This window comes from Quercus lobata, chromosome 11, assembly GCF_001633185.2.
Source record: "Quercus lobata isolate SW786 chromosome 11, ValleyOak3.0 Primary Assembly, whole genome shotgun sequence".
Taxonomy (NCBI): domain Eukaryota; kingdom Viridiplantae; phylum Streptophyta; class Magnoliopsida; order Fagales; family Fagaceae; genus Quercus; species Quercus lobata.
In genome coordinates this window covers 25,091,962-25,158,449 of record NC_044914.1, presented here as the reverse complement: position 1 = coordinate 25,158,449, position 66,488 = coordinate 25,091,962, and the positions used below count along the sequence as shown (strand labels likewise).

At 36.5% G+C, this 66,488-nt stretch overlaps 2 protein-coding genes, 1 long non-coding RNA gene and 2 pseudogenes across 3 annotated transcripts; 4 read left to right on the top strand and 1 right to left on the bottom strand.

The window, feature by feature from the left end:
- Positions 1–8,831: 8,831 nt before the first annotated feature.
- LOC115967993 lies at positions 8,832–10,749 on the bottom strand. Its single transcript, XR_004086624.1, has 4 exons — positions 10,253–10,749; positions 9,775–10,126; positions 9,345–9,672; positions 8,832–8,861 (listed from the first exon to the last, which is right to left on the bottom strand). It is a non-coding gene; the product is annotated as an uncharacterized LOC115967993 (long non-coding RNA).
- A 5,989-nt stretch (positions 10,750–16,738) lies between these two features.
- On the top strand, positions 16,739–20,008 carry LOC115966615 (annotated as a pseudogene).
- A 10,629-nt stretch (positions 20,009–30,637) lies between these two features.
- Positions 30,638–32,518, top strand: LOC115967992 (TMV resistance protein N-like). The gene is made up of 4 exons (XM_031087181.1): positions 30,638–30,682; positions 30,792–31,282; positions 31,723–31,900; positions 32,013–32,518. Exons 2-4 carry the CDS (start codon positions 30,798–30,800, stop codon positions 32,469–32,471), a joined length of 1,122 nt encoding a protein of 373 aa, XP_030943041.1. The 5' UTR covers positions 30,638–30,682; positions 30,792–30,797; the 3' UTR covers positions 32,472–32,518.
- A 1,582-nt stretch (positions 32,519–34,100) lies between these two features.
- On the top strand, positions 34,101–35,582 carry LOC115966614. The gene is made up of 4 exons (XM_031085816.1): positions 34,101–34,452; positions 34,525–34,894; positions 35,030–35,090; positions 35,133–35,582. The coding sequence occupies exons 1-4, from the start codon at positions 34,101–34,103 to the stop codon at positions 35,580–35,582; spliced, it is 1,233 nt and encodes a 410-aa protein (XP_030941676.1).
- A 17,352-nt stretch (positions 35,583–52,934) lies between these two features.
- Positions 52,935–57,841, top strand: LOC115966613 (annotated as a pseudogene).
- The last annotated feature ends 8,647 nt before the right edge of the window (positions 57,842–66,488 follow it).

Here is a 66,488-nt window from a genome sequence, read left to right as displayed (position 1 = left end):
TTTCCTACTATGATGAAAGGTGACCCGTCATTAGTTCCGAGAGGACTCGCGCTCTAATAGCTACTTTGAGATGACAAATTCCTTTAATGCACCGTGACAAGGGGGAGAAAGGGGAGAAAACTAATCATTTATTACCGTCAGCTTATCAATTTTTTGCAACTTCATTAGATTCTCTCTTGACCAAAACACCAATTGCAGACAAGCAATTGCCATATAGCAAGTCTACTGCAAGATGTTTGGATCAAAGTAACAAGAAATAGACAGTGTACTAACACTTGAGATGCACATAAATAATAAGTACAAAAATGATGAAATCCAATTGCCTTTAGAAGAATATCCAACCTTATTTCAGATGTTTGCAAGTAACATCAGGATTGAGATATTTTTTGGATTTCTAGTGTTGGCTAATTCCATGCCAAATTTTTTCATTGTAATATGCAAATAATCCTTGTATTGTATTTCATTGAGTTCTATTTGTATTGGAGACAAGAGGATCAGAAACATCCCATGTCAGGCGAATTTACCAATTACTTTAAAAGCTCAAGCTAAGAGACAAGAGTGTAAGCTACTTATTCACAAGTTCTAATAACCTCATTGCCTAATTATGCACCAAGTTTGATACTCGTTGACAAATTAAAAAAAAAAATGAATTGGCTTAATTTTATTGCTTAAAATTCGAACAACCTCTCCTAAGAGAGGCAAAATTGTTAAGCGCTCCATTTGTTTACCTAAGAGTAGGAAAGAAAACAAAATTTTGAGCAATTCATTCTTTTTTCTTCTATTGGGATTTTTATATTTTAACTCTAACCTCAGCTTCCTCAGTTCATAGTTTTGACAAGACAGTTAATAAGCTCAGCTTCTTTTCCGTTTTTTCTCTTACTAAAAGACCCAAAATCCAAAATGACACAATCTGGACTATTATTTTTTTATTTTCTTTTTTCACCCCTCTTAAGTTTCTCATAATTGAACTCGCATTAGCACAACTAAGCTTATAGCTTCAACAAGAGAAGTAATAAGCTCACTTTCTTTTCCATTTTTCTCTTACCAAAAGACATCCTTAAATAACAAAACTTGTATCATTTCATTAATTTATACTTTTGTCACCTTTTGGATTTATTATAATTTAATTCTTACATAAGCTAATAGCTTCAACATGTAAAGTAAAAAGCTCACTTTCTTTTCTATTTTTTATTTTCTAAAAAGCCAGAATTACAGTAAAACACACACACACACACACATATAGATATGATATATAAAAGACCATGAAACAAACATTAGAAAAAAATGATATTCGGCCAAAGGAAACAAACACAGCCTTATATATTGTTATGTGATGTGCCATATATCAAAATTGTCCATTTCTTTGGCTTCTTAATTACTGTTTACAATTCTTGTGGCTTGACAAGCAAGAAAGGAGCTTTAACTCCAAGAAGCACATTTTTCTAAAGAAGCCGCATTCACATAATTTCTTGCTTTAACAAAGAAGGCATAATTTCAACAAACCATGTAAGTTAAATTTCGTTTCTCCATTTATCTTGGTGGCAAGAAATAAAAAGAGAATCAAAATTATGGTTGAACTGAATTTAAATTGCAAAGAGAAATCTCATTTAAACATCTACTATATCATTTGTCTTAATGACTGTAGGGGGTAAAAGACCCATAGGCCTACGTTGATGTCTATACTGGGCTAGGGGCTCGGCCTAAGGAAAAATCCCTCCTTGGTCATGGGAAGGAAAAGCCCCTCCTCAGCTATAGAGAGAATCCTCCTTGACATGGATATAATCGAGGATAAGAGAGGCAACCTGCCATTGGTGGTGACACTCCATATTGTTGCACAGAGCAGGAAAAGCATTAAAGCATAAAAGAACAATGGAGAAAGCGGAAGTGTCTAAGGGAAATGCTATCATTATTAAATTTAGTGCCTTGTGCCTGACACGGCCATACTTCTTTGTCCTTACAACCACTCCCAACAACTGGAGGGAAGGGCTAATGTGACAAGCACCTACCCCAGGGATCCTATTTAGGAAGAAGGGAACTACTATAAAAAGGGAGTAAAGAAAGACAGAAGAGGAGGGGGCTAAGATCCCCCCGCAACACACCAGAGGTACCAGAAAAAACTACTCGAATTGAGCTGAGGAACAATTCTCTCTGGAAAACTTAGTCCTTGAAGAACACTGTGATGACCGTTGTCCATACACTAAAACCTAGCTCTTTGGCCCACTTTCTACAAATTCATTGTGCCGGGCTCGTTGGTCTAAGGTCCCATGCATTTTGGGTTTGGCCAGAAAAACGTGACCCTACAATTGGCGCCATTTGTGGGGAGAGCTTGTGCGTTAGCAAGTGCAACGGCTATTCACGGTGGGATCAAACTTCTGCCAGTAGGAGTCCATTAGGAAGACCGTTGTGGCGGTGGTACAAGCTACACGAAAGCCTTCCCATTATTTCCTAATACACACCGTCATTGTAGTAACTTAGCTTCCACTCAGGTCCACACTTAGAAGCGTTGACTATGCGGGAAGGGTTGCTAAGCGAAGCGTGTCCCTAGGGGCTTTTAATGTCAGATGTGTGCCCCGTGCACTTGACAAGGGGCTAATTCTTGCAGGCCTAGTAGTCCAGTTCGCTAAATCCCCTCCGGAGAAAGAAGCTGATGGCCAAACCAAGAGCCTAAGTGCTAAACAGAACCAAGGTCTTGTATGGTCCTCGGACTCAAACCTGTGGAGAAACTAGTCACTCCAAGAGCCTAAGTGCTAGACAGAATCAAGGTCTTGCATGGTCTTCAGACTCAAACCTATGGGAAAACTCATCACACTAAAAGCCTAAGTGCTAGATAGAACCAAGGTCTTGCATGGTCCTCGGACTCAAATCGATAGGGAAACTAGTCACTCCAAGAGTCTAAGTGCTAAACAGAACCAAGGTCTTACATGGTCTTCGGACTCAAACTTATGGGGAAACTAGTCATTCCAAAAGCCTAAGTGCTAGACAGAACTAAGGTCTTGCATGGTCCTCGGACTCAAACCTACGGGGAAACTAGTCACTTCAAGAGCTTAAGTGCTAGACAGAACCAAAGTCTTGCATAGTCCACAAACTCAAACCTATGGGGAAACTAGTCATTCCAAGAGCCTCAGTGCTAGACAGAATCAAGGTCTTGCATGGTTCTCGAACTCAAACTTATGGGAAAACTCGTCACTCTAAAAGCCTAAGTGCTAGATAGAACCAAGGTTTTGCATGGTCTTCGGACTCAAACCTATGGGGAAACTAGTCACTCCAAGAGTCTAAGTGCTAGACAGAACTAAGGTTTTGCATGGTCTTCGGACTCAAACCTATGGGGAAACTAGTCACTCCAAGAGCCTAAGTGCTAGACAGAACCAAGGTCTTGCATGGTCCTCAGACTTAAACCTATGGGGAAACTAATCACTCCAACAGCCTAAGTGCTAGACAGAACCAAGGTCTTGCATGGTCCTCGAACTCAAACCTACGGGGAAACTAGTCACTCTAAGGCCTTAAGTGCTAGACAGAACCAAGATCTTGCATGGTTCTCGAACTCAAACCTATGGGGAAACCAGTTACTCTAAAAACCTAAGTGTTAGACAGAACCAAGGTCTTGCATGGTCTTCGAACTCAAACCTATGGGGAAACTAGTCACTCCAAGAGCCTAAGTGCTAGACAGAACCAAGGTCTTGCATGGTCTTCGAACTCAAACCTATAGGGAAACTAGTCACTCCAAGAGCCTAAATGCTAGACAGAACCAAGGTTTTGCATGGTCTTCGGACTCAAACCTACGGGGAAACTAGTTACTCTAAGTGCCTAAGTGTTAGATAGAACCAAGGTTTTGCATGGTCTTCGGACTCAAACCTACGGGGAAACTAGTCACTCTAAATGCCTAAGTGTTAGACAGAACCAAGGTTTTGCATGGTCCTTGGACTCAAATCTATAGGGAAACTAGTCACTCCAAGAGCCTAAGTGCTAGACAGAACCAAGGTCTTGCATGGTCCTCGGACTCAAACCTATGAGGAAACTAGTCACTCTAAAAGCCTAAGTGCTAGACGAAACCAAGGTCTTGCATGGTCCTCGAACTCAAACCTATGAGGAAACTAGTCACTCCAAAAGCCTAAGTGCTAGATAGAACCAAGATCTTGCATGGTCCTCGAACTCAAACCTATAGGGAAACTAGTCACTCCAAAAGCCTAAGTGCTAGACAGAACCAAGGTCTTAGATGGTTTTCGGACTCAAACTTATGGGGAAACTAGTCACTCCAAAAGCCTAAGTGCTAGATAGAACCAAGACCTTGCATAGTCTTCGATCAAACCTACGGGAAACTAGATACTTCAAGAAAGGCCTAAGTCCTAGGTGGAATGGAGGTCCTGCGTGGTCCTCGGACCTTCGGCTTTATGGAAACTAACACACAATGACACTTTTGTAAGTGTTTAGACTAGGTACAGTCATGCCTCGGTCCTCGGACTAGACGCCTAAAGCAAGTTAAAGCTATGAATATCATCGGAAATGTGGAAAGGAACCCTAGCACCCGTCGAGCCCTTCAGATAGTTTATTTTAGATTATACATCCTCGGATGGTCACCCTGTTCGTAGTACAGAACATGCGGCTATCATCCCGGTTAGTCTTATATAGTTGACCTACTTAAAGTCGGCATTGTTGTGCCTGTTAGTTTTGATAAGTTCAAAGTGATAACTCTTTATTAACAAGGGCATCGATCCTAAGTATTGTTCGAAGGAAAAGACACCAGCACATCCATTCCCAAAATAATTATTGCAAAAAAGAAAGGATACACAAAATGAGATAAGATCATCTTTTATTAGATAAAGAAGTAGTACAATATACATAAAAGGGCTTAGATAAGCCTATTTCAGAAGCTAACTAAAAAGAAAAAAAGAAAAAGGAGGGGCACACGGGAACGATGAATCCTCAATCTAGCTCCAACAGCAATAGTGAAAATATGGATGGCACCAGCGGAGGAAAAGAAGAAGAAGCGGAGGCGTCTGATCCACGACCTTGCTCTAGTAGCAACCAAGCAAGTTTGGATGGGACCGGTGGGGAAAGAAAAGAAGAAGCAGGGACGCCAAAATCTCCATACTTGCTCTAGCAGCAATCGGGCAAGTATTGCTCTACTAGCAAATGAGCAAGTATGGATGGTATCGGAAATGGGAAGCCCAAACCCTCACATGCGTGGCACACTGTGCTGGATGAAAATCCCAATGCTGTTGCACCAAAAATCTAATGCGACTTCCACCTGCTTCGGATTTTGGCTGAAGGAAGATGAGACTCCTTTTTTGTCCTATCGAGGGGAAGAGATATCTTTAGCCTTTGTCTCCCTTGCCCTGACTTGGCCATTCTAAATCTCAGAGATACCCAAGGCTTCTGAAAAGGGTTTAGTTCCTTTACCCCTACCCTAACCATGACCATTTCACTCCCTAAATCTCAGTCACACTTATAATGGGGACTTTGGGAACTTTTGGAGAGTTAGAAACCCGAAAAGCTCAAGGGTCTGTAAATAAAGGGGAGTGACCTCCTACTGTGCATCTTATATAGGAGGCAAACCTGGTGGCAATCAATTCACCCAAATCTCCAAGAAGGAATTACAAGTGAAATAAATCTCGCTCAATTTCCAAAGTAGTCTTCAGCTGCTGGATTTATGTCGCCTCGTGAAGAGACCCTCATTAAAGCACGCCTCGTGTACCAAAACGACAGGGATGCGGCTTGGATAGACTAAAAGAATGTCTCACAGCTAGGAACGCGCCTTAGGCAAACGAAGAGGCTTTGGCATTAATGGAGGGCAAGACTTGGTGAGCCATGACAGAGGCCCAGTGTCCCCAAAACCCTCCTCTTCGTCCGAGGAGCCGGATAGCAGGATTTTGAGGGGCTATTGTGGGGGGGTAAAAGACCCATAGGCCCACGTTGATGTCTATACTGAGCCAGGGGCCCAATCTAAGGAAAAATCTCTCCTCAGTCATGGGAAGGAAAAACTCCTACTCAGCCATGGGGAGAATCCTCCTTGGCATGGATACAGCCAAGGATGAGAAAGGCAACCTGCCATTGTTAGTGACACTCCATATCGTTCCACAGAGCAGGAAAAACACTAAAGCAGAAAAGGACAACGGAGAAAGCGGAAGTGTCTAAGGGAAAGGCTGTCATTATTGCATTTAGTACCTTGTGCCTGACACGGCCATACTTCTCTGTCCTTACAACCACTCCTAACAACTGAAGGGAAGGGTTGATGGGACAAGCACCTACCCCAGGGACCCCATTCAGGAAGAAGGGAACTACTATAAAAAGGGAGTAAAGAGAGACAGAAGAGGCGGGGGCTGAGATCCCCCCCCCTCCCAACATACCAGAGGTACCAGAAAAAGCTCCTCAGATCATGCCGAGGACCAATTCTCTCTGGAAAACTCAGTCCTTGAAGAACACCGTGATGACCGTTGTCCATACACTAAAGCCTAGCTTTTTGGCCCATTCTCTACAAATTCATTGTACCGGGCTTACTGGTCTAAGGTCCCATGCATCTTGGGCTTCGCCAGAAAAACGTCACCCTACAATGACAATTGTGAACCATGAAATTGCAATATTCCAAAGCCAAAATAGGCTTAAACCATAAGCAAGTATTATGTAGTTTCCTATAAAATGTAACGAATGAGGAAAAACCACACATTTGCACAACTATTAACAAAAACATATTTATGCGATATTCTTATATTAAACAAAAATTTAATTACAAATTACAAAAAGTATAAAAATAAATAAATAAGTGAAAAATGATAAGGCAAATAGAAACAAAAGGGGAAAGATAATATTTGAACTCCAAAAAAAAACTTATAACCCAAAATATCTAAGAATTGTAAAATTCATATTGCTAATACTTTTCTTCTTATACTTTCTGAGTTACCAAATAGACTTACAATTCATTTTACAAACTTCATTTGCTTACACAAGAAAATGTCAGAAAACAAAATAAATCAAATCCAAATTTTAATACTCACCCTTCACTATCCTCCTATCTAAACACACACACACACACACACACAACTCAAAAGATCTAAGAATTTCAAAATTTAGATCTCTATACTTTTCTTCTTATCCATTTTCAGTAACCAACGGCCTTCCAATTGATTACACAAACTTCAATTGGCTAAATTAGATAATGCCAGAATATTAAAAGAAAACAATTCCAAATCTTTCTCTTAACTATTCTCATCTCAAAAGACACACATGCAACATTTTCAAAGCAAAGAAAAGAAGCATGGATATAGCTATATTTGAACGAAAATGTGAAATCTTACATGAGGAAAACTTTGGATAGAATCAAGAACACCTTCTCTATCTGCAATGTATGTAAATGCTGATTTTAGAAGCATAACCACAAAAAATAGCCTTGGAATTAGAATATACATTAGGGGGAAATAAAGATGAGCTATGATTGAACCTATTCTACCATGGTTAGGGTTTGCCGAGATTAATAGAATCTAATCCTTGATAATTTGGATAAATTGGCACTTTGGTTTGGTCAAGCTCTTTTTAGTTATGCTAACTTGAATTAATGCAAATAATTTTCCAAGCCAAATTTGTAAAAAAGACCTAGGATAAGAATTGGGATTAGCAACTCAAAAATCTCACAAATGAAAAGGCAAAGAAATTAGGAATGAAACATCTTAATAGAATTCTGATGATGTTATTCAAAATTAATATTCATAGATGGGGTAAAAACTTTAGTCATACACACCAATTTAATATACAAATATGCTTTCCAGAATATTAAAAGAAAACAATTCCAAATCTTTCTCTTAACTATTCTCATCTCAAAAGACACACATGCAACATTTTCAAAGCAAAGAAAAGAAGCATGGATATAGCTATATTTGAACGAAAATGTGAAATCTTACATGAGGAAAACTTTGGATAGAATCAAGAACACCTTCTCTATCTGCAATGTACGTAAATGCTGATTTTAGAAGCATAACCACAAAAAATAGCCTTGGAATTAGAATATACATTAGGGGGAAATAAAGATGAGCTATGATTGAACCTATTCTACCATGGTTAGGGTTTGCCGAGATTAATAGAATCTAATCCTTGATAATTTGGATAAATTGGCACTTCGGTTTGGTCAAGCTCTTTTTAGTTATGCTAACTTGAATTAATGCAAATAATTTTCCAAGCCAAATTTGTAAAAAAGACCTAGGATAAGAATTGGGATTAGCAACTCAAAAATCTCACAAATGAAAAGGCAAAGAAATTAGGAATGAAACATCTTAATAGAATTCTGATGATGTTATTCAAAATTAATATTCATAGATGGGGTAAAAACTTTAGTCATACACACCAATTTAATATACAAATATGCTTTGGAAGTTCAGATCATATAGTGTAAGATTTCCTATTTAAAACATAAGAGATTTAAAAAATATATATATACACACAGAGATATAAGATTAGATTAACAACCAAACTAAGCTTAAAATAAATAATAAAAGAAAAAAATTGATCATCCTCCCAGAATTCCAAGAACTATGAAACTAACGTTCCAGAATAACAAAAATATATAGTTAAATAAGAGAGAGTGACAGAAGCTCATTTTTAGAAAGAAGAAAGATGAGATGAAATCCAAAACCCATGATGAAAATAAATCAAACAAGAAGAAAAGAGATTAATTTGAGCGACAATTAATTCGATTACAGATCACTGATCACGTTATGCCTAGAATTAATATATCAAATATTTACAAATATATATATATATATATGTATATATTCAAAGACCTAACATTTTTACCAAAAACACAAAGCATACCTTACCTTTGTGAGGATGATATCCAAAAGATTAGTCCCTACAAATCAAATAGCTCAGCTTGGTGGCTGCAAATCGAATATAACAAATTAGCACTTCCAAAAAATTTGCTTGGTGGCTGCAAATCGAATATAACAAATTAGCACTTCCAAAAAATTTGTTTAAACCAAAAAAATAAAAAAGAGAAAGATCACAAACCCTATGACCAACCACATCACCACCACCATTACCTTCTAGAACATTATAATTTGTATGGTTCTTTTAATTCTTCCTATAGGTAGGATCATTTATTTATTTATTTTTATAGAGAGTTTCAACCTATGGTGTCGGTTCCTAATGATAGCTTTTTATCATCAGACCAAAACACCAATCAGTTTTTGGTGTAGGCGATGATTGAACCCCGGATCTCTTATACAACCATCAGAGATTTTACTAGTTGAGCTAATTGGAACCCACAATTTATTTATGTGTATAGAGAGAAACATAAAGCACAAATTTTGCTATGAAATTGATGGAAAAATAGCTTTACAAACATAAAGCACAAACTTTACAATCGAATGGAGTAGGTAGCTTTTCTTTTTGGCAAAATTGGTTGTCTCTGGTGTATAGGTTTGTATCATTAGTCCAATTTTTCCTGTTTTTAAAAATAGAGAAAATGACATGGGATTAGGCAAAAATGGAACCAAATTATGATTAGTGAAACTTCAAAGTGGAAATATGAGAGAGAGAGAGAAAGCACTTATCTATAGTGTGTTAATCTAAAATACCAAAAATGGAACCAAATCCCCTTTCTTTATGATCTGTTTCTCTCTCCCTCTTTCAATATCTTCTTACCTTAGAAAGGAGAAACCCACGCACACACAACTCCATACCCAGCAACTAAAAGTTTAGAAGAAAAGAGATCTAAAATACCCATATTAGCAAATGAAGAGAAAAAATCAAGGAAATCATAAAGAAGATAAATTTAGAGAATGTAAATACCTGTGGTATGAGTTGAGAGAAAAACCAAAGTCACAAACCAGACCTTTGATTCGTATAATAGTTGAAAAGCCCTCTCCATCCGAGTAGGCAAAGCCCTCTCTGCTCTTTCAGCAAATAGAGTGTGGATCGGTGAGAAAAACTCAAAGTTCTTTCAGCTCTGCTCTCACTGATGAGGTCTCTCGTCTTTCACCTCTGTCTATTTGTCGCTCTCACCCATTCCCATCTCTGTTTCTTGTGTAAGCTGAAAATACCCAAAATGGAACCAAATCTCCTTTCTTTATCATAAGCCTACTTAAGAAGCCAATGACACCCAAAATACCCACTTAAGATCAATATCATTAACCTAAAAGACCTGTATTAGCAAACAATCAAAGATTGAAACCCACAAGGAAATAAATACAAACATAGATCTTAAGAATAAAAAAAGGAGTAAATTTTGAAGAAACGGAGAAAAAAAAAAAAAAACAGAGATACTTACTGGAAAAATTAGTCGGTCTTTCTTCCCATGGTTTTTGTTTTCTTTTTTTAGGATATAAATTTGACTTGTGCCTAAGCCGATCTGGTATGGAGAAAAGAGAGACCTTTTGCTGAAATGATAGAGAGAAAAGAGAGAGAGAAGAGATACGGAGAGTCGGGAGAGAGTTCCAGACCTTTCGCCTCTCTCCCTTTGTTATTGTCTCTCTCCCTTTAATTGTTATTGTTTTATTTGGCCAAACGCATCATTTAGCCCTCCACAAATGAACAAAAACTTAATTAAACAAAAATCACTGTTCATAGAGATGAAATAGCGAGTTTTGGACAATGATTGACGAAACCAAAAATTCACTGTAGAGGCATTCACGCTTTTTATATAGTTAGTAGAAAAACATAAGGGGTAAACCTAGTCACAATACTTTATATATTGTTCTTAGCAACGCCTTCTAAATTACAACTGCATGTCTAATTTTATAACTCAGCTGACTAGGCATTGGCACCTTTTCTTTCCTTGCTAGCAAACCTATTAGCTTCAAATCACTTAAGGGGTGTTTGGTTTGCTTGATATTAGTATTACATTATGGTGTAATGTTACATTCTTGTAACTTAGATTCATGTAATCATATTAGAGCATTCACATCAGCTCTTGGATAATTGTGTATAAATGTGTAAAATACACATTTTGAAGCAAAAAACACACTACATCAGTCCATCTAAAATCATGCATAATCATCTAAAATTTTCAACGAGCTACAGTACCCGTGTAAATTTACACGGGCACTGTAGCATGTGTATTTAGTTTTTTATTAATTTCCGTTCGCACCAATTTTTCTCTCTCTTCTCCGTGCATAACGACCTCAACTCCTCATCTTCTTTTCCTCAGATGCACACAAATACATCCTCACAGAAAAATCAACACAGAAATATACTTGCTAAAAAAAAAAAAATCTTTTCCTCAGATGCACACAAACACATCCTCACAGAAAAACCAACACAGAGATATACTTGCTAAAAAAAAAAAAAAACCCAAACGGAAAAACAAACAAACCCAAACGGAAAAACAAAAAAGAGACAGATCGGTGCTTAAAAACCAACACAGAGATATACTTGCTAAAAAAAAAAAAAAAAAAAAAACCAAACGGAAAAATAAACAAACCCAAACAGAAAAACAAAAAAGAGACAGATCGGTGCTTATTGGAACGATCGGAGCTCGTGGGTATGGGTCTTGATCGGAGCTTGGAGCTATGGATCGGTGCAGCTGTGGATCGGTGCTGTGGATCGGTGATCGGAGCTGTGGATCGATGCTTGTGATCGGAGCTGTGATGATGTGGATTGGTTTGTGATTGAGAGGGAGAGAGATGAGACAGAGAGATAGATCGAGAGGGAGAGACCAAGTATGGAGAGATAGAAGAGAGAGAGAGAGAGAGCGCGTATAATAACAGTTGAGGTGAGAGAAATAATAAAATAATTAAGAAAATTGATTATTTAAATAAGAGGGGTGATAGAATAGATGAATTGATGTGGCTATTTTGTAAAAGTAATAGTGTAAAATAGAAAAAGTAGGTATTTGGTAGACGGAATCTTTTAGGCGAGCTTATGTGAATGCTCTTACAACAATATAAGATTAAGGTGTTTGGTTCATTGAATTACATTCTCATCATAATCCAAAAAAGTAGTCTCATCACCAAGGAAATGCCAAATTTACCCCTAAACCACAAATACCCTTGGAAGACCCAAAATGACCAAAATACCCTTATGACTTTCAAAATCACACAAATACTTCTAAAATGACTAGAATACCCTTATAATCCTTAAAATGAATATAGGAATATATTGTATTATATTGTAACCTTATAATAGAATACCCTTATAATCCTTAATTTAATCCATAAATTTCGCAATTTTGTTAAAATTAAGATGGAATTGATTTTTTTTTTCTTTTTTTTTTAAGGAAGAATGGAATATATACACACACACCAAAATTACCTACAATATTAAACAATAGCAACCAAAAATCTTGCTTTTTCCTAATACATCATTCAAAATTATTAGAAATAATGCTTCTGCTTTTAGCATAATCCCACTAACATCAAACTTACGTCTCTTAATCCCACTAACATCAAACTTGCATCTCTTAATCCCACTAACATTACATCTTGACCGTGATAGAATAGATAAGAATATAAACCAAACACCCCTTAGACTTCTCAAGTAAAACCTCAAGAATGAGAAGGCTACTAGTCTTCTCACAATCTCAAGGGATGCATTACCTAATTTCACTTTTTTTTTTTTTTTTTTTTCGTGTATAGCAGATCCCTATAATGCATGGTTAATTGCAATATGTAGGCTCCTAAGAGAGGACACCAATTTCGAATCTAATACTTGAGATTTGAGTGAGTAAGTTCGTGCATCAAGAAGGAATTGTTTGTCTGGTAGGGGAAAAAAACCAATTGATTTCTCATAGCTTTTGTTTCCTTTCAAAGCTATATCTTGACATTGATACTTGGGATTGGGCTTCTGGAGTGGATTTTGGAAGCTAAGCGGTGGTTGGGTTTAGGTATGAGTATGGGTTTGCGGTGGTTTGGTGTGGGTATGTGTACAGGTTGGCTTCTGGCGTTAACATCAACACTTGACATCAAACCTAGTCTTTTTTTTCTTCCTTTTCTGGTATTTAGAAAGAAATTTGGTTACTGTTAAATACTTAAACTGTAGTGATTGTGTGAGAAATCCGAGAGATCTAATGTTATTAGTTTTCTCGCAAGCCATGAAAAAGAGGAAAAAAAGAAATAAAAAGAGACTGTTAATGCTCATAAGTTGAGTAATTTTGATTTATTTTTATAGAAGAAGCTCAAAAAAAAAAAAAAAAAAAATTTACAGGTGGTTGTAATTTAGAAGATTTACCTGATTCTCTTCCGTACGCATATCAATTCAAACCAACCAACTCTACTGACATAGCTGGTCACCACCCTTGAGTAAGCTGGAACAAGGCAGTGGAACACCGGAGTTGAAGCGGCAGGGAGAACGGAGGATTCAGTGGGAGTGGTGGAGGATCATGTTCCAAGACAGACAAGCATCGAGCTCCGCCCTCTGACACAGCAAACAGAAAAGAATGGGGTTTCAGAAAAGGTGGCAACGATGTTGCATGAAAATGGTAGGGTCAATGGGTTGATTGGAAAACAAGAGGAAAAGAAGTCGAAAATAGAAGAGAATGTCTCGGACCGAGCCAAAGCGCAAACTGATGAAACAGAGAGTATGCAATGTGATATAAGCGCTGACCACGAGGAGGAGTTTAAGTTCAAAATAGTAACGGCGCCAAACCCAGCTACAACAAGTGAATGTATAGGCCCAAATGGGCTGGAGGACGAACTGGGCCCATTGGCGTTGCCTTACGAGGGAAACACAGGCTGGATTGCTGAAAAACTTGGTCGTTCAATTTCAGCACGTGTTGGGCCGATCTCAAATACTCCTTCAACTCCTTCCTTAGCCCAGTCTAGTCAACAGCCCAGATCCCCTCTTTGGGATATCTCAAACGAAGGTGTGCAGTTAAGTAAGGTGAAGCCCAAACAGATTAAAATCAAGGTTAAACAGATTCGCAAGACCAAACCCATTACCAAGGAAGTATTTACTCCAGAAGCTTCATGAAAGTGTTCCCAACTTGAAGAAACAAAGCTTCCAGCTCCAAAAAGAAGAGGTGTTGTATGTGAGCTTGAAAATGGCCTTTTTTCCAACAATAACCCATCAGTGGTGGTTGCCTCTTAGCCCCACTGGTCACTATGAATTGCCTGAGTTGGAACTGCCGTGGGCTTGGGAACCCACGGCGAGTTCACGAGCTGTCTGATCTGGTGAGAGCAAAAGATCCCAAATTAGTTTTTTTGATGGAAACGAAGAAGAAGAACGCTTATTTGAAGAGACTTCGATGTCATTTGGGGTTCAACAACCTTTTTATTGTTCCACGAAGAAATTTAAGTGGTGGTCTTGCTCTGCTTTGGATGAATGAGCTCGACCTCCATATTCGCACCTTTTCACCTCGCCATATCAATGTGGTGGTGAATCTAAGAATCGATGACGCTTGGCGCTTCACGGGTTTCTATGGAGCCCCTGAAGTTTCCAATTGGGAAGATTCTTGGACTATTCTTCGCCACCTTGGTTCACAGTTGGATATGCCACGGGTTTGTATTAGAGATTTCAACGAGATTACTAGTTTACAAGAAAAGTTAGGAGGGTATATTCGGCCGGAAAATCAAATGCAAGGTTTTAGAGATTTTTTGGACTTCTGTGGTCTAAAGGATTTGGGCTTCATGGGTCTCCCATTCACTTGGTGTAATAGACGTTTTAATGGTCCAGTGACTTGGGTAAGGCTTGACCGAGCTGTCGCCACAGTAGATTGGATGCTCAAGTTCCCTTCAGCTTGACTCCACCACTTGTCAGGTTCCTCCTCAGACCACAATCCAATTTGGTTATGTACTGATGATGCTTAAAGCCATTTTTACAGAGTTCAAAAATCCTTCAGGTTCGAGTCCATGTGGTTAAAAGACGATCGTTGTGAAGGTGTAGTTCACACAGCTTGGGACATGGGGTCTGGTGGTAGCCCAATGGAGAATGTTTTATTAAAGGTTAGTAATTGTCAATCTCAATTGAGTACTTGGAATAAGAAGGTTTTTGGCAATATCCGTCAATTATTGGCATATAAAAGAAAGCAGCTGGTAAAAGCTGAGGCTTTGTCTATGGTGGGCAAGGGGCATGAAAGGGTGAAGTCCTTGTCAAATGAGATAGATAAATTGATGGAGATGGAGGAATGCATGTGGAATCAAAGGGCTAAGTCTGACTGGCTGAAGTATGGTGACCAAAATACTAAGTATTTTCACTGCCGATCCTCAGAACGCAATAAGCGAAATTTTATTGCTGGTTTAGAGAATGACGTAGGTGATTGGATTGAGGAGGAAGACCGAGTAGGGGATTTGCTGGTCGGATATTATTCAGGGTTGTTCTCTTCTTCAAATCCCCTGTTACTTGATCTTGTTTTGAATGTGGTTGAACCAAGAGTCTCTCCTGCCATGAATGATGATTTGGATAGACCATTTGAGGCTAGTGAGGTGTTGTTTGCCCTTAAATAGATGGACTCCACCACAGGTCCAGGTTCGGATGGGTTACCTCCATTGTTCTGTAAGTAATTTTGGGATAAGGTGAGTGCTGAGGTTTCAGATGTAGTACTCTCTGTGCTCAACTCAGGTATTATTCCTAGGACCCTTAATCATACATTTTTAACTCTTATTCCTAAAGTAAAGAATGCTCGTCGGGTCACTGATTTCCGACCTATCAGTTTTAGTAATGTATTGTACAAACTTATTGCTAAGGTTCTTGCAAATCGCTTGAAACCACTCCTACCCCAGATCATTTCTGAAACACAAAGTGCCCTTACGTCAGAGAGGGTTATTATTGATAACATCTTAATTGCACATGAGATGCTTCATTCTCTGAAGGCAAAACGGACTGGTAAGTTGGGATATATGGCTTTGAAGTTGGACATGAGCAAGGAGTACGACCGGGTTGAATGGATTTTCCTTGAGAAGATTATGTTGAAGATGGGGTTTAGTGAAAAATTCCTCCACCTCATATCCATGTGTGTTCGTTTTGTCACCTACTCCATTATGCTAAATGGTAAGCCCCATGGTTTTATTTCTCCAGGGTAAGGGCTCCGGTAAGGGGACCCTCTTTCCCCTTATCTTTTCTTATTGGTTACTGAAGGTCTAGATGCCCTTTTCAAGAAGGCTGAATCAGATGGGGAAATAAAGGGTGTATCTCTATGTGCAATTGGTCCACGTGTTTCTCTTCTTCTATTTGCAGATGACAGCCTTGTATTCTGTTGAGCTACGATCTCGGTATGTGTCCAAATCCAGTCAATCCTACATCTTTATGAACAAGCATCAGGCCAAAACATCAATAAGGGGAAAACAAATATTTTCTTTAGCTTGAACACCTCCTTTCAGACCCAACAGGCTATCCAAGCTTTCCTAGGCGTACCAGCAATTCAGAGATATGAACAATACCTCGGTCTCCCGTCGCTAGTTGGTAGAGATAAAAAGAAGTCTTTTAGTATTATTAAGGAAAGAATCTGGAAAAAACTCAAGGGGTGGAAGGAGAAGTTATTGTCTCAAGCCGGGAGGGAAATACTTATCAAGGCAATAATTCAAGCAATCCCAACTTACACAATGTCTTGTTTTAAGTTGCTGAAATGTCTTATTAAGGATATTGAAACTTTAATTAGGAAGTTCTGGTGGGGATACAGAGGTGAGCAGAGGAAGATTCATTGGATTAGTTGGGAAAAACTTTGCCTCCCAAAAAATGAAGGTATGAAGGTGGTATGGGTTTTTGAGAATTGAGTAAATTCAACGACTCCCTACTCGCTAAGCAGTTTTGGTGTTTAAACTCTCAGGAAAATTTTCTGTTTCACAAAGTATTCAAAGCAAAGTTTTTTCTTGATTGTTCTATCATGGATTGTGATAACTCAAATAAGGGTTCTCATGCTTGGAAGAGCCTTTGCCAAGCGAGACATGTCATAGAGCTAGGTTCAGTCTGGAGAGTTGGTGATGGTCAGTCTATACAGATTCGAAGGGATAGGTGGTTGCCAAAAACTTCGTGTTCTAGAATAGTTTCTCCCTTATCAGTTTTGCCCCCTAAAGCTAGAGTTTGTGATCTAATTAATGCCAAGACACACAACTGGAAGGTCGATTTGGTTAAGCAGAACTTCATCCCTCAGGAAGCTAGTATTATTCTTGGCCTTCCATTGAGTTTCCAAGTTGCAGACAAGTAGGTTTGGCTCCCTACCCCTCAAGGTACCTTCTCAACTCATAGTGCCTATAAACTCCTTGTTGGTGTGAACAGACAGGTGCTGCCATCTTGCTCAAGTCCTGATCGAAACCACTTGATGTGGAATAGCATTTGGAATTTACAAGTTCCACACAAAGTCAAGCACATGATTTGGCGGGCTACACATAATGCTCTCCCTTCTCTCTATAAACTTTGGCAAAGAAATGTTGTTAGATCAGTTCTTTGCTCTAGTTGCAAATCAGACAGTGAAGACATAGTGCATGTTTTATGGAGTTGTGTTTCCCTTATTCCCATTTGGGAGTCAAATGAAGTGACAACAAAATTACTCAGGTACAAGTTTCTCTTGTTTGCTGATTTGTGGGAGATGTTATTGAAAATGAGGGAAAGTTTAGATGTAAATCTTATGGCCATGATTTTCTAGTTTATCTGGTCTAGAAGAAACTCGATAAGAGTGCAGGAGCAGGTCATTGAGGTACAACAGATTCGAAAGAGAGCAGTGGCTTACCTCCAAGATTTTCAACAGGTGCAATGTAGCAAGGGTCATCGATCTCTGTCAAGTGAAAGAGCTGTTCTGTGGATCCCTCCTATATATCCACTTTATAAAGTTAACTTTGATGGGGCCACTTTCAAAAAGTTAGGTGCTGCTGGGTTAGGTGCAGTTGTACGTGACCATACAGGTAGTGTTCTTGGAGCCTTGGTAGAAAGAATTCACTTGCCATCTTCTCCAGCAGTGGTTGAAGCTTTGGCATGTAGGAGGGCTTTATATTTTGCAAAGGAATTAAGCATATTTGAAGTTTCTGTTGAGGGCAACTCTGAGGTCATTATCAAGGCTATCCTAGCAAGAGATATGGCCAATCCGGAGTATGGTCATGTGATAAGTGACATTTTGATTGTAGCAAATGATTTTCGATGTTGTAATTTTTCTCATGTAAAATGCATAGGCAATTCAGTTGCCCATTTTCTTGCCAAGAAATTTGTTTCAAGCAATGAACTACAGGTTTGGATTGAATCCTCTCCTGATGATATAGCTCCCCTAGTAACTCGAGACTCTTTGTAATCTTTTTGAGTTATTATGAAATAAATACTTGGCCTTCGGGTTTGGATTACTCAAATAAAAAAAAAGGTATTGAACTTAAATTTTACCCAAATATAAAATTCATTTTAAACGTATTTTGTATTATATTTATTATAAAAAAAACTCTAATTTAACAAATTTTAATTATTGTTTTGATTAAATTTCCTACTCTTATCGGTATTAATTGTTTGTAATATCAAATTGTGTTATTGAAATCCATATCAATATTTTCAAATTGAATGCTACTATTATTTATATTAAATATCAATATATATTTTTTTATTATAAATTTTAATATTTTATTTAGTTACAAAACCCAGGATTTTGCTTTCAAGTACTATGAAAAAATGAAAGGAAGCCCAAAATTTGGACAGGAGAAAACAACTTTAAAGCATGTGATTGGGTATTTGTTACGTTCAAAGAAATGGCTTATGATTTTAGTAGTTTGTAATGATTTCAACAACTATAATGTGTTGCCTGATAGTTCCACTTGTTCAAAATTGGTTAGTAGTTGCATTAGAGCTAGAAAATTCAAAATTGTTGAGACTTTGCTTGAAGTTTTCAAATCTAATGGTAAAGTCAGTGTATTGGCCTTTGGTTCTGCAATTAGAGGCTACAACAAGCATTATATGTATAGAAGCACCACTGTAGCATTTGGGAAAATGAGATCTATGGGAGTTGTTCCCGATTCTGAATGTTCTTGCCATATCATGGAAGCTTATACGAGACTTGGTGATTTTGAAAAAGTGGTTGAATTTTTTTGTGAATTAGAAAGTAGTCAACTAGATTTTTATTCATTACCATTTTGCACTCGTAAATATGGGACTCTAATTGAGTCCCTAGGAAAATTAGGAAGAGCTTTTGAAGCTCTTGAATACTTTAAAGAAAGTACAAGGAAAGGAATTTCCAAGAATTCTTTGGTTTAATCTTCTTTGATTTGTTCTTTTGCAAGCTTACGAGAAGTAAAGGTGGTCGAAGATCTTTTCGAAGAAGGGAAAAGCAAACAAATGTTGAGAGATCCAGGGCTGTACTTAAAAATAGTGTTGACGTATGTGGAAGAAGGACTAGTGGAGAAGACACTTGAAATTGTTAAAGCAATGAAAAGTTCAAAGTTAAGAATTTCTGATTGTATATTCTGTGCAATTGTCAATGGCTTCTCAAAGAAAAGAGGATTTCTAGCTGCAGTTAAGGTATACAAAGAGCTAATTTCTTAGGGATGTGAACCAGGACAAGTTACATACTCCTCGGTTATAAATGCATATTGTCATCTTGGGCTCTATTCGAAAGTTGAAATGTTATTTTCAGAGATGGAAACAAAAGGGGTTTGATAAGTGTGTTGTGGCTTATTCTAGCATGATTGTAATGTATGGCAAAACGGGGAGGCCTAAAGATGCAATGAGGCTTTTGGCCAAGATGAAAGAAAGAGGGTGTGAACCAAATGTTTGGATTTACAATTCTTTGATGGAAATGCATGGAAAGGTCAATAATTTAAGGCAAGCTGAGAAGCTATGGAAGGAGACGAAGCGAAGAAAGGTTGCACCAGATAAGGTTAGTTACACTACTATTATTAGTGCTTAAAGTAAAGCCAAGGAGTTTGAGATGTGCCTGAGATATTACAATGAGTTTAGGATCAATGGGGGTGAAATTGACAAGGTCATGGCTGGAATTATGGTTGGAGTTTTTTCAAGGAGTAGTCGGATCGATGAGTTGGTGAAGCATTTACGGGATATGAAATTTGAAGGAACACGATTAGATGGGAGGATTTATTGATTATCAATGAATGCATTGATGGATTCTGGGTTGCAAGTGAAAGCCAAATGGTTGCAAGAGTATTTTGCCAAAATGTACTTGGATTGAAGCACTTTTTTTTTTTGAGAAACCGCCCCCCAAAAAGGAAGGTGAGCTACGATTCAATTGAAATTTCAGGGAGATAAACTACATCAGACACTACTGGGACTTCCTCAATCCAAGTATAGAAAGGAAAAAAATTACATGTTGCTCTTGCTAAGCTGTGAGCAACCTTGTTTCCCAGCCTATGTGTATGCCTAAAAACCAAGTGCCTAAAGCGTGTAGACAGGACCTTGATGTCAGAGATAATGTGTCCAAAGCTAGTTGCAGAGAAACTCTCGTCCTTCATAGCTCGAATTGTAATGTTCGAGTTGCCTTCCAGGATGATGTGATTGAAACCAAGCTCTTGTGCAAAGGAAAGAGCCAGCCTTGCTATCAACACTTCCACCATCTCAACCGAGGTGGGCAATGGAATAACTTGTGTTAATGTAGCCATAACTAGACCATGATCGTTGCAAATGATGGCTCCTAGACCAGCTTCATCCTTCGCTTGAAAAATAGTGCCATCAAAGTTGATTTTTACCCAATCTGTGGGGGGAGTCTCCCATTTAGTGTGGATTTGGGTAGGAGGAGGGTATGGTGTCGGGGTGAGAGCTTGATGAAATTCCAGTAAAGCATCCCTCGCCACAAAGTATAGTAGCCTTAAGTCAACATCCCAAACCATAGCCAATTTCAGACACAGCCACAAAGCATGTAGCGTAGTCTTTAGATCTAAGCCACAAAGCTGGCAGGTAGCATCATTAAGGACTTTCCTTTTGGCCAGGTTGACTCGAGATGGAAGAGCATTCGAGATTGCTCACCACAACAGAGTTTTTGTTCTGTTTGGAATCCTCAGTTTCCAAAGCCCCTTCCTGGTGCTTTTAGGCTTGGGGAGGGGGAGGGGGAGGGGGGCAAAGGATCGGCGTTTGAGCCCAGCTCATCCTCAATCAAAAGCCTATACCCACCCTTAACCAAATAGATACCATCCACCTTTCCCGGCCAGTACATCTGATCTTTTGCCTCGGTGAAGCACAAAGGGATTGATTTGATCGTCTTAGCTTCATGGGGCAAGAAGTTGTTGTTAATTGCATCTTCAATCTAGCAGCTCCTCTCCTTGTCAATTAGAACGGATACCTGCACATCACAACCATAGAAAATTGGGGGGGATTGGACACTAGCGCACTGAGGGTCAGGCAGCCACCTGTCATGGTGAATGCAGATATTTTCTCCACTACCCACTCTCCATTTGGCACCCTTTTTTATGACCTCCCTCCCTTTGAGGATGCTTTTCCACGAGAAGGAACCATTGCCTTCCTTTGCCTAAAAAATATTCTCATTAGGAAAAAATTTTGCCTTGAAAAAGTGATGGAATAGAGAGTTTTTATCTTCTAACAGCCTCCACACTTGCTTTGCCAACATAGTGTCGTTAAATTTTTGAAGTTCCTTGAACCCCATACCACGGTAGGTCCTTTGGGAGGCAAAGTGTGCTCCATTTTGACTAGTGTATTTTCCTTTGCTCCCCTCTATGGCCCCACCAGAATTTTCGGATTAGCTGCTCTATGTTGTTGCACAAAGTGATGGGACGTTTGAAACAACTTATGGTGTAGGTTGGTATAGCCTGTACTACCGCCTTTAACAGCACCTCTCGCCCAGCTTAGGAAAGAAGTTGTTCTTTCCAACCTTGCAACTTCACCCAAACTCTTTCCTTAATGAACATGAGGTTCGCCTTTTTTTTTTTCTGCCCATTAAAGTAGGAAGGCCGAGGTATCTCTCATATTTTTTGACCTCCTGAACCGCATGGTAATTTGTGATCTGATCAATGGAATCCGCTAAAGTTGAGTTGCCGAAGAAAAGAGAGGTTTTTGACTTGTTTAATTGCTGCCCCGAGGCACTGTCATAACTACTCAAAAGGTCTTGAATTTTGTGACATTTCACAATGGAGTATCTGCAGAAAAGTAGGTTGTTGTTGGCAAAGAAAAGGTGAGTTAACCAAGGGCCATTTCTACATATAGAGACTCCTCTGATTTGGCCATAATCCACCGTGTGTTGAAGAAGGCTGTGGAAGCTTTCTGTACAAAAAAGAAACAAGTAAGGGGAGAGAGGGTCCCCTTGTCTAATTCCTATGGTTGGGTGAATGGGAGCCGAGGGCTCACCATTGATAAGGATTGAGTAACTAACTGAGGAAATACATTCCATCATTAAGGCTACCCATCTATCCGCAAAGCCCATACGCTTCATCATTAGTTCCAAAAATTTCCATTCAACACGGTCATACGGTTTACTCATGTCAAGCTTCAAAGCCATGAAACCTGACCTGCCTGTTTGATGGTGCTTCATATAGTGCAGTGTTTCAAAGGCCACTAAAATGTTGTCTGTGATCACCCGACCAACCTGAAATGCACTCTGGTTTTCTGAAATTACTGAGGGGAGGATATTCTTGAGCCTGTTTGTTAACACCTTAGACACCAGTTTATATATCACACTATATAAGCTTATAGGACAGTATTCAAAGATACTTTCCGGGGATTTAATTTTTGGAATTAAAGCAATATAAGTACGATTTATATTAGTTGGAATCTTATAGTTTTGTAAGCAATCGGGAACGGTGGAGTAGACATCCACACCCACAGTGCTCCAAAAAGACTGAAATAAAAGTGGGGGCATGCCGTTGGGGCTCGGAGCTATGATGGGCACCATTTGTTTCATGGAAATTTCTATTTCCTCCCTATTGAATTGACAAAGCAGCATTGCATTCATATCTTCCGTGACTGAGGGTTGAACCTTGTGGAGTACTTCATCAAAATTTGTTTGGGAAGAGGATGAGAACAAGGACTGGTAGAACTCAAAAGCGATGTTCTTGATCTGATTCTCATCGATGCACCAAACATTCTGACTATTTCTTATCCCAAGAATTCGATTTCTCCGGAATCTTTGGGAGGCCTTGGTGTGAAAGTAAGTTGTATTTCTATCCCCACACTTCAAAAAAAGCACCTGTGAGTGCTGTTGCCACATCTGACTTTCCTTATCAAGCAGGCTGTTTATTTCCTTTTGGAGAGATTTCATCAACAGTTGATCCCCACCCTTAGTTGCTACCATCTTAGCTTTGTCAAGAAGTTTCTTCTTCACCTCTAGAAGCTTCCTAACACTACCAAAACAATTTTTACTCTACACCGCAAGTTTTTCTCCATAGTTCTTAATTTTTCCGGCTACCTTAGGCATTGTGGCCCCCATTAGAGGTGGACCTCAGGCATTGGTGACTATGTTGCTACACCCTCTGTCACTGAGCCACAATTGTTCAAATTTAAAAGAGCGATTTGGTTTAAGGATGATACCTTCGGGTTTCACGATAATGGCTTGGTGCTTTGAGGAATTAGAGTGTAGATGTTGGAATTTTGTACCCAGATTTAGGGTGAGCCATAGGTTGTTGGCAACCGCTCGGTCCAGTCTTTCCCGCTGAATTTCTTGCCCACGAAACCCAGATCCTTCAACCCCGTCTCATCCAGCATGTCGCGGAAAGCTTTCATTTGATTTTCACTTCTTGGACCCAAACCACATTTCTCGTGAGACTAGAGGATTTTGTTGAAATCCTCGGCAACCAGCCACGACAGTGAGAGCCTTGAACAAAGTTGACAAAGCAAAGGCCAAGTTTCACTCTTTTTGGCCAGATCAGCAAAACCGTACATACCAGTGAGGCGCCATTTCCCATCCGTCAATTCCCCCAACAACAACGTCAATATGGTTTGATTACGAAGAGACTACATCGATCTTAACAGTGTTCTTCCAAAATAGAGCTAGACACCCCAAACGATTGGCTTGAGGTGAAACCCAATGTTGATCAAACCCCAACTCAGTGCACAAATTAATCAGCCTAGCTTCACCTGCCCACGTCTCAACTAGGAAGAGGACAGTGGGATCTTGTGCTCGGATGTAACTTTCAAGCTCTTGAACGGTGCGTCAGTTCTCAAGACCACGCACGTTCCAGAATAGTAGACTCATCATGATCGATGGGATTCTTGCCAGCCACCGTCGTTTGAGGTAGGGGGTTACAGAGTCATCACCTGAAACTGCTCTTCCTTTCTGAGAGTTGGAGTCCTTTGTGGTAGGAAGTGAAACACGTTTGCCTATGGAGACTTCCAGGTTTTCATCTTCTGATATGTGGGTGGGCCACTGGATGCGTACCCATATTTCATCATTGGTTGGGTTTAACGGACATTGGGCCGAGCTGACATTGGTAATGTCTTTAAGTGGGCTTGGGACTGTGGGTTTGGTGAGGGGATGTTTGGAAGTAGGGTCTTTAATTGTGCTTGGCCCTTTATCGTCCAGCTGGCTTTAGCATGGGAGGGGCTCATTTAGATTTTTACATGCTGGATCCACGCTGTCAAAGCAACAGATATCCTCATCGATGTCAGCAATGAGTTGATCAAAGATTACCTGCAGTGTTGTTTTCATTGGGTGTGCCAAAAAGGGGGGCTTTGGGAATTTCATGTCAGTATCTGACTGCCTTTTGGAGCTGTTTAAGGCGAAATTTGCATCTTGAGCTAGGCCTTTTGGTGACAGGTTAGGCTCCTAGTTTCTCGGTGACAAAGCAAGTGAGAATTCGCTTACCACCAAGAGTGGAGAGGCTTGTCGTTGAGGCTGGGAACTGGCTTGCTTCTGCCCGTTTTTATCGACTTTCTTGTTGGTGTAGAAGCTCGGGATAGAGAGGAAGGCTTTCCTAGATGCCATGAAAGGAGCTGCTTTGAGCCACTATCTGAAGTGTTGCTCCTCCTTGTTTTGCATTCCCTTACTTTCGATCCATCGTTTGCAATCTTTGTCTGGATGGGTGAGACAGCCGCACTAGTAACAAAGGTTTGGGAGGCGCTCGTACATACCGAGACCCAATGGACTTCATTGTTGTCTAGGGTGACGAGGCGACCTCGGCATAGAGGGAGGGAAATGTTAACATTGACATGAATCCGTATAAAACTTCCACCGTCATAGTCAGTTGGGTTCTCGGGTTGGGTAACCAAACCTATAGCATCACAAATCTTATTTGCCACCTCCTTATTTCGAAAGCGCAGGGGAATATCGTGCACCTACACCCAAAAGGATACTGTGTTCATGTCCGATGCATTGATTGGTGTCGAGTGTTCATGTCTTGATAGTACAATGATGCACTTATCAAAGCTCCATGACTCAGCTGCAAGGATTTTGTCAACCTCTTCTTTGGAGTCGAACGAGATGAGAATAAGATGATCACCAATGAACTTCATCTGGAAACCCATTTTCGATCTCCAGAGGGGATTGAACATGTTTGTAATGGCGTCAAGGTTGATAAGGCGTCTTGTTAGGAATCTTGCTACCATGGAGAACTCCGACGTGGCTTGGTTGGAGTTCAGGGCCAGGCCAGTGCCTTCCTTCTCTGATAAAGAGAGGGATTTCTAACGGCTTGACAAGTCATCCATTGATGGTTTTAAAGAGAAAAAGATAAAGGAGGGTAAAAGAAGTGTTTCCCTGTAACCCCAGAAAAAACAACCCAACAAGCCTACGAATAACTTATTTATTCACAGGGATGTAAACTCCTTCGTAAAGGAACGACAATGCTTAGAAGCGAGCAACCATCCTTAGAAGCGAGCAACCTTCCAACTTCTCTTGGCTACTTTAATCCAAACATCAGATTGAAGCACATTTAAATATATATATATATATATATATATGTATGTATATATATTTATATTGATTGCTTCTCTTATAAATAGTGTATATCAAATCAAAATTTTTGTTGTATGATATTGCATTTTACCATTGGAACCAGATGAATTGCTACAAAACATTATTTTACTTAGTTTTGCGGTAGTTGATGATTTGTTCTACAATATGATCATACTGCCCCAATTTCTTGGTATTTGGCAATTGGCGTGTGGAATATGTGCTTGATAAAAAAACTAAAAAGCAAATGAGAGCGCATAAAGTGATACATCAGTTTATAGCAAAGATTTTATAATATTTTTTTTTTTGTTGAAGATTTTATAAAATCTTAATACTCACATATTTCTCAAAAGGTTGATATACACGTATTAATGAAATAATGTAAAAGATAGCTGAAATATGATCTTTTACCCTTTCCTTGAATAGTAATAATAACAACTCAGGTTTTGTATTTAGAGATCGAATGATAAGCAAAACTCCCCCAACCTATAGTAGAAAAACCATTAGGATCTTATCTTAAAGTGTAACGATGAAATTGGGGTTTTGGTGTGTGGTCATATGAAGAGTAGGTGTTCAATATAGACAATTTATCAAATAGAAGATTGGTTTACAAAAATGAAAATTTCAAGCTATTAGGAGAAATTAATTGTCAACGATGATTTGCCATATTTACAACATTTTTTTGGTGAAACAATTTTGAGTTCCAATTGGATGAATATTTTGGAACCTTTAAGATGTGAGAAAAAGCATGCACAACACAATGGTGATTTTTTTTTTTTTTTGGCAAAAATATCAATATGGAGTCATTATTAATTTGGTCCATAAATCTTGGTAGCATAAATCTTGGTAGCAGTTAATTTAGTCAATATTATTTTAAACTTGTAGTCAATATGATCCTTACTGTCAACTTATTAACTGCAAGTTGACTGTAAATTGAAAATAACATAAATCAAATGCTAGCAAAATGTAGGATTAAATTGACAATGACCCTCTTTCTCAAAAAAAAAAAAAAAAAAAAAAAAAAAAAAAAAAAAAAAAAAAAAAGAAAAGAAAAAAAGACAATGACCCTAAAATATAGATATCAAAGAATTTTACCTTTTTTTTTTTTTCCTTACTTATTTTAATCATAAAATATAAAATTTTAAGACCTTATGAATGAGTCCTTGGACCTAGGCCAAGAGTCGGCCTAACACTTGGAAAGAGGCAGAATTGAAACCAACATGTAGATTTTGTGTTCAAAATCTTTGTTTTGGTCCTTTTTCTACCTATTTTTTCTTTTGTTAGTTATCATCTTTAATTCAGGATCCGGATTCTCATTGGATTTATTTATAAATCTTATCAGAAAGTGATGAGATAGAAGCATCACCTCAAATTGAAATTTTGCTTTAAATTATATTTATACATTGTTCAAAAAAAAAAAAAAAAATTATATTTATACATACTATTAGAGTGTCAGAAAACTCAGACGCCACCTTTGGGAATCCCCAAATATTTATAAGTCCAAAGTTGATTATCTAAGAACATCTCTAGCAGATTAGGAAAATATTTGTATTGTTTGGAGAATGAATAATGACTTTTACCTTTTAGGTACTCACTTTTTCAAATACACATTCCAACAGATTCTCTATCTCATTTAAATATTATTTCTTCATTCATTATTTATTCTTTTTTTAACAACTACACATCTTCTAACATTTTTTTATTCAATATCTTATTATTATAATAAAAAAAAAATATTTGAAGAACGAACAGTTGCCCATCAGACTTGATGAGCTACTCTTCATGACCCAAAAAAAAATTCAAGATATAGAGAGTCTATTGGAGAATGAGCAGTAGCCTATTTTGTGTGTTTACTCTCTAAAGTAGAGAGCATTTTGTGTTTAGTTCTTCTATTGGAGATGCTCTAATGTGGTTAAGTATAACTCAGCTTGTTTAACAGGTCAATGGGAAAATGGATATTTGTTCCTAATTTACAAATTATGTAGTAAAATGTCTTTGTTTTGAAACAATTTAGTAAAATGTCTTTATTTTTGAAACTCGATTTTAATAAAATCGAGTAACATGTAGAACTCAACATTAGCAATGTCGAGTTTATGCATAATTTGCCACTTAAATTTTTTTTGAAAATTTAAGTGAAACTTGACATTACTAATGTCGAGTTTCATTTAAAAATATATATATAACTCGATTTTGAGATTATCAAGTTATACACATAACTCGATTTTAACAAAATCGAGTTTAAAAAACAGAGGCATTTTGCTAAATAATTTCAAAACAGAGCATTTTACTGCATAGTTTGTAAATTAAGGACAAATGCCCATCTCCCTCAGGTCAACCCTACTAAGTAAATCATGTAAGGCAAAAAATGGAAATGGTTGACAAAAGAATCTCACACTTGCATGTCAAACATAATCACAAAAATATTCTCTGCCTCTTACCAATCTTTAGATAGTGTTGAAACGTCATTGAAATTTTATTTTTGTAAAGTCCATATATCAATGAATCTCACTTGATCTTCCACTATATATGTGTATATTACCTCTGTAACGTGGCTTCAGTAACATAAAAAAGAAAGGCAGACATAAACGGACAAAAATGGTTGGGAAGAAGAAGGCATGGCTGTTGAGGAATCCCCAGTTGAACAATATCCTCGCAGGTTAGGTTAAAGACTCAAAAGTCTAAAGTGTTCCGTATTCTCAAATTATTTATTAATTTTTTTATTATGAGAAGATTGTAATTTTTATTCGTGAAAAAGACAAATACAATAGACCTTGAGTTAAAATAGACTAAATTATATTTGACATTTTATTAATGTATAATTATTTTTTTTACATTATGTTTAATTTTACAAAAGCAAAGCAAGAGGAAAAAAAAAAAAAAAAAAGAAGAAGCAAGTCCTGGGTTAGGAAAAATAAAATCTTTTTCACATGTGTTTTCTAATTATTATTTTTGGATAATTGTTACAAGTGGAGAAGAGGGGATTCAAAATTTGGTTCTCTTCACAAAGGAGAACAATAAATGCCACTATGTTGTAAGACTTATGGCCTTTTACATATGTGTCTTATTTATTTATTTATTAAATTTTACATTTTTTTTTTTTTTTGTTGAGAAGAACAGATGTATTTAGGTGTAAAGGGGAAGAGAAAAAGAAAAGAAGTTAAAAAAAATTATTTTACTCTTTTATCCTTAAAAACGATAAATTAATGAGTGTATAAAACTCCAAATTTCCAATTCGATCTTAATTCCATTTGAACACATTTTCTGATGTGCTAATTTGATCCCTCTTTCTCTTCTTTGATTAAATTATTATTATTATTATTATTTTTTTTTTTTATCTTTCTCGATCATACAAGGTTACTTATTCTATTATGAGGTGTGCATACATGGATTATGAAGCAATGTTATGAGATGATGTAAACGATTATAACACATTGAATAAATTCTACTATAGCTACCATCTATAGCAACTTTTTTTTTAATAATTGTTAATTTCTCTTAATTTGTTAATAATTGTTAAATTTGAATTATTTACTTTAATACAATGATTTTAATATTTTGAGTAGGCAATGACCACCAAAATTATCAAAAAATTAGTTATATGATCTCTTTGATACCTTATGTTGTAAAAGTGCATGAAATTGTTTTTTAAATCTTTCATTTAATAGTTTTTCATTGCATCATACGGATTAGCGATTATTAGGAGAGTAAAAAACACAATGAAACTTGATAAGGTGTTAAAAAATTAAACTTTTTCAATTAATTAGGAAGTAAATTAATAGATATGTTACAATTAACTAGAAAAATTAAAAAATGAAAATATCTTTTTACACTTGTCTACATCTACTATTTTACATAAATATTCAAAATTAATTTAAAAATATCCTAATTTTAAAAAGCAAAAAAAAAAAAAAAACTCTATATTTAAAATATGAAAGTTGATGTAAAAAACGATTTGTGCGAGTATCATTGGCCTTTCAACAATTGTGCATTGTCAGAAATGGATTACTATTTATTTATTTATTAAAAAAAAGAAAAAAAGAAAAAGAAAGGATGGTTGGTATATTGCATTTGATGTAATTACTATCCATGGTTGAGATTGATAGTTGTAAAAAGTAACTTTTAATTTCAACCATTGATTAAAAAATTAAAAAAAAAAAAAGAAGCAAAAAATTAAAGTAAAAAGTGTAAAAACTTTTGTGAAGGAAGTAGGTGAATTGCACCCGTGCAATAGATCTGGGTGCATGCAATAGATCTATAGCACCGGTATTGCACCCGGTGCAATACGGTATTGACCAGATCCTAATCCGATGACTGGTTCTTCTCCTTTGTCAATACTCTGCGCCTTCACAGAACCTTGTGGTAAAGCAGAAGACTTGTTTTACGGTCTCTCGGTGCAATACCTAGGTTATTGACCGGATCCTAATCCGATGACTGGTTCTTCTCCTTTGTCAATACTCTGCGCCTTCAGTCTTCACAGAACCTTGTGGAAAAGCAGAAGACGTGTTTTACGGTCTCTCGGTGCAATACCTAGGGTATTGACCGGATCCTAACCCGATGACTGGTTCTTCTCCTTTGTCAATACTCTGCGCCTTCAGTCTTCACAGAACCTTGTGGAAAAGCAGAAGACGTGTTTTACGGCCTCTCGGTGCAATACCTAGGGTATTGACCGGATTCTACTCCGATGACTGGTTCTTCTCCTTTGTCAATACTCTGCGCCTTCAGTCTTCACAGAACCTTGTGGAAAAGCAGAAGACGTGTTTTACTGTCTCTCTCTCTCTCTCTCTCTCTCTCTCACTTTAAAACTCCAAATTTCCAAATCGATCTGAATTCCATTCGAACACATTTTCTGATACCTCTTTCTCTTCTCTGATTAAATTCAATCTTTTTTTGGGTTATTTTCCCAATCAAACGCACTGATCGATTCAGATCATTTCAATTAATTCTGAGCTCTCACCGGACTGAGGCTTCTACTGCAATAGACTCACTCCTCGAATCCGTGAAGCTACTGTCAAAAAGGTAAACTTCGGTTTTTCCATGCGTTGACTCTCTCTCTATCCCAAATTTTTTATTTTATTTTATTTTATTTTTTATTTTATTTTTTATTTCATAATCTTATGCCTTATAGATCTTAATGGCTGACCTGACTGATGGAGGTGGCTCCTCTTCTTCTTCCACTAACCGATGGAGCTATGACGTCTTTTTGAGCTTTAGAGGTGAAGATACCCGCAACGGTTTTACAGGCCATTTATATAAGGCTTTGTGTGATAATGATATATACACCTTCATCGACAATGATCTTTGGAAGGGAGAAGAAATTTCAGAGGAACTTCACAAAACCATTGAAAGGTCAATGATTTCGGTCGTTGTGTTCTCTGAAAACTATGCGAAGTCCCGCTGGTGCTTGGATGAACTTGTCAAGATTATGCAGTGTAAGACAAATGGCCAATTGGTTCTACTGCTTTTTTATAAAGTTTATCCATCAGAAGTACGTAATCAAAGGGAAAATTTTGGGGCGGCGTTGACTAAATTTGAAGAAAAATTCAAGAATAAGGTGCAAAGTTGGAGGACAGCTCTAAGAGAAGTTGCGAGTTTAAGTGGATGGCACTACGACAATCGGTTAGTATTTCTTAATTAGACTCATGCTTTCGTGGTTTTTATAATTTTAATAGTTTGTCATAACCACTAGCTACATAACAAACTACGAAATTATTTTATTTTAATAATATCGAGGCAGTTAGGTTACAAAGTAAGGTTAATCATTGGAATAGAAAAATTTTAGAGTTTCTGCCACCTATTCTTTTGAAAGTTTTTCCAAAATTTCTTGATTATTTTGGTCAAGTATGGAAAGGCTAAATCTGATTTCCTAGCAAAAAAAAATGTACTAAATTGATGATACTTCTCATATCCTTGAGTAATATGTCATTTATTTAATTAATACTTATTCAAGTGTAGGTTGTATTGCACAAAATTAGACATCTTGAATTTAGTTTATTTACACGTTATTATTTCCAACTAGTCCAACTCATTTATTGTCTATTATGCTCTGTGATTTGCAGTATTCCTGAATTTAAATTCATCCAACAACTTATTGAAACGATATCAGATATCAAATTAAATGGCACACGGTCATATGTTGCTAGATGCCCTGTTGGAGTAAATTCTGAGCTCTCACCAAACCAAGGCTTCTACTGCGATAGACTCACTCCTCGAATCCATGAAGCTACTGTCAAAAAGGTAAAGTTTGGTTTTTCCATGTGTTGACTCTCTCTCTCTCTCTCTCTCTCTCTCTCTCTCTCAATTTTTTTTTTTATTTTATAATTTTATTTCTTAATCTTATGCCTTATAGATCTTAATGGCTGACCTGACCGATGGAGGAGGCTCCTCTTCTTCTTCCACTCACCGAAGGAGCTATGACGTTTTTTTGAGCTTTAGAGGTAAAGACACCCGCAACGGTTTTACAGGCCATTTATATAAGGCTTTGTGTGATAATGGCATGTACACCTTCAACGACAATGTTGATCTTCAGAGGGGAGAAGAAATTTCAGAGGAACTTCTCAAATCCATTGAAAGGTCAATGATTTCAATCGTTGTGTTCTCTGAAAACTATGCGGAGTCCTCATGGTGCTTGGAGGAACTCGTCAAGATTATGCAGTGTAGGACAAATGGCCAATTAGTTCTACCAGTTTTTTATAAAGTTGATCCATCAGAAGTACGTAATCAAAGGGGAAATTTTGGGGCGGCGTTGACTAAATTTGAAGAAAAATTCGAGAATAAGGTGCAAAGTTGGAGGACAGCTCTAAGATAAGTTGCAAGTTTACTTGGATGGCATTACGATGATGGGTTAGTATCTCTTAATTAGTCTCATGCTTTCGTGGTTTTTATAATTTTAATAGTTTGTCATAACCACTAGCTACATAACAAATTACGAAATTATTCTATTTTAATTATATCTTGGTAGTTAGGTTACAAATTAAGGTTAATGATTGGAATAGAAAAATTTTAGACTTTCTGCTGCCTATTCTTTTGAAAGTTTTTCCAAAATTTCTTGATAATTTTTGTCAAGTATGGAAAGGCTAAATCTGATTTCCTAACAAAAAAAGGAACTAAATTAATGATACTTCTCATATCCTTGAGTAATATGTCATTTACTTTAATTAATTCTTATTCAAGTGTAGGTTGTATTGCACAAAATTAAACATCTTGAATTTAGTTTATTTACACATTATTATTTCCAATTAGTCCAACTCATTTATTGTCTATTATGCCCTGTGATTTGCAGTGTTTCTGAATCTAGATTCATCCAAAGAGTTATTAAAACAATATCAGATATGAAATTAAATGGCTCACGGTTATATGTTGCTAAATTCCCCGTTGGATTAAATTCTCATGCCAAGGAGATAGAGTCACTTTTAGAGTCAAATGATGTTCGAATTGCAGCGATTCATGGTCTTGGGGGAATGGGAAAGACAACAATTGCAAAAGCTGTTTATAACAGAATTGTTGACAGTTTTGAAGGAAGCTGATTTCTAGAGAATGTTAGAGAAAGTTCAAGGACAATTGATGGCACAATCCAGCTACAAGATGTTCACGGTACTGTTGTGGAGTCAGTTTTGAGCGCTGATAGAGAACCAACCCCCTCCCCTGATGTCATTGATCAAATCATGGACCAAGAGGCTGGGATTTTGGTTGCCGATACATCTTTTACAGCTTGTTCGACAACTGTTGAAAATTCTGGGTGTCCAATTTGAGGTTCAAAGCCAATTGGTGGTGGGTTCGGACTTGAATATTCCTATTTCTGAGGTGGGTCATGGTTTGATTGAATCTAAGTTTCCTAGACTGATTTGGGATGACTCTTTGAAGGCTCCAAAACCACTTCCACTGAAAACCCATCAGGATTAACAACCTCCTTACCCTTATCCCAGATGGTTCAGATGGGTTTTCAGTGGAAGTGGTTTTGGAGCCTTCAAAATGGGTGAGAAGGACGATTAGAGGTTTTAGTACTTTTGTGGGTTTCCCAATTGATTGTTGTGAGAGATAGTGTATTGATTTTTTTCAAAAACTTGAGAGGGTTTGGGAGCAGCAAGCGATTGCTGTTACTACTCGTCGGGTAAGCAATTCTAACCAAATGGGGATGAGGGAGTTAAGAAATTTTTTTTTCATCTATTAATTACGTTGGGCATTTTGGTAGAAGTTCTAGAGGCAGTTTGAAATCCTCTAGTTTAGGTTCGTTTGTTGGTAAATGAATTTAAAATTTTTGTCATGGAATGTGAGGGGTTTGAATAATCCTCATAAGAGAGATGTTGTGAAGAATCTTTTACGGGAATGGAAGTGTGATATCGTATGTTTTCAAGAATCTAAATTGGATAACACTAGCTCTAGCTGGGTTAAAAGTCTCTAGGGTAGCCCTTTTGTAGACTGGGGGGCCTTAGATGCCATGCATACAGCTGGGGGTGTCATTCTGATGTGGGATATAAGGGTTTTTGAGAGAGTAGATTCAGTGGTTGGAAGTTTTTCAATTTCAATTTTGTTGAAGGGAGTGTCAGATGGCTTTGAATGGATTTGTTCAGGTGAGTATGGACCAACTGACGGAAGTCTTAGGGATGCAATGTGGGCAGAATTAGATTTAGTGACATCACAGTGGGCTGGGGCTTGGTGCTTGTTTGGTGATTTCAATGTTTTCTGTTACCCGGCTGAGAGATTTGGCTATAATTCTTTTAGTCCAGTTATGTTTAAATTCTCAGATTTCATTGCAAAACATTCGCTGATTAATTTGCCTTTGGTAGGAGGTGAATATACTTGATTTCGAGACTCTGATAGTCCTTTTTTGTCTAGACTTGATAGAGTTTTGATGTCAGCAGATTGGGAAGAGCATTTCTTAGATGTGACTCAAAGGACTCTCCCTAGGGGGGTGTTGGATCATTGTCCTTTGCTAGTGGAGGCAAGTGGTATGTCGAGGGGGAAGAGCCCTTTTAGATTTGAAAATATGTGGTTAAAGGTAGAGGGTTTTGTGGACAAGGTTTGTCATTGGTGGAATGGTTATCATTTCGTGGGACCTCCAAGTTACGTTCTAGCTTGTAAGTTGAAAGCCCTTAAAAGGGATTTGAAGCATTGGAACAAGCATGTTTTTGGAGATGTAGCTTTTAGAAAAAAGAGTCTATTGACTGAGCTCTTAGACATTGACATGAGAGAAGAGATGCAGGTGTTGACTCAAGAGGACAAGGCTACAAGGTTGGTGGTTAAATTAGATATAGATTTTCTGGCTTCTTTGGAAGAGATTTCTTGGAGGTAGAAGTCCAAGGCTCTTTTTATCAAAGAAGGTGATAACAACACACAGTTCTTTCATAGAATTGCCAATTCCCATAGGCAAGCCAATCAGATTAAGGGAGTGGAGGTGGATGGAATTCTCTTTGAGGAGGAGTCAGATGTTAGGGATTAGGTGGTGGATTTTTATAAGAGATTATATCAGGAACCGGAAGCTTGGAGAGCTACTATTGATGGGTTAGAGTTCACTTGTCTAGACGAAACTGAGAGGTCTATGTTGGAGAGAGAGTTTGAGAAGGAGGAGATTATTGAGGCTCTTAAGGAGGTGGAAGGCGATAAGGCCCTTGGGCCAGATGGGTTTACTATGGCTTTCTATCAGAAATGTTGGAGTGTTTTAGAAGGGGATGTATTGGCTTTCTTCAAATATTTTCACAGCCAGTGTGTTTTTGAGAAATCTCTTAATGCCACATTTCTATGTTTGATCCCCAAGAAGAGTAATGCAGTAAATATCAAAGACTTTCATCCTATTAGTCTTGTGGGCAGCCTTTATAAACTTTTGGCTAAGGTGTTGGCTCATAGGCTACGAGGGGTTTTGGATAAACTGATATCTGACTCTCAAAATTCTTTTGTGGGAGGGAGACAGATTCTTGATTAAGTTCTAATTGCCAATGAATGCTTAGACAGCAGGTTGAAGAGTGGTATTCCTAGTGTTATAATTAAGCTAGACATTGAGAAGGCTTATGATCATGTGAACTAGAATGCACTATTTTACCTTATGGAAAGGATGGGCTTTGGGGCAAGGTGGAGTTGGTGGATTAAGGCGTGCATCTTTACAGTTAAATTCTCAGTTCTAATTAATGGATCTCCTACCGGTTTTTTTGGTAGTTCTCGTGGCCTTCGCCAAGGGGATCCTTTGTCTCCGCTTTTATTTCTTATGGTTATGGAAGTGTTGAGTAGACTATTGAGAGGATAAAAAATAGTGGTTTTCTTTGTGGATTTCAAGCAGGGTCCCATAGACATGGGGGTATCCATATCTCTCACCTTTCTTTTGCTAATGATACTATTTTGTTTTGTGATTCTTCTAGGGAACAATTATCATACGTGCGGATGGTGCTAATCTTCTTTGAAAACTATGCGGAGTCCCACTGGTACTTGGATGAACTTGTTAAGATGATGCATGGGGACTCACAACTAGTGACTCCATTCCTGTGTTTATAGTCTCTTTCTTATTGTACATAATTTTTTGTTTTCTTGTGTAATTATTTTGGCTGCTTTATGCTTTTTGTATGTAGCCTTTTTTTCAATAAAGTAAAACCTGTGAGCAATATGGTTTGCCTCCTATTGCTCCTTCTAGGCAAAAAAGTAAAAAACATGATAAAAGCCATAAAAAATATAAAAAATACAGAAATAACTTTGTTAAACCTAATGATTTCTATGCTAAGAAGAAAAATGTTTCTAAAAAACATGTTAAACAAAGATCGGGTAAAGGTAAATGCTTTAACTGTGGTAAACCTAGACACTTTAGTAAAGACTGTAAAGAAAAACCTGGTAAGTTGAAAAACAAGTTCAACATGTTAAACATTGATGATAATGTGCAAGAAGAATTATTCAGAATTCTTGAATCAAACAACTCGTCTGATTCTTTGGAAGATGATTTTTCTTCTTCATCTGATTCTTGCTATCAATCTGTTGATGATTCTTCTGATTCCCCTAATATTAAAATTGGTTGTAGAGATTCTTGTTGCAATGTTGTTAACATTCTCACCAAGACTGAAGAAGATGAAAAATTAATAATTCAACTAATAAATCAAATTCAAAATCCTGAATTGCAAAAAGAATATTTGGATAAATTTAAGAAAAATTTGATAAGAGATGAAATTGGTAAAAAGCCAAAATCAACCATAAGTTTTGAAGAAACTTTGGAAAGATTTAATAGAAAGAAATCCAAAGAATTAACTGTTAATGATCTCCAAAATGAAATTCATATTGTTAAACAAGAGATAAATGAATTAAAACATGAATTTAAAAGCATGAAAAGTGATAACAATAATCTCAAACAAGAATTGGCAATGTTAAAACTTGATAAAGATCTTAATAAATCCAGTAATGAACAAAATGAGCACAGTGATGGAGATGAATCCAGTCAACAGGCTCTTCTTTATGATAAAGGTACTCCTGATACTTTCACTGATCCCCAACTTGCTTTTGTTAATAAATTACTTCCTCCAAAATGGTTTACAAAAGTTAAAATTGTTGTTTCTCCTGATTATCATTTCACTGTTAATGCTATGATTGATTCTGGTGCAGACATGAACTGTATCCAAGAAGGATTAATTCCTTCAAAATATTTCGAGAAATCTACTGAAAGATTGGTTTCTGCTAATGGTTCTCAAATGAAAATTAAGTATGAATTGAATAATGCTCATGTGTGCCATGATAATGTTTGTTTCAAGATTCCTTCTGTTCTTGTCAAAAATATGACTGATAAAGTGATTCTTGGTCTGCCATTTATTAATGCTTTGTATCCCTTTCTTTTTGAACATGATGGAATTACTACTGATCCATTTGGACAGAAAGTAAAATTCAAATTTGCTTCAAAGTTTGAAATTGATATTGATAATCTGTCTTATAAGAAAGGTTCTCCCATGAATGAACTTGTTCAAGAACTAGTGATGAATTCTTACCAATATTTCTCTGATGATTTTAAAGGTAATTTTCACAATACCAAAATGTTAAATACTATCCATTACCCTAACATTATCAATGATTCTTTGCAGGAGTCGGACAATGATGCGTGGATAAATTCCACTAATAAGTGGGATAATAATAATATTCGCATTTATACCACTAGTAAGTGGATTATTATGGAAAAGAAAAACAAAGGAAAAGCTCCTGCACAGGACTATTCTCGAAACAAAGGGGTCCCAGTGGGACGACCTTTTAAAATGCATGAAGGCGCATTTTTTGGTGTAAAACCCAGTGGATCAACATCCCTTCAAGGAGATGTCCCGGCAGAGGTGACATACTCTAATGGTGATATGTTAATTGCTTTACAAGAAATTTTGTCAAGAAATTTACAATTCCACAATGGAACCTGTTCAGAATTACCAAATTCTATTAAACTCATCCTTGATAGCCTTCAATTTGCTTTTATTGGAAACCACCATGATCTTTTCCAAAAAATTCTCAGAAACCTTGAAATCCATCTTGTTAACCTTATTGCTCAAAATGAAGCTTATGTAAGCCACCAAGTTAACCCTATTTCAGAAAATGATCTTGCTTTAGAAAATAACTTTGCTTCAAAAAATGACATTGTTTCAAAAAATGAGGCTTTTGAAAGCCATCCTGTTAACCACCCAAATATCAAAGATTAACCCAATACTAGTCAACTCTTTGGCAAAGGGGACATCCATTCAATGGATAAAAAGACTATTATGGGCACTGATTATGCAAGAATGAGTCTTAAGACCCAATCTTTGTTGAAAAGTGCTATTGCCAACTTGCCAACAGACATACAATCTCGTATTCTGGAAAGCAAGGCTATGTTTAAGTCTTCTGACTTATGGTTCGAACATTTCAAGATACTTGTTACAACTGCTATTCCTGATCCTGCTAATTCAGATGATTTTAGTGAAATTCTTCAACAAGTTGATTGGAAAGAACACTTTGGGAGTAGTTTTAGAGTGTACGAAAAGAAACACCCGTTTCCCGGCCTTCTAGTCAATTATGATGATGGTTCAGATGATGATAAGAGGAGTCCTGATTGGCTCTCCCAAATGTTTGAGTATGGCTTTATTAGGCTCATAAGACTAACAAGCCATGACCAAACCAGCCAGCTCCCACAAATCATTCAGACTGCTATTAAAAAATTTAAAGGTAAATGCTTTAACTGTGGTAAACCTAGACACTTTAGTAAAGACTGTAAAGAAAAACCTGGTAAGTTGAAAAACAAGTTCAACATGTTAAACATTGATGATAATGTGCAAGAAGAAAAATCATCTTCCAAAGAATCAGACGAGTTGTTTGATTCAAGAATTCTGAATAATTCTTCTTGTACATTATCATCAATGTTTAACATGTTGAACTTGTTTTTCAACTTACCAGGTTTTTCTTTACAGTCTTTACTAAAGTGTCCAGGTTTACCACAGTTAAAGCATTTAGCTAGGTTCTTTGTCTCTTGTATATATCAAGAGACAAAGAACAGAACCTAGCTAATTCTCTTCAAACTGGTGTACTACAATTCTTTGATATATACTGGTAGTTAAAGCATTTAGCTAGGTTCTTTGATATATACTGCTTGGCTGGTTCTACCTCCTAATATATCAAGGGAAGAATTAGCAGGATTATTGCTGATCTCTACGGAAGATTCTCATAATCTTGTGGATTCCTCACAAGATTGGGTCAAAAAAGAAGAGAAATTCTATTTCACTACTCAGTCACTATTCACCTATCACTATTCATTTTTACTGTTCATCCGTTACTGTTCATGACACTGTTCACTCCGAATTTTGCCTATTTAAGGGGGGTTGTCCCTTATGTTTGGGGGGATCTCAAGTCAAGTTTGAGTTCTGATTTCTCTTTCCTTAGAACTAGCCTTCTTAGAGAGAGAACCCACCTTGCTTCTACTACTACTATCTTGTTTACTACCTTGTTCACCTTTGTTCACTACAAGCCTTGTAATCCTACAAACCTTGTAACTAGGACTAGTTCAAGCTTTGTAACTGTTAACCTGTAACTATTGAGATCTTGTATTCACTACTACTACTGTAAGTGTTTATCCTACTTTCAATAAGAAGTATTTTCAGTTCTATGTTCATTACTTTACTTGTTGCTACCGCCACCTTGGACGGATTACCTCCATACCGGACGGTTCTAAATTGCTTTAATTTATTTTGAACTATTGTTCTTATTTACTTTGAATTATTTTGATATATACTACTTGGCCGGTTCTACCGCCTTATTATTGTTCTTACATTCAAGTTATTTACTTTCAAGTTACGTACTACAATATTACTGTACTTCCGTCTCCTTCTCTTCAGCAGTGCGTCCCCTTCCCCCTTTATGGTATCAGAGCCACTCTTTTCTGGCCGGTGGTAGTGTGGTTGTGTTCTTTGTCTCTTGTCCATATCTACCCGAACGCTTGATATTCCGTTGTTGTGTTCCCTTCTTACCGTCGTTGGCGCCACCCAAGTCGTAAAGTGAAGTCCTAGAACCTAGCTGTAAGGCCCATTTGAGCCAAGAGAGGGCGTGTAGGGCATGAGAGGTATAAGGTTGGTTAGGGTATGTGTTACGAAATGCAACGGTTGTGAGAAAAACATGATAACTGAGTGTTGAACCTAGGATAGTATAGATAAGTTGTGGAGAACTAACTCCTCTATCAGCTCTAGGACTAGTTGTCCTCCTGATATTGTAAATGAAGAAGATCACACTATTGATGATAATGAGTTGATCCCTGATTTTCATAAATGGACTATTCCTAAAGTTGATACTAAAACTATTTATAAAACTAGTTTTGTTGAAAGTGCTTTTCATTCTGCTTACAAAGTTAGAACTGTTGAACAAATTTTCTCTATTTCGAGAATTCATGAAAATTGCTGTTTGTTTACTAAAAAGAATATTAATGACTTCCTTGCTGCTAAAAAATTTCAGTTATTTGCATATTGGTATGGTTCAAGTTGCTATTAAACCACTTACCCGAAAGGGTATTAATGCTTTTGTTCTCATGTGTTTAAGAGATGCTAGATTTAAGATTTTTAAAGATAGCATTCTTGGTATGATCACTGCTTCTATGTATGATGGTCCTGTTTCTTTTAACTGTTATCCTGATCTTACTCTTGCTTTGGATGATCCTAATATTGTTAAAGCATTGACATTGAATATTGCTTCTTCTGGTTATCACATGGAAGAAGGTAGTAAGCCTTTTGCTTTGATCTACCGCATTTATTATAAACTTATGGGTACTCAAATGAATCCTTGTGCTTTGATTCCTAGAGAACCTTCGGGTAAAATCATGTTAATTCAATGTTCAACTCCTGATGCTAAAATTCAAGTTCCAAAAATGATTCAATGGCAAGATGTTAAACTTCCTAATGATTGGTTGTTAGAACAAGAAACCCCTCCTGCTAAACCCATTTTTGATGAGCTTGATCTCACCCATATTCAACAATATCTTGATGGTACTGTTAAAATAAGTTTTCAAAACAATCCACCTTTGAGGATCAACGAAGGAAGACATTCCTTTGCTGGATCTGAAAGTATTTCAAAAAGAGATCGAGAGATTAATGAATTTTTGAAAAAGAATTTGGAAACATCCTTTGATTTAAAGCTAAAATGTATTTCAAGTGATAAATCTCAAATTAGCTCTATTTACTATTCTACTAAACCTGAAACTTCCACTCCATTTAGTAAAACTACTAATGAAGATAAGGAAGACACTGTTTCTGTTACTCCATCTGATTTTGATTCTCCTATTGAAAATTCTCCTGTTTACCAAAACCAATTAAGAGTTTTGACTGTTTTAAATGATGATTTTGAAATTGATTGGGATTCTTTGTACAATGAGTTTATGCTTGCAACAAACAGAACCAAGAGAAAATATTTCCAAAATAATTTTGCTTAGTCTGAAAAAGACCGTGTTAAAAGGAAATGGTTGGAAATGATGAATCAATTGAAAAAACATATTTTGTTTTTTGATTTTCTTGAAAACCATTATGTTTCAAAAGATGAGGTTTCAAAACAACATTTAAATGTGATAAAGAATTCAAATTTTGTTAAGATTGATAAAACTGTTATTAGGTCTAGTCATCCACCTCTTGATTCAATTTTGATAACTACTAAGAAAGATGAAGTGACAAAAGAGGAAGTGAAGGCCTCTCCTTTCAAAATTGCTGATGATCAAACTCCTATTGTTAGCCTTATTGAACAAAACAATTTTACTAATCAATCTTTGCATATTATTGGTCAACAGCTTGACCGTATTGAAGAAAAATTATTGAAAAATCTGTTCCTGTTAAAACTGAGAAACCTTTGATTGATTTACCCAGTCAAAGAGAAAAATTTATGTTTAAAACTTCTCAGTCCAAGACTCTTGAAATTGTTGACAAAATGCTTTCTAACTTAAAGGTTAAAACTGAGGGTACTTCTACAAGTACTCCAACTGCTCGAACTATTTCCAAAAAAGAAATTGTTTCTGAAGAAAATACAGATTCTCATACTGTTTCTTCTGTTTCTGCAAAAAGAATCTTTGATGATGATTTCCCAGAAATTAAAAGACTTGTTGGAAACCCCAAACCCATGTCTTTTACTAAAAACTGGTATTCAAAACCTACTCCTCCTGATATGCAGTTTGAAGAGAGATCTTTTCAAACACAGTTTTCTGTCTCTGCTGATAAGCTTTATGAATGGAATATTGATGGTTTGTTTGAACAGGAAATCATTAATAAAATGAGTCACATGTCTATGGTTGGTATTGCTTATCAAAATAACCATGACCTTGATCAACCTGAAATTATTAACTTGCTTCTTACTGGTTTTTCTGGTACTCTTCGTGGATGGTGGGATTCATACATCATTGAAGAATCCAAAGAGTCTATTAAACATGCTGTTAAAAAGAATGATGAAGGTTTGCCTATTTTTTATGAAAGTATTGGTCGTGGTATTCCTGATGGTGTTAATACCTTGATCTATACTATTCTCAAACATTTTGTTGGTACTCCATCCAATATTTCATCTCGTGATTCTGATTATTTGAATAATTTGAGTTGTCCAACTATGTCTGATTACAGATGGTATCAAGATGTTTTTACTTCCAGAGTGATGCTCCGGAAAGATTGTCATAAGCCTTATTGGAAAGAAAAGTTTATTGACAGTCTGCCTCCTATCTTTGCTCATAAGGTAAAACAAGAATTGATGGGTAAAAATGATTCTATTGATTATGATAATTTAACCTATGGTGATATTTTCAGTACTATTAAAAAACTCGGTATCAATATGTGTAATGATGAAAAATTGTTAAAACACCAATTAAAGAATAAAAGAAAAACTAAATATGAAATGGGAAATTTTTGTGAACAATATGGTTTGCCTCCTATTGCTCCTTCTAGGCAAAAAAGTAAAAAACATGATAAAAGCCATAAAAAATATAAAAAATACAGAAATAACTTTGTTAAACCTAATGATTTCTATGATAAGAAGAAAAATGTTTCTAAAAAACATGTTAAACAAAGATCGGGTAAAGGTAAGTGCTTTAACTGTGGTAAACCTGGACACTTTAGTAAAGACTGTAAAGAAAAACCTGGTAAGTTGAAAAACAAGTTCAACATGTTAAACATTGATGATAATGTGTAAGAAGAATTATTCAGAATTCTTGAATCAAACAACTCGTCTGATTCTTTGGAAGATGATTTTTCTTCTTTCTCTGATTCCTGCTATCAATCTGCTGATGGTTCTTCTGATTCTCCTAATATTAAAATTGGTTGTAGAGATTCTTGTTGCAATGTTGTTAATACTCTCACCAAGACTGAAGAAGATGAAAAATTAATAATTCAACTAATTAATCAAATTCAAAACCTTGAACTCCAGAAAGAATATTTGGATAGGTTTAAGAAAAATTTGATAAGAAATGAAACTGGTAAAAAACCAAAATCTACTATAAGTTTTGAAGAAACTTTGGAAAGATTTAATAAAAAGAAATCTAAAGAATTAACTGTTAATGATCTCCAAAATGAAATTCATATTGTTAAACAAGAGATAAATGAATTAAAACATGAATTTAAAAGCATGAAAAGTGATAACAATAATCTCAAACAAGAATTGACAATGTTAAAACTTGATAAAGATCTTAATAAATCCAGTAATGAACAAAATGAGCACAGTGATGGAGATGAATCCAGTCAACAGGCTCTTCTTTCTGATAAAGGTACTCCTGATACTTTCACTGATCCCCAACTTGCTTTTGTTAATAAATTACTTCCTCCAAAATGGTTTACAAAAGTTAAAATTGTTGTTTCTCCTAATTATCATTTCACTGTTAATGTTATGATTGATTCTGGCGCAGATATGAACTATATCCAAGAAGGACTAGTTCCTTCAAAATATTTCGAGAAATCTACTGAAAGATTGGTTTCTGGCTTTCTGCTAATGGTTCTCAAATGAAAATTAAGTATGAATTGAATAATGCTCACGTGTGCCATGATAATGTTTGTTTCAAGATTCCTTCTGTTCTTGTCAAAAATATGACTGATAAAGTGATTCTTGGTCTGCCATTTATTAATGCTTTGTATCCTTTTCTTGTTGAACATGATGGAATTACTACTGATCCATTTGGACAGAAAGTAAAATTCAAATTTGCTTCAAAGTTTGAAATTGATATTGATAATTTGTCTTATAAGAAAGATTCTCCCATGAATGAACTTGTTCAAGAACTAGTGATGAATTCTTACCAATATTTCACTGATGATTTTAAAGGTAATTTTCATAACACCAAAATGTTAAATACTATCCATTATCCTAACATAATCAATGATTCTTTGCAGGAATCGGACAATGATGCGTGAATAAATACCACTAATAAGTGGGATAATAGTAATATTCATATTTATACCACTAGTAAGTGGATTATTATGGAAAAGAAAAACAAGGGAAAAGCTCCTGTACAGGACTATTCTCAAAACAAAGGAAACCCAACGGGACAACCTTTTAAAATGCATGAAGGCGCATCTTCTGGTGTAAAACCCAGTGGATCAACATCCCTTCAAAGAGATGTCCCCGTAGAGGTGACATACTCCAATGGTGATATATTAATTGCTCTACAGGAAGTTTTGTCGAGAAATTTACAATTCCACAATGGAACCTATTCAAAATTACCAGATTCTATTAAATTCATTCTTGACAACCTTCAGTTTGCTTTTACCAAAAACCACAGTAATGTTTTTCAAAAAACCCTTAGAGCCCTTGAAATCCACCTTGTTAACCTTACTGCTCAAAATGAGATTTATATGAGCCATTATGGTAACCTTATTCCAAAAAATGACCTTGCTTCAAATATTGACTTTGTTCCAGAAAATAACCTTGTTTCAAAAAAATGAGGCTCTTGTGAGCCGTCTTAAAGCCTACACTAGTCAACTCTTTGGCAAAGAGGAAATCCATTCGATGGATAAAGAGACTATAATGAGCACTGATTATGCTAGATTGAGTCTTAAGACCCAATCCATGTTAAGAAGTGCTGTTGCCAACTTGCCTTCAGATTTACAATCTCGTATTCTGGATAGCAAGGCTATGTTTAGGTCTTTTGACCTATGGTCCAAGTATTTCAGAAAACTTGTTACTGCCACTATTCCTGACCCTAATGAAATAGACGAAGGTGATAATGTCTTTATTCAGCTTGAATGGGAAGATCACTTTGGGAGCAGTCTCAGAGTATATGAAAAGAAACATCCATTTCCTGGTCTCCTTATTAATTTTGATGATGGTTCATATTTCACTGAAGAAGATTCAGATGATAGTGATGATGATGATCCTAATTCTAGCTGGCTTTCCCAAATGTTTGAATATGGCTTTGTTAGGTTCGTAAAGTTAACAAGTCATAAGCAGGCCAACCAACTTCCACAGATCATTCAGAATGCTATTAAAGGGTTTGAAAACTCTTCCACTAGACCTTTTGTTACTATTAGATGCTGGAGCACTCTGCCAAAATGGGAAAGAAATAACTGGATGAATGTTAACCCCTCAAAGCATCTCATTCTCATTAATGGTTATACTCACCAAGGGCCATGGTTCAAGGGAAATTCTCAATTATCCTTTAAAGATCCTTTTGGTCTTGCAAACTGCTGGAGAAATTATTTTAATAATCAAATTCGTGAAGTTGCTCATAATCTATGGAAAAACTATCATTTCATAGGAAGCACAGATAGAATTACTGTTTTTGGTCCCAAACCCTATGCTGATGCCTTTGTTCACCTACAAACAGAAGATCATCCTAATCTAGAAAGTTTTCTCATTCCAGGGAAAACTCCAAGGTTTGAGCCAATTTTGTATTGCGGATTCTGTAATAAGTATGCTATTTACCATGAGCATGTTTGTGATTCTCCACAAGGTCCTTTTGATCCTTTTGATGGTTATCCCTCTGATGCTTCCTCTACTGATTAATGAGGTCACTACTGTTACAAGACTGGTGTTACTTTATTTTTCTGGCTTGCACAACAACCAAAATATTTTATTGTCCTTCACAAATATGTTACGGAAAATCCGGAACTGATTCATAATACTCTGAATTTTGCGGAAGATTTTGATTCTCTTATTTGTCTAGCCTGCACAGTGGCCAATGCTCCAAGCTGGTTTTCCACCATTATGATGCTTCTAAAAAGATTGATGTTCACGTGAAGACAACAAAGTGCATGCCTATTAGTTCCTTTTGTTGGCTTCTTTCTTATTGGCTTCTTTTGTCTCTTAAGGACATCAATAATGAGGCCTTGTTCCTACACTTATAGGCCTATTGCTGATCTCTACGGAAGATTCCCATAATCTTGTGGATTCCTCACAAGATTGGGTCAAAAAAGAAGAGAAATTCTATTTTACTATTCATCTATCACTGTTCATCCGTTACTGTTCATGACACTGTTCACTCCGAATTTTGCCTATTTAAGGGGGGTTGTCCCTTATGTTTGGGGGGATCTCAAGCAAAGTTTTAGTTCTGATTTCTCTTCCCTTAGAACTAGCCTTCTTAGAGAGAGAACCCACCTTGCTTCTACTTCTACTACCTTGTTTACTACCTTATTCACCTTTGTTCACTACAAGCCTTGTAATCCTACAAACCTTGTAACTACGACTTGTTCAAGCTTTGTAATTGTTAACCTACAACTGTTGAGATATTGTATTCACTACTACTACTGTAAGTGTTTATCCTACTTTCAATAAGAAGTATTTTCAGTTCTATGTTCATTACTTTACTTGTTGCTACTGCCACCTTGGACGGATTACCGCCATACTAGACGGTTCTAAATTGCTTTCATTTATTTTGAACTATTGTTCTTATTTACTTTGAATTATTTTGATATATACTGCTTGGCTGGTTCTACCGCCTTATTAATGTTCTTACATTCAAGTTATTTACATTCAAGCTATTTACTTTCAAGATACTTACATTATCTTCACTACAATATTACTGTGCTTCCGTCTCCTTCTCTTCATCAGTGCGTCCCCTTCCCCCTTTATGGTATCAGAGCCACTCTTTTCTGGCCGGTGGTAGTGTGGTTGTGTTCTTTGTCTTCACTACAATATTACTGTGAAGACAAAGAACACAACCACATTATTCCTTCTTTACTGCGTCCCCTTTATGATATAACTTGAAAAAAAGGCTCAAACACATATATAAGTATTACATTCTAAAAAAAAGGCTACCCCCTTTGTCTTCACTACAATTATTTTGAAAAAAAGGCTCTCCTAAATATTACATTCTGAAATTCATCATATATATTAAAATCTAGAAATTTATTTACCTTTTTTCCTTCTTTATATAAGTATAGAAATGATGTTCATCTATATATATACACACACATATATGAGGTGCCAATTGCATTTTTGACCTTGCAGGAAAAGGCTTCACAACATAAGCTTTTAGAGAAGGTAGTTGCATAGTGGTATTGCAGGTAATGATTCTACTATGTTTCCCCATTTCAAATCTTGGCTGCCATGTTCACTTTGTTACCTTTGTTCATCTACTTTAATATATTGCTGTTATTGGAGATTTTTTTTGTCCTGCTATTTAAAATGTGCATTATATTGCTGTCATTCTTTTTGTCACCGTTTGTAAAACTTCCTTGTAGCCCAAATTAATTTGATGAGTAAAGAGTACCATCTGCTTGATGTCAAAATAAACTGAATCCTTTTTCTTGTTCATCACTTTCCTTTGGCTATCGCTGGAGAATAATGTTTCTAAAACTTGAATTAGTTGTATGGATTAGTGTCCTGGTTTTAATCTTTGACTATTTTCCATATAACTTTCATTGCTCTGCCAGATTTGCTAGAATTGTTGAAGGAAAGATAATTGGAAACCCACTTAAATCCTCTAGCAAAGTTTTGGGTTTTGACGATGGAAGAAATCGTTATTGCTTGAACATCTCCTGGAGCTTGGTGTAACTTAAACGGTTGCTATATTTATCAAAGGTATGCAACTATGTGGGTAGACCTGAGGACTCCTTTTAGAATAGTCAGCACCATTTGGTTTTTTGGTTGTGTCAATTGAGATTTTTGTATCCTTTAGAGTGGTACACAAAATTTAGCACTCCTGCTACTTTAATGAGCCTTGCCTTTCACTTCTAGATTATATTCACATATGAAAGTTGTATGGTGAAATTTCACACTCAAAATTATGTTAACCTTTTTAAAATTTTGTTTTGTTTGTTTGTTGAGAAGCAAGGGTGAATGTAGGATCCTGTCATTAGCATAGGATGAGTGTTTATATGAATAACATATTTCATGATAAAATGCATGTTTAGAAGAGTGTGTGTGTGTGAATATATATATAAAACTTGTATACTTTAGGTGCAGTATATTAGGTTTCCCGTTCTCCAATTAAATTCAGACACTTTTTGAATTTAATTATTATTGGAAAAGATGACGTTATTCTTATCTTATTGGTCCATGCAGCCAACTATTTGAATTCAATTGGAAAATTTAATGTACTGCATCTAAGATATTCTATCTAAGTTTACCTATATATTACAGAAATAAAAATAACAACACATCTTTGCACCACTATTTATGCTTCAAAGACCGCTTTTGCCTCTTTCAGGCCACCAACAAAAATGTAGTGGAGGATCTTAGGACTCAGGGAAAGCAAGGAGGGAAGGATACACTGTCATAGCTTGTAATAGTTGGTTTTAGATTTATAGTGTTTCTTTGTGTGTGCTTTCATGGTTCAGATTTTCAGATGGCTGTAATCTACCTGTTTCCCTCAGCCTCTTGCACTGAATTCATCACACCCAACCAAATGGTGTGATTCTTGCTCTAGTTTTTGGCCCTAAATTGTTCCTACTTATGTTGGAAGGAAGCTATTGATATGGGCTTTATGGTTGAACTGTTCTTTCTAGGAATGCAACTTTCTGAACATTCAAAATGTGAGGACGCGTATGGAGAAGATGTCATGTATAGCTGGTTAATTATTCAGCATGCAAGTTTGCCAATCCCTTCTTATGTTGCTTGTGAATTTCTCACTTAAGGTTACAAAATTATAAGTTCATACTTATGTGTGCCAATGTACGGAGATCCTATTGTTAGCTTGCCTTTTCCATTTTGTAGGATTCTTGTTTAGTAATGTTATTGTAGTTTACACATGCGTACATGAGTATTTTTTAAAAGAAATAATTTATTTATAATATAAAAATATTATGAAACATAGATGCTTTTCTATAATAAAAATATAAGGGGATAACTTAGACACAGTACTTTATATATTGTTCTTAGATACCCTTCTAAATTACAGCTACATGTCTAATTTTATAACTCAGCTGACTAGTCATTGACACCTTTTCTTTCCTTGCTAGCAAACCTATTAGCTTCAGATTTCTTAAGGGGTGTTTGGTTCGCTTGATATTACATTACGGTGTAATGTTACATTCTTGTAACTTAGATTCATGTAATCATATTACAACAATTAAGATTAAGGTGTTTGGCTCATTGAATTACATTCTCATCATAATCCAATAAAATAGTCTCATCACCAAAAAAATGCCAAATTTATCCCTAAACCACAAATACCCTTGGAAGACCCAAAATGACCAAAATACCCTCAAAGTCACACAAATACTTCTAGAGTGACTAGAATACCCTTATGACCCTTAAAATGAATATATAGGAATATATTGTATTATATTATATATATATATAAATATATATATATATATATATATATATATAATAAAGGACTCAATTTAATTCATAAATTTCGCAATTTTGTTAAAATTAAGATTGAATTGATTCTTTTTTTAGGAAAAACAAAATATATATATATATACACACACCAAAATTACCTACAATATTAAATAATAGCAACACATAATCTAGCTTTTTCATAATCCATCATTCAAAATTATTAGAAATAATGCTTCTGCTTTTGGAATAATCCCACTAACATCAAACTTGCGTCTCTTAATCCCACTAACATTATATCTTGACCATGATAGAACAGACAAGAATATAAGCCAGATACCCCCTTAGACTTCTCAAGCAAAATCTCAAGAATGAGAAGGCTATTAGTCTTCTCACAATCTCAAGGGACGCATTACCTAATTTCACTTTTCTTTTTTCATGTATAGTAGATCCCTATAATGCATTGTAAATTGCAATACGTAGGCTCCTAAGAGATGACACTAATTTCGAATCTAATACTTGAGATTTGAGTGAGTGAGTTAAGATAGAGTAAGTGAGTTCGTGCATCAAGAAGGAATTGTTTGTCTGGTAGGGGAAAAAAACCAATTTTTTTTCTCATAGCTTTTGTTTTCTTTCAAAGTTAGATCTTGACATTGATACTTGGGATTGGGCTTCCGGAGTGGATTTTGGCAGCTAAGCGGTGGTTGGGTTTGGGTATGAGTAGTTTGCGGTGGTTTGGTGTGGGTATGCGTACAGGTTGGCTTCTGGTGTTAACATCAACACTCAACATCAAACCCAGTTTTTTTTCCTTCCTTTTCTGGTATTTAGAAAGAAATTTGGTTACTGCTAAATACTTAAACTGTTGTGATTGTGTGAGAAATCTGAGAGATCTAACGTTATCAGTTTTCTCGCAAGCCATGAAAAAAAAAGGATTAAAGAAATAAAAAGAGACTGTTAACACCCGTAAGTTGAGTAATTTTGATTTATTTTTATAGAAGAAGCTCAAAAAAAAAAAAGAAAAAAAGACAAATGGTTGTAATCTATATATAAAATAATAGGTGAAGCAGAAAGAGTGTGAAATTGAATTCCAAATTAAAACTCTAATTTTGTGCCATGTGTCTAGAATCTGAAATTGAAGTTGAATTTTACATCATGTGGCTAAATGTATGTGGGCTCATCCTCATTAAAACCACTTCTATGTATCGGGTCAAGTGAGTTACTGTGCTAATTAAGTTTTTTCTTGATTTTGTAATCAAACGCGAAAACCAAAGAGATTAATATCGGTGATAAGAACTTAGTTTGGGTACATTGCATAATTTCCAAAAAGATAGCAAAGCCAGAGTTTGCGTCTTTGTTATAAATTGCTTACAAAGTTTGCATCTTTACATTTGCACTGAGTTTCGGATTAAAGTATTTTCTTCTTGGTTCTGACATTGAGTTTTGTTTACTATTCACTTACAAAGTTTGCATCTTTACATTTGTTATAAATTGCTACTATGTGATTAGATGCACATTATACCTAAAATTCACTATCCTTATATTTGGCTTTTTGTACAGGTTTGACACCTATAAAATGAAGAAAGCATTGCTGTGAACCGATAGATGATACTTTTTGCAGGCTGCAAAGGAACTTAGTGATCAATGAAATCTCACGCGAATTGGAGAGGACCCGGCTGTAGATGTCTGGATGGCAGATGTGAGTCACTATGTTTTTAAAATGTTCAGTGAAGGTAAATGTTATGAACAATGTAAATTTTTCAGAGAGAGATTTATTATTCTATATTTATGCAAGTTTGGTCGCCTTCTTGGAGTGGATCACTCCACCCTGTCTTTCTACTGGAATTTTTTATTCAGATTGTTACAATTTAATTTGAAATTTTATTTGAATTTTCCTATTGTTGTTACTATCATAAATTATCATTCCAATTGTTCAATTAGAATCTAAAATTGGAGTCCAATTTTACTATACACGTGTACAATCTAATTATTTTTAATTTTGCTGTCATGTACAGAAGCCAATGAGATGAAATTAATAACACATTAAACACTCATGCTTTGGGAATCGGTAGTACCAATCTAAATCCATTGGACCTACTTCGTGATAATACAACTATAAAGGATGAATAAAAACACGCACAAACCCCTCTCTCTATAAAAAGAGATTAGAGAGAATTTCTTTTATCAGCTATGGAACTTCAGAGGTTTTTTCTTCACACAAATGCCCATCATGTTACAAAATGACCCATCGTAAAACTACAAAATGAGTATAACTCTGAGGGTTTTTTTTTTTTTTTTTTTTAAATTTTTTAAGTTGTGAAAATTTCAATCACCAATAGAGATGGAAGATTCAAAAGCGTGAATGGATCTTTTGGATAAACATTGTCACCAAGGTTCATCTTTCTGTGTAAAATATATATACTGCTAAGTTTTGTTAATGAAATTTTCTGGTTAATAATATGAATTTAGACTTAACTGAGTTTTTTTAAACATAAATAAACTCATGATTAATAATATATCCATTTCCGTGCGGTAGCACGAGGCTACATACTAGTTTAGAAGATTAAAGGAAGAGTATCTAAGGTATTGAACCTAATTTTACCCAAATATAAAATTCATTTTAAACGTATTTTGTATTATATTTATTATAAAAGAACTCTAATTTAACAAATTTTAATTATTGTTTTGATTAAATTTCCTACACTTATCGGTATTAATTGTTTGTAATATCAAATTGTGTTATTGAAATCCATATCAATATTTCCTAATTGAATGCTACTATTATTTATATTAAATATCAATATATATATATATATATATATTTATAAATTTTAATATTTTATTTATCTATATATATAATCGAAACTTTTGAAGCTCCCACAAATTTTCATGTCAGCATTATTTTTTTTTTTTTTTTTAAATTCTGATTTTTTTTTTAAACCCCGATAATACGTAAAACCCAATAATACAAAAAAAAAAAAAAAAAAAAAAAAAAAACTAAATTCTGATTTTCTATTTCTCTCGTTCCCCTTCTCCTTCCCCGTTCCACTTCTCTGTCATAAAAAACCTCTGTTTCTCTTCAACACAAAAAACCCAATAATGACTTTCTTCTCCATTGTTTCACAAACATGATAACGACTACACAATGCACTTAGCAGAGAGGCTCCACAGCACCATTGAGATCTGTGGCGGATTGACCCAAGAGACAACTCTCCACTTCCACCCATTTGCATGGATGGGTTTGCTTGAGGCTTTTCTCTCTCTCTTTGGAACACTGGTAATTCAGGTTTTTCTCTCTCACTCTTTGGGTTTTCAATTTTGGTAGATATATAGATTCAATTTGCTTCTTAAAATTTTCCACTCCTACTTAGGGTTTTGGTTTTAGGTTTTTGAATTTCTTGATTAGTTTATTTTTATGATTAATCGATGGGTAGTCCCAACCATTTAATCTGTTTACATAGGTTGTTGAAATTAAATAGTATTGGTTTCTTTTGAATTGTATGTACCAATTGATTTTTCTGATTGATTTTGTTGAATTTTGGTCTGTGTATGTGATTCAAATTTGAGAAAATGTTTAGTTGAAATTTCAGATACAGTAGGTTTGGATAGATTAGTGGTTGATTAGAGTTTAAATTTCGTGTTTTTGATGACCAAGTTTATGAATACCCAGATTTGTTTTTATTTTTTATGGATGACCAAGTTTGTGATTTTTTGGGGATATTTCTAGGTTTTTCATGTTGGTTTGCATTACCTGATGGATGCAATCAGGCTAAGATAGATAGGTTTTTCTGTTGACAGCTTAGGCGACATGGGGGAGGCATTGCTTACTTGAGTGGCAGTGCTTCTGCTCTGTCCCTGTGTAGATACTATTTCATGTAATGGAGATCAATAATGATTATTCTAATGAAGCCACAAATGTCATTGCTTTTCAAGTAGTCATGGGTTATGCACCTAGCTTCATTTTGATCCAGGGGTTCCGATTCAAGAGTACATGTCTTAAATGCACACAGGGGAAATACTATAGACAGCCACAGGCTTATGCATTTCGCTGGGCAACAGGGTCTTGATAAGCAACATAATCTTATGGAGGTGCTCTCTCTTGGCTACTTCACTCAGGCAAAATTTATTGGTGACAAGTAAGTTGGGCTATAATGTTTGATCTTTATATTTTCTAAATGTTTAGGCTATTTGCATAAATTTTATTTTCCTGTAAACAATTCTTAAAATTATTTTTCTTATAGATTGATGTTTTGTTTAACATGAATAACATGTAGAATGCACCCCTCCTCCTCCAAAAAATAAAAATAAATTCTTTCAAAGATCATGAGTTATTAGAGACTAAACAACTGGACAGATCTTCATTTTGACTTTAGCTCCACATGTTTAACTCACTTATCAAAATAAAATTGTAGGAAATTTATTGCTTTCTAGAACCAAAATTTCTGCAATTATTGACCATTTTACTTTAGTTTGACATGGCACTGGCAGTCAACTAAAACTGCTGGTCCCCAGCAATTTGTGCAAAGAGTCACTTCTTTGCATAAAATATAGATTAAAGCTTCTTAGATTGTGGAAGAATCTATTGTAGAGAGATAATTAGAGTCAAAGAAATTATGTTGCTGCTGCAATTCTTATAATTCTTTTGAATAAGAGTATGAAATTGAAACTTTGAAAGTTTTTTGCCTGTTTGTTGTTGGTGATTCTAACTATCGGAAAATTTCATTTATTGTTGTTTTGGTTGTCATCAGTTGTCTCATGAAAGAAAAGCTTAATCAATTTGAATATTTTTAGTGGAAATTGAGCTATGAGTTTGAATTTTTTATGATTCATATGTTAGAAATTGAGATTGGTATTGATGGTGAGATAGGTTTATATAGTAGAAAGGAGATTAATTGAATCATAATGGTTTCTAAGGTTATCAATTTGAAAGTTTAAGGGATATTGATAAGTAGGATTGATTTTTTAATGATTAGAGTTTTGAACATAATGGTTTCTTCTATTAATGTTTCTTGAATGTTGGCTGAAAACTGGATTCCTATGGCTAGATTGCTGAATAAATATATTGCTTGAAATTCATACAGATTGTCAGATTGATTGCTGCTCATTCTCTCTCAATTGCGCGCTATAGTCTGCCCCCTCAATCTTTGCCTTTTATCAATGCCACCACCAAGGTTTGCTACTTTAATCTAATTTATTTATTTATTTTTTAATTTTTCTAGCCTACTTATGTATAAAATATATGATAGTTGGCCATCACGAAACCTTCTTGAAGGTTTTCCAAAAAGGGTTTCACTATTGGGTCTATGAATCTCTGTCAAAATTATTGAAAAAAGATGGAACTTTTCAATCAAATATTATTGGCCTTCTCTTTAAATATTGTTGCAACAAAGGACTGAGCACACATGCTGCTAATACAGTCAACTTCCAAGGAATGATTTATAAGTTATTGGTGAATATGTCAAATATCTACAAAATTTTCACAATCACTAAATCAGTTTTGCTTCCAACCGTTATGCATAACATTTTATCCTTCAAAATAGTCAACATTCATCATTAAGTTTACTTCCAATAAAAAGAAAAGTTTGTACATACCTCATTATGAGACATCCGTAGGAAACATGGATCAGTAGAATTCCCGTTTATTGCTATGAACAATTTTTTTTTTTTTTTTTTTTTTTTTTCAGTAGAACATCTTTGTCCAAGTTTTACTTGAGTGTACAATTTGAAAAATATTACTTTTGTTAGGTGCCCGAAGAAGTCGTCCTTCCTGTGCAAGTAGAAAATCTAAATGGAATAGAATTTGTTTTCCAAATACAACTAAATGACTATAATCTTAAGTATGGATGGGAATTCTACACTCTCAAGAAAGTTTTTGAATCTTTTGAAAATACTGACAAAGCAATTTAGCTTGATAAAATGTCAAAAGCACGAATTTTTTAATATAACAAAATTACAAATTAGATATTTAATTTGTTTATGTTGTAATACATTTATCAACCTGTTTTATTGTCAGGCTTACATTAGTGATACTTCAAATGAATGTAGTAGCAACTTATCAAGTGAACAAGGTGGTGATTCTACAAAGTTTCAAAAAGTTGATGTTTAAAGCAATGTGCAACTCACACCAACATCTATGCTCAAGGAAAACAAAAGGACATATTTAGTGACTATTACAAAGCAACAAAGGAAGAAGATACAAAAAACACTTTTTAAAGTTTTTTTTTTTTTCAATTTATTTGAAATAATGATTAAGTAGTTCTTTAAATTTGTGTTTCATACATTTTATGGATAATTGAGGATGTTAAAGATTTAATTCTTCATTTTATTTTAAACTTAAGTTTGATTTCTATTTTTAATTATGTAATTTAATGTTTCATATCAAAGATGGGAAACTATAAGATTGGAATTCTAATGTACAATCAAAGAGGAAGAGAAAAAGAACATTTTATATCTTTATACACAATAGCTTTCCCGTGCATCGCACATGTTAGCGACTAGTTTATTTATAAAACCGAGGATTTTGCTTTCAAGTACTATGAAAAAATGATAGGAAGCCCAGAATTTAGACCGGAGAAATCAACTTTAAAGCATGTAATTGGGTATTTGTTACGTACAAAGAAATGGCGTCTGATTTTAGTAGTTTGTAATGATTTAAGAACTATAATGTGTTGCCTGATAGTTCCACTTGTTCAAAATTGGTTAGTAGTTGCATTAGAGCTAGAAAATTCAAAATTGTTGAGACTTTGCTTGAAGTTTTCAAATCTAATGGTAAAGTCAGTGTATTGGCCTTTGGTTCTGCAATTAGAGGCTACAACAAGCTTCATATGTATAGAAGCACCATTGTAGCATTTGGGAAAATGAGATCTACGGGAGTTGTTCCAGATTCTGAATGTTCTTGCCATATCATGGAAGCTTATATGAGACTTGGTGATTCTGAAAAAGTGGTTGAATTTTTTTGTGAATTAGAAAGTAGTCAACTAGATTTTTATTCATCACCATTTTGCACTTGTATATATGGGACTCTAATTGAGTCCCTAGGAAAATCAGGAAGAGCTTTTGAAGCTCTTGAATACTTTAAAGAAATTACAAGGAAAGGAATTTCCAAGAATTCGTCAGTTTACTCTTCCTTGATTTGTTCTTTTGCAAGCTCGCGAGAAGTAAAGGTGGTCAAAGATCTTTTCGAAGAAGGGAAAAGCAAACAAATGTTGAGAGATCCAGGGCTCTACTTAAAAATAGTGTTGATGTATGTGGAAGAAGGACTAATGGAGAAGACACTTCAAATTGTTAAAGCAATGAAAAGTTCAAAGTTAAGAATTTCTGATTGTATATTCTGTGCAATTGTCAATGGCTTCTCAAAGAAAAGAGGATTTCTAGTAGCAATTAAGGTATACAAAGAGCTAATTTCTCAGGGATGTGAACCAGGACAAGTTACCTACTCCTCTGTTGTAAATGCATATTGTCATCTTGGGCTCTATTCGAAAGTTGAAATGTTATTTTTAGAGATGGAAACAAAAGGGGTTTGATAAGTGTGTTGTGGCTTATTCTAGCATGATTGTAATGTATGGCAAAACGGGGAGGCCTAAAGATGCAATGAGGCTTTTGGCCAAGATGAAAGAAAGAGGGTGTGAACCAAATGTTTGGATTTACAATTCTTTGATGGAAATGCATGGAAAGGTCAATAATTTAAGACAGGCTGAGAAGTTATGGAAGGAGACGAAGCGAAGAAAGGTTGCACCAGATAAGGTTAGTTACACTAGTGTTATTAATGCTTAAAGTAAAGCCAAGGAGTTTGAGACGTGCCTAAGATATTACAATGAGTTTAGGATCAATGGGGGTGAAATTGACAAGGTCATGGCTGGAATTATGGTTGGAGTTTTTTCAAGGAGTAGTTGGATCGATGAGTTGGTGAAGCTTTTACGGGATATGAAATCTGAAGGAACACGATTAGATGGGAGGATTTATCGATTATCAATGAATGCATTGATGAATTTTGGGTTGCAAGTGAAAGCCAAATCGTTGCAGGAGTATTTTGCCAAAATGTACTTGGATTGAAGCACATTTTTCTTTTGAGAAACTGCCCCCCAAAAAGGAAGGGGAGCTACGATTCAATTGAAATTTCAGCAAGATAAACTACATCAGACACTACTGGGACTTCCTCAATCCAAGTACAGAAAGGAAAAAAATTACATGCTGCTCTTGCTAAGCTGTGAGCAACCTTGTTTCCCAGCCTATGTGTATGCCTAAAAACCAAGTGCCTAAAGTGTGTTGACAGGACCTTGATGTTAGAGATAATGTGTCCAAAGCTAGCTGCAGAGAAACTCTCATCCTTCATAGCTCGAATTGCAATGTCCGAGTCGCCTTCCAGGATGATGTGATCGAAACCAAGCTCTTATGCAAAGGAAAGAGCCCGCCTTGCTGCCAACACTTCCACCATCTCCACCGAGGTGGGCAATGGAATAACTTGTGTTAATGCAGCCATAACTAGACCATGGTCGTTGCGAATGATGGCTCCTAGACCAACTTCACCCTTCGTTTGAAAAATAGCGCCATCAAAGTTGATTTTTACCCAATCCGTGGGTGAGTCTCCCATTTAGTGTGGATTTGGGTAGGAGGAGGGTATGGTGTCGGGGTGAGAGCTTGATGAAATTCCAGTAAAGCATCCATTGCCACAGAGTATAGTAGCCTCAAGTCAGCCACTGATTCACCTAATCTAAGCTTGTTCCTTCTAAGCTAGATGTGAGAAATGATCATAGCAAGCATGTCCATGGGATGGCCTTTCTCCATGCATACCTGAAAAACTTCCAGGAAGTTCGAGCACTCTTTTGCGTCATTCCTTAGTGGACCAAAATGCACATCCCAGACCATAGCCAATTTCGGACATAGCCACAAAGCATGCAGCGTAGTCTCCAGATCTAAGCCACAAAGCTGGCAGGTAGCATCAGTAAGGACTTTCCTTTTGGCCAGGTTGACCCAAGATGGAAGAGCATCCGAGATTGCTCATCACAGCAGAATTTTTGTTCTGTTTGGAATCCTTAGTTTCCAAAGCCCCTTCCAGGTGCTTTTAGGCTTTTTGGGGGGGGGGGGGGGGAAGGATTGGCGTTTGAGCCTAGCTCATCCTCAATCAAAAGACTATACCCAGCCTTGACCAAATAGATACCATCCACCTTTCCGGGCCAGTACATCTGATCTTTTGCCTCAATGAAGCACAAAGGGATTGATTTGATCATCTTAGCTTCGTGGGGCAAGAAGTTGTTGTCAATTGCATCTTCAATCCAGCAGCTCCTCTCCTTGTCAATTAGAACCAATACCTACACATCACAACCATAGAAAATTGGGGGGGATTGGACACTAGCGTAGTAAGGGTTAGGCAGCCACCTGTCATGGTAAATGCGGATATTTTCTCCACTACTCACTCTCCATTTGGCACCCTTTTTTATGACCTCCCTCCCTTTGAGGATGCTTTTCCACGAGAAGGAACCATTGCCTTCCTTTGCCTAAAAAATATTCCCATCAGGAAAAAATTTTGCCTTGAAAAAGTGATGGAATAGAGAGTTTTTATCTTCTAACAGCCTCCACACTTGCTTTGCCAACATAGCGTTGTTAAATTTTTGAAGTTCCATGAACCCCATACCACGATAGGTCCTTTGGGAGGCAAAGTGTGCTCCATTTTGACCAGTGTATTTTCCTTTGCTCCTCTCTATGGCCCCACCAAAATTTTTGGATTAGTTGCTCTATGTTGTTGCACAAAGTGATGGGAAGTTTGAAACAACTTATGGCATAGGTTGGTATAGCCTGTACTACCGCCTTTAACAGCACCTCTCGCCCAGCTTGGGAAAGAAGTTGTTCTTTCCAAACTTGCAACTTCACCCAAACTCTTTCCTTAATGAACATGAGGTTGGCCTTTTTGTATTTGCCCACTAAAGTACGAAGGCCGAGGTATCTCTCATATTGTTTGACCTCCTGAACCCCAAAGTAATTTGTGATCTGATCAATGGAATCCACTGAAGTTGATTTGCTGAAGAAAAGAGAGGTTTTTGACCTGTTTAATTGTTGCCCCGAGGCACTTTCATAACTACTCAAAAGGTCTTGAATTTTGTGGCATTTCGCAATGGAGGATTTGCAAAGTAGGCTGTTGTTGGCAAAGAAAAGGTGAGTTAGCCGAGGGCCATTTCTACATATAGAGACTCCTCTGATTTTGCCAGAATTTGCCGCGTGTTGAAGAAGGCTATGGAGGCCTTCCGTACAAAAAAGAAACAAGTAAGGGGAGAGAGGGTCCCCTTGTCTGATTCCTCTGGTTGGGTGAATGGAAGCTGAGGGCTCACTATTGATAAGGATTGAGTAACTAACTGAGGAAATACATTCCATCATTAAGGCCACCCATCTGTCTGTAAAGCCTATATGCTTCATCATTAGTTCCAAAAATTTTCATTCAACACGGTCATATGCTTTACTCATGTTGAGCTTCAAAGCCATGAAACCCGACCTGCCTGTTTGATGGTGCTTCATATAGTGCAGTGTTTCAAAGGCCATTAAAATGTTATCTGTGATCACTCGACCAGCCTAAAATGCACTTTGGTTTTCTGAAATTACTGAGGGGAGGATATTCTTGAGCCTGTTTGTTAACACCTTAGACACCAATTTATATATCACACTACATAAGCTTATAGGATGGTATTCAGAGATACTTTCCAGGGATTTAGTTTTTGGAATTAAAGCAATATGAGTACGATTTATATCAGTTGGAATCTTACAGTTTTGCAAGCAATTGAGAACGGCGGAGTAGACATCCACACCCACAGTGCTCCAAAAAGACTGAAAGAAAAGTGGGGGCATGTTGTCGGGCCCGGAGCTGTGATGGGCGTCATTTGTTTCATGGCAATTTCTATTTCCTCCCTATTGAATTGACAGAGGATCATTGCATTCATATCTTCTGTGATTGAGGGTTGAACCTTGTGGAGTACTTCATCAAAATTTGTTTGGGAAGAGGATGAGAACAGGGACTGGTAGAACTCAAAAGTAATGTTCTTAATCTGATTCTCGCCGATGCACCAAACATTCTAACTATTTCTCAGCCCAAGAATTTGATTTCTCCGGAATCTTTGGGAGGCCTTGGTGTGAAAGTAAGCTGTATTTCTGTCCCCACACTTTAAAAAAAGCACCCGTGAGTGCTGTTGCCACATCTGGCTTTCCTTATCAAGCAAGCTGTTTATTTCCTTTTGAAGAGATTTCATCAACAGTTGATCCCCACCCTTAGCTGCTACCATCTTAGCTTTGTCAAAAAGTTTCTTCTTCACCTCTAGAAGCTTCCTAACACTACCAAAACAATTTTTACTCTACACCGTAAGTTTTTCTCCACAGTTCTTAATTTTTCTGGCTACCTCAGGCATTGTGGCCCCCATTAGAGGTGGACCCCAGGCATTGGTGACTGTGTTGTTACACCCTCTGTCACTGAGCCACAATTGTTCAAATTTAAAAGAGCGATTTTGTTTAGGGATGATACCTTCGGGTTTCACGATAATGGCTTGGTGGTCCAAGGAATTAGACTGGAGGTGTTGGACTTTTGTACCCGAATTTAGGGAGAGCCACAGGTTGTTGGCAACCGCTCGGTCCAGTCTTTCCAGCACTAGGCCATCGTGGCGTTGGTCTTTCCAGGTGAATTTCTTGCCCACAAAACCTTGATCCTTCAACCCTGCCTCGTCAAGCACGTCGCAGAAAGCTTTCATTTGATTTTCACTTCTTGGACCCAAACCACATTTCTCGTGAGACCAGAGGATTTCGTTGAAATCCTCGGCAACCAGCCACAGCAACGAGAGCCTTGAACGGAGCTGACAAAGCAAAGCCCAAGTTTCACTCTTTTTAGCTGGATCAGCAAAAAACCATACATACGAGTAAGGTGCCACTTCCCATCTGTCGATTCCCCAACAACAGCATCAATATGGTTCGACAACGAAGAGACTCCATCGATCTTAACTGTGTTCTTCCAAAATAGAGCTAGACACCCCAAACGATTGGCTTGAGGCGAAACCCAATGTTGATCAAACCCCAGCTCGGTGCACAAATTAATTAGCCTAGCTTCACCCGCCCACGTCTCAGCTAGGAAGAGGGCGGTGGGATCTTATGCTTGGATGTAACTTTCAAGCTCTTGAACGGTGCACCAGTTCCCAAGCCCATGCACGTTCCAAAATAGTAGACTTATCGTAATTGGCAAGATTTTTGATAGCCACCGCCGTTTGAGGTAGGGGGGTTGCAAAGTCATCACCTGGCACTGCTTTTCTTTTCTGAGAGTTGGAGTTCTCTGTGGTAGGAAGTGAAACATGTTTGCCTATGGAGACTTCCAGGTTTTCATCTTCTGATATGTGGGTGGGCCGCTGGATGCGTACCCATCTTTTATCATTGGCTGGGTTCAACGGACATTGGGCCGGGGTGACATTGGTAATGTCTTTAAGTGGGCTTGGGATCGTGGGTTTGGTGAGGGGATTTTTGGGAGTAAGGTCTTTAATTGTGCTTAACCCTTTATTGTCCAGCTGGCTTCGGCCCGGGAGGGGCTCATTTAGATTTTTACATGCTGGATCCACGCTGTCAAAGCAGATGATATTCTCATCGATGTTAGCAATGAGTTGATCAAAGACTACCTGCGATGTGGTTTTCATTAGGTGTGCGAAAAAGGGGGGCTCCGGGAATTTCATGTTAGTATCTGACTGCCTTTTAGTGCTATTCGAGGCAAAATTTGCATCTTGAGCCAAGCTTTTTGGTGACAAGTTGGGCTCCTGGTTTCTCGTTGACAAAACAGGAGAGAATTCGCTCGCCGAGGAGAGTGGAGAGGCTTGCCGTTGAGGCTAGGAACTAACCTGCTTCTGCCCGTTTTTATCAGCTTTCTTGCTGGCGTAGAAGCCGGGATAGAGAGGAAGGCTTTCCTAGATGCCATGAAAGGAGCTGCTTTGAGCCACGGTCCAAAGTGCTGCTCCTCCTTGTTTAGCATTCCCTTACTTTCGATCCATCGTTCGCAATCTTTGTTTGTATGAGTGAGACAGCCACACTAGTAACAGAGGTTTGGGAGGTGCTCGTACTTAAACGAGACCCAATGGACTTCATTGTTGTCCAGGGTGATGAGGCGACCCCGGCATAGAGGGAGGGAAATGTTAACATCGACACAAATCCGTATAAAACTTCCACCGTCACTGTCAGTTGGGTTCTCGGGCTGGGTAACCAATGCATTGATTGGTGTCGAGTGTTCATGTCTTGATAGTACCATGATACACTTATCAAAGCTCCATGGCTCAGCTGCAAGGATTTTGTCAACCTCTTCTTTGGAGTCGAACGAGAAGAGAATAAGATGATCACCAATGAACTTCATCCGGAAACCCGTTTTCGATCTCCAGAAGGGATTGAACATGTTTGATAGGGCATCTTGTTAGGAATCTTGCTACCATGGAGAACTTTGACGTGGCTTGGTCGAAGTTCAGGGCCAGGCTGGTGCCTGCCTTCTTTGATAGAGAGAGGGATTTCCAACGACTTGACAGGTCATCCATTGATGGTTTTGAAGAGCAAAAGATAAAGGAGGGTAAAAGAAGTGTTTCCTTGTAACCCTAGAAAAACAACCCAACAAGCCTACGAATAACTTAGTTATTCACAGGGACGTAAACTCCTTCGTAAAGGAACGACAATGCTATGATGCTACAGGGGGGTTCTGGAGCAAACCATCCTCAGAAGTGAGCAACCTTCCAACTTCTCTTGGCTACTTTAATCCAAACATCAGATTGAAGCACAATTAAAATATATATATATATATATATATATATTTATATTTATATTGATTGCTTCTCTTATAAATAGTGTATATCAAATCAAAATTTTTGTTGTATGATATTGCATTTTACCATTGGAACCAGATGAATTGCTACAAAACATTATTTTTCTTAGTTTTGCGATAGTTGATGATTTGTTCTACAATATGATCATGCCGCCCCAATTTCTTGGTATTTGGCAATTGGCATGTGGAATATGTGCTTGATAAAAAAACTGAAAAGCACATGAGAATTTTGGGGCGGCGTTGACTAAATTTGAAGAAAAATTCAAGAATAAGGTGCAAAGTTGGACGACAGCTCTAAGAGAAGTTGCAAGTTTAAGTGGATGGCATTACGACAATTGGTTAGTATTTCTTAATTAGACTCATGCTTTCGTAGTTTTTATAATTTTAATAGTTTGTCATAACCACTAGCTACATAACAAATTATGAAATTATTCTATTTTAATCATATCTTGGTAGTTAGGTTACAAAGTAAGGTTAATGATCGGAATAGAAAAATTTTAGCATTTCTGCCACCTATTCTTTTGAAAGTTTTTCCAAAATTTCTTGATTATTTTGGTCTAGTATGGAAAGGCTAAATCTGATTTCCTAGGAAAAAAAATGTACTAAATTTATGATACTTCTCATATCCTTGAGTAATATGTCATTTACTTTAATTAATACTTATTCAAGTGTAGGTTGTATTGCACAAAATTAGACATCTTGAATTTAGTTTATTTACAAGTTTATATTTCCAACTAGTCCAACTCATTTATTGTCTATTATGCTCTGTAATTTGCAGTATTGCTGAATTTAAATTCATCCAACAACTTATTGAAACGATATATAGATATCAAATTAAATGGCACACTATCATATGTTGCTAGATGCCCTGTTGGAGTAAATTCTGAGCTCTCACCAAACCGAGGCTTCTACTGCAATAGACTCACTCCTCGAATCTGTGAAGCTACTGTGAAAAAGGTAAAGTTCGGTTTTTCCATGTGTTGACTCTCTCTCTCTCTCTCAAATTTTTTATTTTATAATTTTTATTTCTTAATCTTATGCCTTATAGATCTTAATGGCCGACTTGACCGATGGAGGAGGCTCCTCTTCTTCTTCCACTCACCGATGGAGCTATGACATCTTTTTGACCTTTAGAGGTAAAGATACCCGCTACGGTTTTACAGGCCATTTATATAAGGCTTTGTGTGATAATGGCATGTACACCTTCAACGACGATGATATTCAGAGGGGAGAAGAAATTTCAGAGAAGCTTCTCAAAACCATTGAAAGTTCAATGATTTCGATTGTTGTGTTCTCTGAAAACTATGCAGCATCCTCATGGTGCTTGGATGAACTTGTCAAGATTTTGCAATGTAGCACAAATGGCGAATTGGTTCTACCGCTTTTTTATAATGTTGATCCATCAAAGTACGTAATCAAAGCGGAAATTTTGGGGGTGGCGTTGACTAAATTTGAAGAAAAATTCAAGAATAAGGTGCAAAGTTGGAGGACAACTCTAAAAGAAGCTACTAACTTGGCTGGATGGCATTACGACAATCGGTTAGTATCTCTTAATTAGTCTCATGCTTTCGTGGTTGTTATAATTTTAATAGTTTGTCATAGCCATTAGCTACATAACAAATTACGAAATTATTCTATTTTAATTATATCTTGGTAGTTAGGTTACTAAGTAAGGTTAATGATTGGAATAGAAAAATTTTGAGTTTCTGCTTATGAAAGTTTTTCCAAAATTTCTTGATAATTTTGGTCAAGTATGGAAAGGCTAAATCTGATTTCCTAGCAAAAAAAGGTACTAAATTAATGATACTTCTCATATCCTTGAGTAATATGTCATTTACTTTAATTAATACTTATTCAAGTGTAGGTTGTATTGCACAAAATTAAACATCTTGAATTTATTTTATTTACACATTATTATTTCCAACTAGTCCAACTCATTTATTGTCTATTATGCTCTGTGATTTGCAGTGTTTCTGAATCTAGATTCATCCAAAGAGTTATTAAAACAATATCAGATACGAAATAAAATGGCTCATGGTTTTATGTTGCTAAATTCCCTGTTGGAGTAAATTCTCATGCCAAGGAGATAAAGTCACTTTTAGAGTCAAATGATGTTCGAATTGTAGTGATTCATGGTCTTGGGGGAATAGGAAAGACTACAATTGCAAAAGTTTTTTATAACAAAATTGTTGACAGTTTTGAAGGAAGTTGCTTTCTAGAGAATGTTAGAGAAAATTCAAGGACAATTGATGGCACAATCCAGCTACAAGGGAAAATTCTTTCTAAGATCTTACGGGCCAGTCATGTGAAGGAGGATAATGTACCTAGGGGAATTAATGTGATAAAGGAAAGGCTTTGCAATAAAAGAGTTCTTTCAATTCTTGATGACGTGGATAATTCAAAACAAATAGAAGATTTTCTTGGAGAATGTGATTGGTTTCTTTCAAGAAGTAGAGTCATTATAACAACAAGAGATGAACACATGCTAGCTACTCTTCCACAAGGTTGCAAAACTTACAAGGTCAAGGAATTAGGCGCACATGAAGCTCTTGAACTCTTTAGTCAACATGCCTTCCATAAAAGCAAACCCCCACAAGATTATTTAGAACTTGCATACCAAGTTATGGACTATACCAAAGGCCTCCCACTAGCTCTAACAATCATAGGTTTTGATTTGTGTGGAAGAATAAAAGATGAATGGAAAACTGCAATAAATAAATATGAAAAAATTCCCAAAGCAATATTCTTGAAATACTTAAAGTAAGTTATGATGGAATGGAAGAAACCGAAAAGGAAATAAATATGTCACGTAGTTACTTTAAATTGGAGAAGCTATTCAAGCAGGTATGAGTACCATTATTTATGAATTTTGATTTCTTTAAATGTTTT

What these genes read in the sequence shown, in the direction of transcription:
- LOC115967992 (XM_031087181.1), top strand. Translation starts at nt 30,798, where the DNA reads ATGGCTGACCTGACTGATGGAGGTGGCTCCTCTTCTTCTTCCACTAAC. An exon ending in GGATGGCACTACGACAATCG is followed by an intron (nt 31,283 to 31,722) that starts GTTAGTATTTCT and finishes TGTGATTTGCAG; the next exon opens with TATTCCTGAATTTAAATTCA. An exon ending in ATGAAGCTACTGTCAAAAAG is followed by an intron (nt 31,901 to 32,012) that starts GTAAAGTTTGGT and finishes TATGCCTTATAG; the next exon opens with ATCTTAATGGCTGACCTGAC.
- LOC115966614 (XM_031085816.1), top strand. Translation starts at nt 34,101, where the DNA reads ATGCATACAGCTGGGGGTGTCATTCTGATGTGGGATATAAGGGTTTTT. An exon ending in TAATTTGCCTTTGGTAGGAG is followed by an intron (nt 34,453 to 34,524) that starts GTGAATATACTT and finishes TGATGTCAGCAG; the next exon opens with ATTGGGAAGAGCATTTCTTA. An exon ending in TCTTTGAGGAGGAGTCAGAT is followed by an intron (nt 35,091 to 35,132) that starts GTTAGGGATTAG and finishes AGATTATATCAG; the next exon opens with GAACCGGAAGCTTGGAGAGC.